This window comes from Dendropsophus ebraccatus, chromosome 2 (genome assembly GCF_027789765.1).
Source record: "Dendropsophus ebraccatus isolate aDenEbr1 chromosome 2, aDenEbr1.pat, whole genome shotgun sequence".
NCBI lineage: Eukaryota > Metazoa > Chordata > Amphibia > Anura > Hylidae > Dendropsophus > Dendropsophus ebraccatus.
This window is the reverse complement of record NC_091455.1, coordinates 80422436-80477023: the sequence shown is the minus strand read 5'-3', so window position 1 is coordinate 80477023 and position 54588 is coordinate 80422436. Positions and strand designations below refer to the sequence as shown.

General features: G+C 44.4%; 1 protein-coding gene across 4 annotated transcripts; it reads right to left on the bottom strand.

Annotated features, from left to right (window-relative positions):
* Nucleotides 1–3798: 3798 nt before the first annotated feature.
* CNDP1 (carnosine dipeptidase 1) lies at nucleotides 3799–54075 on the bottom strand. Of its 4 annotated transcripts, none has more exons than XM_069957856.1 (13): nucleotides 53972–54074; nucleotides 53336–53499; nucleotides 34448–34555; nucleotides 32829–32972; nucleotides 32106–32268; nucleotides 31912–32000; nucleotides 30329–30523; nucleotides 22836–22920; nucleotides 21043–21203; nucleotides 15422–15586; nucleotides 14013–14154; nucleotides 6081–6228; nucleotides 3799–4307 (listed from the first exon to the last, which is right to left on the bottom strand). In XM_069957856.1, the coding sequence occupies exons 2-13, from the start codon at nucleotides 53384–53386 to the stop codon at nucleotides 4181–4183; spliced, it is 1578 nt and encodes a 525-aa protein (XP_069813957.1). In that variant the 5' UTR covers nucleotides 53387–53499; nucleotides 53972–54074; the 3' UTR covers nucleotides 3799–4180. The 4 variants fall into 4 exon arrangements, with proteins under 4 accessions (XP_069813957.1, XP_069813958.1, XP_069813959.1 ...); XM_069957859.1 differs by lacking the exon at nucleotides 3799–4307 and adding an exon at nucleotides 11026–11123 and having other exon boundaries at nucleotides 6113–6228; nucleotides 53972–54075; XM_069957857.1 differs by lacking the exons at nucleotides 53336–53499; nucleotides 53972–54074 and adding an exon at nucleotides 41335–41373.
* Nucleotides 54076–54588: the final 513 nt, after the last annotated feature.

The window sequence follows — 54588 nt, the reverse complement described above, 5'->3', positions numbered from 1 at the left end:
GGGGGATCCCCCGGCCCCCCGGTGGCCCAGTCCGAGCCTGATCCCCACACATATACATCCAGGTGTGGCCTAGGTAAACCTACCTCCCCAAATCCACAGGATAGGGGATATCAAGCTGATTAATAGAGGTCCCAGTGGTCATGGGAATGTGGGGAACATGTCCCTCAATCCCCAATCGAGTTTGTGACTTGCAACTGGAGGAGCTGCAGAAGGCCAGTGGCTATTGGATATCATTAAGGAAGCACTACGGGGACACAGGAATGGGTAAGTATACTTTCCTTATTATGTTCCAGCCCCCTCTGCCTGAATTAGATTTGTTAGTTTTATGGGTCTTCTTTCCAGTAACTTAAGTGGCATGTTATGCTTGTTTGCATAGAGTGACTGACAAGTTACTAGCAGTGAGCTAGCATCGCTGGTCACATAGAAAGCTCTATGCAAAGTGGCCATAGTAATGTGAAAGGTTTGGTTATCTGGTGTATGTACGGTGGGCCCTAAGAATCAAATTCCCAGGTGGGCCCAAGTTACCCCAGTCCAACACTGGGCACCGCTGCATCCCCATTAACTTCCTGGTTCAGCGAGGATGAGGACGACATTGCTGTGTCTCCCACAGAGCTTACACATGGCTCAATGGCTCCAAGGACAATTTAAGACCTGGGGAAATGTGTAAGCTTAATGGGACAGAGGGAGTAAAACTACACCTACCACTTCTGAGGATCCTGGCCACCCAAGTATGTCAGAGCCCGACCACCGCTCTCAGAGTTTAAAGAGGTGGTTGGGAACCTAGGCAACTGCTGTCAACACTAAGGGGCCACACTTCAAAAGAAAGCAATTTTGCTCATGCAACGCATTTGCAAAATTGTTTTCTTTTGCATTCCACATCACCCAACAAAATTTTAGGTGATGGAAATACCCCTTTAATTAATAAGAGCTGAGATATCATTGGTTGCTGTGGGCAACAAAGATAGTGTTTACCTTTTAGACAGTTTTGATAAATTCCTCCCAGTGTCTCTGTTACCTTCTATCCAAAATAACCAACCTGGTAATGTTCTGAAGCTTTTTGGCCTTGACATAATCTTTCTAAATTAAAAATTGCAAGTATTTTAATCCAAACTGCATGCACATTTTAATTGCTAAGCTACTTTGTATTGTTGGTGTTACCTGTATGTATTAGTAGATTAAGTTCCTTAAACATTTGCAACTATAGTCAAAAACATTAATGGAAAAAATCGACCTTCCATAGAGGCAGACACTGCCAATGCCACCTTCCATAGAGGGATCTGACACTGAACTTGTTCTCCTGCTTGCAAGTGAGAAAAACCTACTGCATTAAGATGTCAACTGCCATTGAAGTGTATATACAGTGGTACCTTGGTTTAAGAGTAACTTGGTTTAAGAGCGTTTTGGTTTAAGAGCTCACAGATTTTCAAAATTGTGACTTGGTTTAAGAGCATTGCTTTGGTTTAAGAGCTCCCTGTACTGGGTGGGAGCACAAGTGGAGGAGGGGTATGGTCATAGCGGGGTCTACAGCCCTGTGCTCTGATCCAGGAAGTCTCCCTCACCTTCCAAATCATAGCAGATCCACTTCAGGCTGGGGCTTGTATCAGGGGACAGGACTGTGGGGGTAACCTCTTTATAGCTGTAACCCCTCTCTCCCCGGACAGAGAGCGCTGCTATACTGTGCCCACATCTGCCCTGCTCATTTCTTCCTGCTCCCTGCAGTCTCCCTCACCTTCCAAATCATAGCAGATCCACTTCAGGCTGGGGCTTACATAAGGGGACAGGACTGTGGAGGTAATCTCTCCATAGCTGTAACCCCTCTCTCCCCGGACAGAGAGTGCTGCATGTATGTGCCCACATCTGCCCTGCTCATTTCTTCCTGCTCCCTGCAGTCTGTAACCGCCCTTGTGTTTCCCATCTTCTCCATTACTGTACAGTAACTTATAATATCACATATTCTGCTGTTTCTGAATGCTTGTTTCATTATTCATTTCATTATTCAGAATAATAAATCATTATTTTTGGGGTGTGGAACCAATTGTCTACATTTCTATGATTTCTTATGGGAAAATTTGCTTTGGTTTAAAAGTGGATTTGGATTACAAGCATGGCCCCGTAACGAATTATGCTCGTAATCCAAGGCACCACTGTATATCCATATGCAGTTAACAATTTCTAGTTACTTTACTTGCAAAACACTTTACCATGTAACTCTTTGACTGTAAAGGGTAGTGGGGAATTTTGAGCAATCAGACAATGAGGGTCCAATACTCATATATAGTCATATATTTTGACCTAAGAGTGGGTTCAGGCATTCTTTAACCCTTTGAGGTCCAAGCCCAAAATGACCAAAATCACTGCGCCAATTTTCATTTTTGCTTTTCTGTTTTTTCCTCCTTGCCTTCTAAGAGCTCTAGCATTTTCATTTTTCTATCTACAGGGCCATGTGAGAGCTTGGTGTAGGAACAGGTGTACTTTCATTCTACAATAACATATATGACAGAACCCCCAAAATATTATTTATGAAGATATAAATTGGTAAAATTGAAAAAAAGAATGCAATATTGTAACATTTGGGGGGTTCCTGTGTCTACGTAATGCACTATATGGTAAAACCGACATGATACTATTACTCTATAGGTCAGCCCGAACACAACCATATGCAGGTTTACACATATTTTCTAATGATTTTTTTTTTTTTTTTATGAAATCCTTTTTTACCCCAATTATTAATAAAATGGCCCTAGTGTGACTCTTATTTTTGTTTAGTTTTTTTACCTATGGGGCTGTATGGGGTGTCATTTTTATGTGCCATGATCTCTAGTTTTTTTAAATTTTTAAATATAATGTAACAAAAAATCGTCAATCCTGGCTCTTTTCCCCTCTTTTTGGTTACGCTGTTCGCTACACAGGATGACGATTGTTATATTTTAATAGATCGGACAATTATGCACGCTACAGTGTATAATATTTAGTTTATTTATATAATGGTATAGGGGGTGATTTTAATTTCTATTGGGGGAGGGGCTTTGGGGTATCTTTTAAAACATTTTTTATTTTTACACATTTTAAGTCCCCCTGGAGGACTTTTACATGCAATCAATAGATTGCATACACTGATCATTGCTGTGCCATAGGCATAGCATTGATCAGTGTTATAGGCGCTCTGCTCATTGAGCCTGCCTGTGCCGATCAGACCGCATGGAGGAAGGTAAGAGACCTCCAGCAGTCTGGCACAGTGATCGGAACCCTCGCAGTGACACTGCGGGGATCCCGATTGGTAAGTAACAGGAGCTGCTTCTCTCACTTACATTTAAACGCCGCGTTTAAGGGGTTAATCAGCCGGGCCCCCACCTGCTATGAAGTGCCCTCCCCTTTGGGGCATGCTCCATATCACATTAGTCTGGTGACAGGCGGCCAGGGCGTACATGTACACCCTGGGGTGGTTAAAGGGGTTATCCAGCAAAAATCTTTTTCTTTCAAAATCAACTGGTTTCAGAAAGTTATATACATTTGTAATTTACTTCTATTTGCTACTGTATGTCCTGCAGGAAGTGGTGCTTTTTTTCAGTCTGACACAGTGTTATTTGCTGACATCTCTGTCTGAGGGTATGTCCACACTAAGGAATTTTCGCAGAGAATCTTCTACACATTATTTTTATATTATTTTTTCATATTATTTTTATCACTTCCTACTTTTTACGTTGGCGGTACATAGCTCCTATAAGGGGATTGATGTCTTAGTTGAAATGCTGTTATATACTAAGGACTAACCATAAATACTCACTGGAATTACAGAGAACAATGTGCAGAATCTGGTAGCATCACTAATACTTGGTATAAGACTTGAATATTGGTATATACTTGGCATGGAACTTTGGTTACTGATAACAATGTAGATGTTGCTGCAATGTTGATTTGTAAAAAATCCATATATTGACAGAATGCATGGAATACAAAACAGAATAAAAGTAAAAGATCATATGTAAGCAATATTGTTGGTTAGCATTGCTACAGTACTTAAATATCATAGGTGACATTAACTAAAAGTAATAATTTCTACTCTGTAGAAACACTGAAGATTATAGTGGATAATATTGGGAAGCCACTGCTAGCAGAGGACACCAGTATAACAGTGGAAGCAGTGGATGTGGCTGCATCCCAGGCATTAAATTCCTAATGTTCAGCTCCCAATAAGTTGAGAGATTTTTTCTTTCTTGGGATTCGGTTTTGTTTGCAAATCTTCATGAAGTTTTGACAATTCCAAGAAAAATGATGCAAATAATTTGGTCCCCTGTATATAATTAGATCTGTAATAAAAAAAGACACATTTACTGTAGCATCCATTAGACAAGATCTCCATAATTGTTAGGCTTCTATATTGCTTACATCCGAAAATACTGTATTACCATATTCCTGGCCAACCACTGGTATTACTGGTGAGGAAGCTTTTTTTTTCATAACACACATTTAAAAATAATGTGCACCTGTGGCCTATTCCTTTCTCAAGCTGTCATATCCTGAGTGATATTGACAAATTATGGATAGAAATTACAATTACTCACCTTTTACTTAGTATTTTTTAGCTGGACCAGACAGAATTTAAACGGGTTCCCCCAGACTTTAAAGCGATTCTGTACCCACAATCTGACCACCCCAAACCACTTGTACCTTCAGATAGCTGCTTTTAATCCAAGTTCTGTCCTGGGGTCCGTTTAGCAGGTGATGCAGTTATTGTCCTAAAAAACAACTTTTAAACTTGCAGCCCTGTGTCAAATTGGTGTGGCCTAGAGTGTATATGCCCTAGGATTGCACTGCATCTCTGTCCCTCATCATTTGGAATGCCCTGGGCAGGATTTTTCCTATTCATCACCTGTCTGAACATTGCATATGTGCTGGATCGTTAAGGCCCATTTGCCATGTTTACACAAGTGATGAATTGGAAAAATACTGCCCAGGGCATTCCTAATGATGAGGAGGGACAGAGAGGCGGTGCAAGGCTTGGGCGCACACACTCTAGGCCATGCCAATTTGACACAGGGCTGCAAGTTCTTTTTAAGGACAATAACTGCATCACCTGCCGAATGGACCCCAGGACAGATCTTGGATTAAAAGCAGCTATCCAAAGGTACAAGCGGTTTGGGGGGGGGGGGTGTCAGATTGTGGGTACAGAGTCACTTTAATACTGAAAGGCTAACCTTAGAATAGGCCATGATTATCTAATTGGTGGTGGAGGTCCAGCGATCAGCTGGGGCAGTTTAGTGATAGTCTACAGAGCATGAAATAGTTATTATTCTGTTTCCTGAAGCCACGGTCAGTATAAACCAGGGTATGGACGTTAGATGTAGGATGAATTCCTATTTTCTCTATACCTATCCATCTCACTGTCCCTGATGTGTGCAAGCTCACACATCAAGTTGTTGAAGGGGTTATCAAGGTTGTGTGTGATTCTACAACTCGAGTCACTTCAATTAAAGTGCAAAAATACTGTGGAGACACAATCACGTTTCTTGATGTCAGTAAACTAGCCAGACCATGTGACGTTGATAAACACGTGATGGTGTCTCCACAGTGTTTTGGTTGATTTCTCTGAGGTCAACAGTCATTTCTTTGAATACACTACTAGGCTTTGCTTCCATTAACCAGAATCCTGCTCCACACTCATAAGGCCCTTGCACACTGAGTAAAAAAGGCAGAATTTACGAGCAGAGTCAGTGCAGCAGATTTCACTTATCATTCTGCCTGTCCTGTTGCTTCAATGGGATTTCTCTTGCACGTCTGCTCTCCCTTCATTTACTCCGCTCATAAACTCCACCTCTTTTACTCAGTGTGCAAAAGCCCATAAGGGGCAACTACCCCGAAACAACTGTTTGTGGATACCTTGCTTGAGTTCCTAGATTCATTGATGTTGAGAAACACGTCATGATGTCTCTCCTGTGTTTTGGTTGATCTCCCTAAGGTCAACCGTCATTCCTTTGACTTCTATTAAAATGATCTGCAATACCAGACAGAAACCAAGGACAAGAGTGGCGCTGTTTCTTGAAGAAAGCACTGTTTTTATAACCTATTCACACATTTCTCACCTGCTTATTTTTTCATTTTGTGAGTGTTCTCCATCATCTGCACCACCAATAGGAAGCATCATTACTTTCTTTTTGGTCAGATCTTGAAAGGTTCGTGCTAGTGGAATAGTTGAGCCATCTCTGATCATATCTGGTGTAACTCCAAAGACTGCAAAGTCCAACAGAAGGACAGTAAATGACACCTTTTCATCATTTTACAGGTGATCGCTGATATTACTAAACCCTATAATTTATATTCCAATTGTTTACTGAAAGCATGAGAATTGTAACCTCATTGCTGTAGTACATCAACAGTAAATTATGCTCTAAATGCTGCATGTCTTTATTACCTGTACTGAATGTTACAATCCTATGTCACATAACACTTTTACCATACAGATATATATATTAGAGATGAGTGAATCGGGTTTGGGTCGATCCGAACCCGAACGTTCGGCATTTGATTAGCGGGGGCTGCTGAACTTGGATAAAGCTCTAAGGTTGTCTGGAAAACATGTATACAGCCAATGACTATATCCATGTTTTCCACATAGCCTTAGGGCTTTATCCAAGTTCAGCAGCCACCGCTAATCAAATGCCGAAAGCTCAGGTTCGGATCGACTTGAGCATGCTCCAGGTTCGCTCATCTCTAATATATATATACATTAAAATAATATCCCCACAATGGCTATGCTTAATTTATAACTGGACACCTCTTTATCTTTTTTTTTTTTTTTTTTTTTTTTAAAACTGTTTATTTAATTTTTTAAATTTTTTCTTATCAAAAAGCAACATAACAAGGATCAATCACAGAGAAATGCTTAGACATCTATAAGAAGCACATATCAATGTAGAAGGAGTACCAATTTTTCAATATTGACAATATGGTAACGGACGGACAAGAGCGGCCTAGTAAATGGGTACATATTACTGCTTCTCCTCTCAGTACTTAGGAGAGAGCACCTGTTCGCCAAAGGTGAAATGGCATAGCAAATCTCTGTAGTCAAACTATGTATTTTGAAACAGAAACACTGAAAAAACTGAACCAAACATACATACAAACATACAAACAAACAAACCCACAGACAGGGGGGAGACAGGGAAGAAACATTAGGAAGAGGTTAGGATGCCCAGGGTCGTGTCCCATGGTTCCCATATTTTCTCAAACTTTTCTACCCTATTGTCGTTCAGTGCAGTCAAGTACTCCATCCGCCTGATATCCCTAATCCTCTGGACTAGCATATCTCGGGATGGGGCCTGTGTATTCTTCCACATGGCAGGTATCGCGCATTTGGCCGCTGTAAGGATGTGCAGGAGGAGTCTGGCTTCAGGTTTTCTCAACCGTTTAGGTGGGACATTGAGTAGGTATGTCAGGATATCTAGTGGAAGTCGTGTGCGCAAGACCGAGTGTAATAAGTCTCTAACTACTCCCCAGTATTGTTGTATTAGCGGACACTCCCAGAATATATGTATCAGCGTGCCTGGCACTTGGGAGCATCTCCAACATAGGGGAGACGTAGCCGGGAACAAGCGGTTCAGTAAATCAGGAGTATGATACCAATGCATGAGGAGTTTGTATTGGTTCTCCTTGTAACTGACGCATGCCGAGGCCTTCGCCGCTTGGGACCATATAATTTGCCATAGTGTGAAAGGGATGCTTCTCCCCAGGTACGTCTCCCATTTGGACATGTAGCTCCAGCCTCGGGAAGGGTCATCAGGAGGGAAAGCTAGCAAGTTGTGTATACTGGTGATCAGTCCACTAGTAGACGTGTTTAGTTTGCACAACCACTCAAAGGGGGAAGGCTTGGAGAAAGGCCTGTCTCCGCACAGGGATGTTGCATATTGGCAGAGGTCGTCATAAAAGTGACAAGCCCTCGGGGGCAAGTCATATCTATCTTGAAGCTTAGAAAAAGGTAAGATAGTCCGCTTTAGAGGGTCTATGATGTCAGCAAAGTGGAAGGTTTTTGCACGTAGCCATGGGTCGACTGCTTCTGCCACTATACTATTAGGAATGGCGGGGGTGTACAGGAAGGAGGTCAGGGGGGAGAATCGAGACTGTAATGCAAATTTATCCCTAGCCTCCACCCATATTTGTCTAGTCAGTCGCATGGGGCCTAGCATATCTCTATCTGGGATGTCTAGGAGGGGGTTCCAGATTAAGACCCCTGGATGAATGGGCGCCAGCCACAGCTTCTCAATCTGCGTCCATTTCGTGTACGCCCAAAGAGACGTCCACGCTGGGACTCTGCGGAGGTGAGTTGCTAAGTAATACCTATGGACATCTGGGAGTCCCAGACCACCATGTTCTGTTTTTGCTGTGACAATCTGAGCTGAAATTCTATGACGCCCATTCCTCCAGATGAATTTTAGGAGTACCTTCTGAAAAGAGGACATGAAGTTTTTGGAGATTGGGACAGGTAGGGTTTCGTACAAATAAAGAAGCTTCGGGAGGATGGACATTTTTACGGCCGCTATCCTTCCCAGGAGGGATAAGGGGAGAGAGTTCCATTTAGAGAGAAGCGCCGTCACTTCTTGCAGGAGTGGCGGGAAGTTAATTTTGAATAAGGTGGAGAAGGAGGAGGTTATGTTGGTTCCCAAGTACCGAAGGGCACTGTTTTTCCATTTGTAAGGGAAGGAGTATTGTAACGTCTCAGTCAGGGAAGGTGGAAGATTAATTGGCAAGGCTTCCGTTTTTGTCTTGTTGATTTTATAGCCCGATAACCTCCCATACTCGTCTAGGATGTTGTGTAAGTTAGGGAGGGAAGTATGGGGGTCACGTAGGGTCAACAGGATGTCATCCGCAAATAAAGATAATTTAAATTCTTTCTCATGGATCAGTATCCCTTTAACATCAGGGCTTAGTCGTATGCGAGCTGCCAGTGGCTCTATACAGAGGACAAACAGCAGGGGTGATAGGGGGCACCCCTGTCTGGTCCCATTATGTATGGATATGCGAGGGGACATGGCATGGGGGAGGCGCACTTCGGCAGTCGGGGAAGAATACAGGGAGCTTATTGCGGAAAGGAAGGGCCCGGAAAATCCAAAGGTTTTCAGTGTGGCCATCAGAAAGGGCCAGCCCAGCCTGTCAAAGGCTTTTTCCGCGTCTAGGCTCAGGAGGAGCCCTCCAGTCCTGGTTTTATTAAGGACGTCAATTAGGTCTATGGTTCTCCGTGTGTTATCCCCCGCCTGACGATTAAGCACGAAACCCACCTGGTCCTTATCAATGAGTTTCGGAAGGAGCGCTCCTAGTCTATTCGCCAGTAGTTTTGTGAAAATTTTAAGATCCGAGTTTAACAAGGAGATGGGTCGGTAACTGGCACAGTCTGTAGGATCTTTATTTGGTTTGGGCACGACCGTTATGTAGGAGTCAAGCATTCGTTGTGGAACAGGGGAATCGGAGAGGAAAGAGTTAAATAGGGGCAGGAGGTGCGGGGATAACTCAGTCGTGAAGGTCTTATAGTACGAGTATGGGAGGCCGTCAGGGCCTGGGGATTTCCCATTAGGGAGTTCCTTAAGTACCTCCGCAAGTTCCTCATGGGTGATCGGGCTGTTCAGGGTTGTCAGGTCCTCTGGTAAGAGGGTTGGCAACTGACAGGAGAGCAGGTAGTCCTGAAGGGCCCTCGCTCTGTCGTCCGGGCCGAGTGGTAGTTGGGAAGGCAGAGAGTATAGATTAGAATAGTAGTCAGCGAACAATGATGCCATACGTACTGGGTCGTATGTCAAACCCCCAGTGGGATCCTTAATGGCAAATGGCGAATTCATACATCTATTATCCCGGAGCTGGGCTGCTAATAGAGAGTGCGCTTTATTGGCTTTTTCGTAGTATTTATGTCTCGTGTAGGTCAGTAACTTTTCTACCTTCAGTATCGCCAAATCTTTCAGTTTTGCACGAGTTTCCACTAGCTGCCGGAGGATACGAACCGATGGGGAGGAGATCATTTGGGTCTCCAGTGTTCTGACCCTTGAAGCTAGGTTCTGCGCCTGAAAGTTTGCATCCTTCTTCAGCTTAGCGGAGAGTGCTATACAGTGCCCTCTAAGAACCGACTTATGGGCCTCCCACAGGGTTGCCTGTGAGGGCACACTGCCTACGTTTAATTGAAAGTAGTCATTGATACATTTTCTCAAGGAATCTCTATGGGCTGATTGTTTCACCAGGAGCTCGTTAAGGCGCCAATGGCAAACCCGACGAGGGGAATGTATATCCTTGAGATCTAGGACCACCGGGGAATGGTCTGACCAGGTAATCCCCGGGATGTCAACATGATCAGTCAGTCTCAGGCCCAAGATATTGCCAAAGAAAAAGTCAATGCGGGTATGGGTTAAGTGTGGGTGGGAGAAGAAGGTGAACGTCTTCTCGTTAGGGTGCGTCACCCTCCACAGGTCAAACAGGTCATGTCTCCTAATCAACTGTCGGAATTTCTGAGACGTGAGGCTTACTGTCTGCGGGGTGGGGCCAGGGGTCTGAGGGTGGCGGTCTGTCGAAGGCGAGAACGGGACGTTAAAATCTCCTCCCACCAGGAGGGTTGGAGAGGAGAGTGTGTTTGCCAGGGCGCTGACTTTATTAAATACTGTCGCTAGAAATTTCACCTGACCCGTGTTAGGGCTATACACATTACAGAGGATCACCGGGGAACCCTGTAGGGTACCAGCCAAAATAATGTAGCGGCCTCCTGTGTCTACATCTGAATGTGTGACCAGGAATGGGCATGATTTGGAAATCAGGATCGCTACCCCTGCCCTCTTTCTGTCTAATGTTGCTGAGTAGGTTGTCGGAAATTGATAATGGGCAAATTTGAATGTGCATGACCTATCATGGTGCGTCTCCTGGAGGAATACTATGTCCGCTTTTAGAGCTCTCAGCTCCCGAAGAAGAAGACGCCTCTTAACGTTTGAGTTGAGGCCCTTTACATTAAACGTAATCAGACGCACCATGACAGGGCACGAACAGATAGGATATCTCGCATACCTTGTGGACTACCAAGTGCGGGGGCCCGATAGGGGTAGGGCCGGTCCCATCTCCAGGCATAGGGAACAGCTGGGACTCGGAGGAAGGATACCTCAGTTCTAATAGAGAGGGGGGGAGGAAGGACAAAACATGAATACCACATAACAACATAAAAACACCACAGCCAGCAAAACAACAACAACATTTCTATTGTTTATGTGACCGTCAACTCAGTCGGACAGTCCCTATCCAGACAACCGTAGCAAATGTATTATATTAAAGGCCCTCTGAGACCCTATAAGGCCACCCAGGGGCTAGGAGGTCTGAGATAGGAAGGGGGGAAACGAGGCAGATGCCCCAGCTAACAGACACTTTACTGACTAAAGATTTGTATATACGAAAAAATAAAAGGAAACACTCTTTCTACATCCAGCTCAGAGCTAACCCGCAATAAACAATAAAATTAAAACAGAATTAAGGCAGTTAAATGACAACTTGGAGAAAGTAAGAGGGGGACCCCTTTATGGTTAGGGAACATCCGCCATCAGACCTATCGATATCCAGTTCAGCGGGGGTTGGACCTCGGGGGGGATCGGAGGTCCGGGGGGGAGCGCAGCTGAGAACCCCGCTTTTTTCTTTGGCGAGTTGAGGACCACACTGGTCTGGGGGGAGGTGGTGGGGGGATCAGCTCCCAATCCGGTAAGTCTGGCATCGGAACATCCAGGGCAGAGCAGAACTGTTCCAAGTCCTCTGCAGAGCGCAGGGTCAGGGTCGCTCCATTTCGCCGGACGTTGAGGCTGAAGGGGAACCCCCAACGATAGGGGATATTCCGATCCCTAAGACATTGTAGCAATGGACGTAGTAATCTGCGTTTCTGGAGCGTCACCCACGACAGGTCAGGAAGGAGCTGAATGTAGGTTCCACGGAAGCTAATATCATTCAACTCTCTGGATTTTTGCATAATGGCTTCTTTAAGCATGAAATCAGTCACACAGCAAATTATGTCCCTTGCTTGGGAGTTTCCAGCTCTAGGTCTGAGGGCTCTGTGAGCCCGGTCTAGCTTTATCTCGTGGTCCCGTGGTGTACCCAGGATTTGATTAAACAAAGCCGATAGAATTTCTCTCAGGTCTTCAGCATGTGGGGATTCAGGGAGGCCCCTAACGCGTATGTTGTGCCTGCGCCCCCTATTATCAAGGTCTTCTAGGTGGCGTTGGTAGTCCCCCAAAGCATTATGTTGTGCCAGAACGGTGGACTGTAGGTCCATTATGTAGGATCTGGTATCATCATGTTCAGTCTCTAGGGAATCCACCCTGTTTCCCACCTGCTGCAGGTCATGGCGCAATGCTGCTATTTCCCCTCGGCATGCTGCTTTAACTTCTTGTATTAGGGCCTTAAAGTCCTCTTTGGTGGGTATATTATTAAGGTATTTACTCAGGGGGTGGTCAGGGGCCATAATGTCCTCATCAGACTCTGACTGCCGCGACCCCCATGTCCCTACAGTTCCTGCATGGGGGGACTCAGTGTGCTCCAGTGCCTGTGTGCTGTCCTCAGAGCCCGTAGAGAACCAGTCTGGGGGGGAGGAGGACGGTGTAGGCGGGGGGGTCACTCTAGGGCCCTTGGTCTTATGTGGGGGCCTGGGCGGCAGTGGAGGTTGCTGCGGCGGGGCAGGAGGGACCGGGTCCTTTAAAGAGGCGGCCGGTTCCTCGGCTGTAATGGCGGCCGCCACGTGTGGGGCCGGGTTACCTCGGTCCTCGCCGCCGTCACCAGATGCCAGGCTGCCGTGGTCGGAGGCAAGATGGGGTGAGTCCAGGGCTCTCTCGGACGTCTCCACTGCCTCCGAGTGCCGGGTTGGAGAGGGAGGATGTTCCGCAAGCCGCTGCAGCGCCTGGCGCCCTGCCGGCGCCATCTTGGAGCGTGCGGCGGCCTGGTCCGAGACCAGGAAGGTGTCCAGGGGACCTGAGATGACGGCTCCCGGAGCCGGAGGCTTGGTGGCCGTCTTCTGGGAGCCTCTTCTGGTCATGGTCAGAGTGTGTGGGGTCCCGATAACTGCGGGTAAACTGCCTGGCGGGTCAGCTCTGAGCGGAGCTCTGAAACGTGCGTCCGCTCACTCCGGCATCTAGACACGCCCCCCCACCTCTTTATCTTAAAGTGGTTCTCTGGCTTCAAAAAATTGCCAGACTGGTTAAAAAAAAATGTAAGGTTCCTTTACACGTACAGATAAATCGCTTAAGCAATTGGCAAGCAATGTTTTATTGTTTTAAACAACAGGCATTTAGATGAGAAGATAAATCTATATGAAAACTCTTTAATGTGATTGTTATTACGAAATATGTCATTGTTATTACGTAAATATGACCGTAATTGCGTTCGTATCTATGCTGTGAATGATAGTTGCGTTCGTATCTATATACTGTGAACGATGAGTGTTTACAGTGAAAGACTTGAGAATGACTAACAATGATTTTGAGGTTAGCTCAAAAGATGCGATCAATAACAGACAAGCACATTTTTGTTCGTAGTTTGATCTTTATCGCATTTACACCAAAAGATTATCGCTTAAAATTGAAGGATTTAACGATTTTTTGCAAGATAATCAGTCTTTGTAAAAAGCCCTTAAGGTTACACTCACACACACCGTATCACAGCGTATTTTCTGCTGCGATACGCAGCATATACACAGCAGATACGCAGCAGATTAGATCTAAATAACTGAACACAGCATCAAATCTGCTGCGTATCCGCTGTGTGTGTTTGTACCCTAAAAGTATTACTCCCCACTAATCTCCACAACCTGGTCCCTGCCTCAACAAAATGGAATTCTTGCTGAGCCCCAGTCTGGCTGAAGTGTGTCACCACTGTGTCGTGCGGGGACCTCTGTGTTGAGACGGGGACCAGCAAGTAGAGATCACTGGAAACACAGGTACAATCAGAATGGAAGCAGAGGGGGATCAGTGATGTAATATTTCATTTTGCTTTGTGCAGAACAGTTATTTAAGTGAAAGGCAAACCTTTTCTTATTGCTATTTTTGCCGCTTCATACTGGGGATCATTCACATTAGCCATCCACGGCTTTGCTCCAATTTCCAATGACACTGTGAGCTTGTTAGGGCTGTTCAGTTTAGCAAACACATCTTCCAGATGTTTCTTCACCTATGAGAGAATGCATATGCAAACATTACCCGTAATAGATTTTTTTTAAACCTTCTTTAAGCTTTTTATGTTGGTATAAACACTAGTGTTGATTTTGTCAGGGTTGAACCAATCTATGCTAATAGTCATTGCTGAATTTTATACTATGGACAGTTGTTGATGTCACTGAACCAGCGCTGACAAATACCACTTGAGTACAAAATAAACATCTACGTCAGCAAATCCAAGTGTCCTTCTATTTATTACACTTAGCTCTCCAAATATTTGAGATCTGTGAGACAATGTATATTTGAGTGTCAAATATAGGATTAACAATCTAATCCAAGAATTAAAGGTAAAAGAGTAAAGCTACATGTCATCACATGTTTTTGCTGGTAAACTAGCTGCTAAGGAAGCAATGTTTAGTCCTCTTAGTCACAAGTGTAAATTACAAAATTGTTACAAAATAAATGTCACATGAATGTCACATTAAATGCAGTTTGAACAAAATAGAAATTTTTGCAAGAACACATAAAATCTCCTTTATTTTAGAATTTTATTTTCATGCCCAATATTGATTCCCAAATCGCCATTTAAAAATGAACTGCTGATTATAGACCTGCCAAGAGCAGCGAGACTGTTTGAATCTCTGCGGCACTGTAATCACAGAGCAGTGAAGATTTAAACATTTTCTCTGCTCCTGGCATGATATTGATACATCATGCCGGGTGGGGAAACTCTCCATTACAGGCCTTCACTGTCCGTATGTGAATGCAGCCATAACACACCACCCCAGAAGTCTGTGGGGCCATATTGTGATACGCAGTCTATGACACCATACAGGCTTCACATACGAAAATTTGTTTATGAGGCCTTACTGACAAAAGTGAAGTCCCTGAGTAGTGGGTATCTCACTTTTGCACGTCTGTTCACACTCCTGACATGAGAGTGTTTGGCTCTAATGGCATCTGGTACATGTGCAATAAAGAGATTAAACTACATCTCGACCATCTAGGATGTCAGTATTGGAAGGACCTGTGCACGTCCAGCATGATTGAAATAGAGAGGGGAGGCATTCACGTGACTGAAAAGCCCAATTTCCATATGGCGCGAGCACCATTTAAACACAGATTTTTCTGAATTGTGACATCTATTTTCCAGTCATCATCTGACTGCTGGTCATCTGCTGTATAAGATCCTGGGGCTGCTTATCGCTCTGGGGTGGTTACAGGACCCAGCAATAACACATTTATGCATTATACTGTATGTAAGACTATCTTTATCTCACCAGCATTTCTACTTTTGGAATTTGCATATTTGGAACTTGTCGAATTGAGAATTTTCCAATGACTTTTGAAGGTATGACAGTTTTGGTCCCAATTCCAGCAAATGCTCCTTCAATTCCATGGATGGAAAGGCTAGGATATCTCCACATGTGTTGTAGAATCTCTTCCTGCATGAAAGGTGAAATGTTACTTTACTAGGATGCTTTACATTAGTTGGGTCATAGGGACATGTCAAACATTTTCATCAGTCCCCCACTGATCGCTAGAATGATGGAGGAGAAGTGTGCACTAAGTGTGTTTACTCCCAGCTCTGTCTACATGACTGACGGACTGCCATAGTAAGCCTTCACACTTGTTTTAGTGATCAGAGAAAGTCTTAGGATGCTTTTACACACAGAGATTTATCTGACAAATTTTTGAAGCCACAGCCAGAAATGGATTTGAAAAGAGGAGACATCTCAGTATTTCCTTTATGACCTGTTCTCTGTTTATAGCTTTGGCTTTGAAGCTTTGACTTCAAAAAGCTGTCAGATAAATCTCTCTGTGTAAACGCACCATTAGTACCCAGACTCCTACTGAGTAAACTTGACATGTCTCTACAAAATGTTCCTAAAAGTGACAGGTACACTTTAATTGTCATACATGTTGCTGGATTTAAAAAAAAAGAAACACAAAAAACAATCAATCACAGAACCAAGCAAATAGTAAGAGGGTCTTGGACACCCAAATATATAGTCGCAGGAACAAAGCAGATTACTACCCTGGGCTGGGTACAGTAGTAGGGCCTTAGGTTTGTGATTGTATCTGTATAGGTAGTGTTAGTGTCTCTTAGTCTAGGATATATTTGATTTCTTTTCTGTTTGCAGCTAAAAAAATGTTTTATTCCATTTAACCACCATCTTTGTTTGACCAGCAGAGCAATCCGTTGTAATTTTACACACTTAAAGGCATTACCACTGATAGCCACAAGATGGCACTTGGATCTTTCTTTCAGGTGTATTGTTGCAAAATATTAGAGGTGCTGCTATTTTGCTATTGCATGCAATGTATTTAGAGAATACAAAATGTAGAGCTCTTGTTTAGCACCTGCTCAGCAAAATGTTGTAATACACGTTGAACAACATTAGGCTACCACCCTGTGCAGCATTCCCTTTGTTCCTCCAAGGTGTCCTTCTTTCACCTTTCCTCTCCTAAGTGCCAAATTTTGCAATTGGAATGGATCTCATGCATGTACAGATTGTAGTGGTCCCTTCTTAAAATTCAAAATTTTCTTTACTGTATTGGGTTCCAAAGTCTCCACAAAAGAAATGACCCCTTAGATCATGGGCCTCCAAACTGCGGCCCTCCAGCTGTTGCAAGACCACAACTTCCATCATGCCTGGACAGCTAAAGCTTTGGATTTGGCTGTCCAGGTATGATGGGAAATGTAGTATTGCAAGAGCTGGAGGACTGCAGTTTGGAGACCCATGCCTTAGATACTACTGTAAAATATACCCACTGTGAGTAGTCTGTAAAAGGATGAAAAGACATCAATGATCGTTCAGCATGCTATTCTAGCCTTGTATAGTATAGTCAGCCTTGGACAGGGGCTCAATGTTATCTATAATAGCCTTATTGACCTTTGGCTACAGACACTTTTGTTTGAAAAAAGATATTGTTCTTGTAGATGGACACTAAGGGTGATTTCACACACAGTTCTTTCCTAGCACTTTTTTTTTCCAGTAACACCACTACTCTTGTCCCCGGTTTAGGTGTGAGTAGCACTGTTTTTTTACGAGTGAATAGCTGTCCTTTTTCCAAGTTTGGTTAACTTTTTTAACTTATGACATGTTTGAGTGATATAAAGTAGTAGAAGTCAAACATCATCAAAGGTGGTTGAAAAAGGTTTACAAAAGACTGAAGTGGTTGAAAGTTATGTTTGTACCTGGTCACACAATAAACCCTTTTCAACCACCCATTATGCTGTTGGATTTTTTCTACAATGCTATGTGGGTCATCTATCCTGGTATTGGTGACCACCTGCATGCATCCTCAATACTGGAACTTTTGGTGCTGTTGGACTTTGAACTGTTTGACATTTTTTGCAATATGTCAAAAGTAAATATAGAATGACAGTAAGGGTATAAACCCACACACTGTATAAGCAGCGTATTTACTGCTGCGATACGCAGCAAACACGCAGCAAATACGCAGCAAAAATGCAGCAGATTATATCTAAATAACTGAACACAGCATCAAATCTGAACCAACAAATCTGCTGCATATTTGTTGCGTATCTGCTGTGTATACGGTGTGTGGGTTTGTACCCTAACTATATAAATGTACTACAAATAAAGGTGTTTTTCTTTGTGTCATTTTTCTAGTGTTGCATTTGTTGGCTCTGCGGCATCTTCTAAACTGTGAGGCATTTTTGGATCTTTTGCTTGGGCCCCGAGGGATGCTGTTACTTAACGTTTTTTTTGTTTCAGGCATTAAGTTACTTGTGATTTTAAATATGCACACGTGACTATGTTTTGTCATTCAGTAAGCAAGAGCCTTGTAAAATGCTGTTAAAGAAAGAAATAAAGCAGCAATGGTTTTATCAGCTTCCTTCTACATTTCTTCTAATTTCCAAGCTGGATGGAGACACCAGCAGTCCAGATGCTCACCATCTATATAAGCTGTGTTGAAGGACTACCAGACTAGACCACCCATTATGAAAACCCTTGATGACCAGGGCTCTCTTAAGACACGGCACAATTTTCTAAGCAAAGCAAGTGCCGACCTTTCAGATCAGTTCTCACTTCCCCTCGTTCATCTCTCACTGCCTGTGCTGCTACACGCACAGACAGCGAGTGGGGAGCAGCGGGGGGGGGGGGGGGGGGGGGGGGGATTATTAAATTGTGCGGGCAGCCCATTGGAGTCAGTAGCGATCTGCTGCCACCACTCCTAATACACAGAGGACCACGCTACAGACCGTCTCTGACATAGCATGTTTAATTCACATTGTGCATGTCGGCTGATCGTCCCTTTCAACATGCGCTACTACACTAAATGATTATTGGCCTGAGTGGTCGGTAATCTGCCTAGTAAGGCTTAAAATCGTTTAGTGTAATAGGGCCTTTACCCTAGGGCAGGGGTCCTCAACTGGCGGCCAGCTGTCCGGACCCCGGCTGCGGCGCAGTTCCCTGCACAGTAAGTATCTATGAGCGCTCGTAACGAGCGCTCATAGATACCGAGCGGCAGCGGCAGCACTGACAGAGAGGAAGCCATTGGCTCCCTCCCTGTCAGTCACCTCTCTCTGGCCGCAGCGGTGACAAGAGGCCGTGCTCCCCCTCTGGTGTTGGCGCTCGAGTGACGTTCCTGCGCCGGCGGGGAAAGCGGCCTCTAGTGACCGCTGCAGTGCGGCCACAGGAGGAAGAGAAGAGGACGCGCAGGTTAGTATAAAGTGATTTTTTTTTTATGCTATATGGGAGAGCACACAGGAGGCTATATTGGGGGAGAGCAAAGCATGGGGGCTATATACTGTGGGAGACCGCACAGGGGGACTATATACTGGGGGAGACCGCACAGGGGGGCTATATACTGGGGGAGACCGCACAGAGGGGCTATATACTGGGGGAGACCGCACAGGGGGGCTATATACTGGGGGAGACCGCACAGAGGGGCTATATACTGTGGGAGACCGCACAGGGGGACTATATACTGGGGGAGACCGCACAGAGGGGCTATATACTGGGGGAGACCGCACAGGGGGGCTATATACTGGGGGAGACCGCACAGAGGGGCTATATACTGGGGGAGACCGCACAGGGGGGCTATATACTGGGGGAGACCGCATAGAGGGGCTATATACTGGGGGAGACCGCACAGGGGGGCTATATACTGGGGGAGACCGCACAGAGGGGCTATATACTGGGGGAGACCGCACAGGGGGACTATATACTGGGGGAGAGCACACAAAGGGGCTATATACTGGGGGAGACCACACAGGGGCACTATATACTGGGGGAGACCACACAGGTGGACTATATACTGGGGGAGACCGCACAGGGGGGCTATATACTGGGGGAGACCGCACAGGGGGGCTATATACTGGGGAAGACCTTACAGAGGGGCTATATACTGGGGGAGACCGCACAGGGGGGCTATATACTGGGGAAGACCTTACAGAGGGGCTATATACTGGGGGAGACCGCACAGGGGGACTATATACTGGGGGAGAGCACACAGAAGGGCTATATACTGGGGGAGACCGCACAGGGAGGCTATATACTGGGGGAGACCTCACAGAGGAGCTATATACTGGGGGAGACCGCACAGGGGGGCTATATACTGGGGGGGAGCACACAGGGGGCTATATACTGAGGGAGAGCACACAGGGGGGCTATATACTGGGGAAGACCGCACAGGGGTGCTATATACTGGGGGAGACCTCACAGAGGGGCTATATACTGGGGGAGACCGCACAGGGGGGCTATATACTGGGGGAGAGCACACAGAGGGGCTATATACTGGGGGAGAGCACACAGAGGGGCTATATACTGGGGGAGAGCACACAGGGGGGCTATATACTGGGGGAGAGCGCACAGGGGGGCTATATACTGGGGGAGAGAGCACACAGGGGGGCTATATACTGGGGGAGAGAGCACACAGGGGGGCTATATACTGGGGGAGAGAGCACACAGGGGGGCTATATACTGGGGGAGAGCGCACAGGGGGGCTATATACTGGGGGAGAGCACACAGGGGGTCTATATACTGGGGGAGAGCGCACAGGGGGGCTATATACTGGGGGAGACCGCACAGGGGGGCTATATACTGAGGGAGAGCACACAAGGGGGCTATATGGGAGGGGAAGAGCACAGGGGGCTTTATACTGATAGAGAGAACACAGGGGGCTATATACTACTGGGGGAGAGTGCACAGGGGGGCTATATACTGGGGGAGAGCACACACGGGGGCTATATGGGAGGGTGAGAGCACAGGGGGCTATAAACTGGGGGAGATTGCATAGGGGGGCTATAGACTACTGGGGGAGAGTGCACAGGGGCTATATACTACAGGAGGGGAGCACACAGGGGGGCTATATACTACAGGGGGAGAGCACACAGGGGGGCTATATGCTACTGGGGGAGCGTACAGGGGGCTATACACTACTGGGACAGTCACCCCCTTTGTACCTAATTTCAAAGAGCTGGTGAGAGAGAGAAAATGCCAGTTTTCCCGCTAATAAGCAGCAATTCTGTATGTAAATTGTTCAACACCCTTTGTGAAAAGTAACAAAGCACGTTTCCTACTGATGTTCAGCTCGGACCTTCACCGGAAAAATGTTAAATGCGAGGCACGCAGAGGCCGCACCTCCTCGGTGTGCTACTGGCCCCTCTCCGCCTCTCTGGTGTGAGCGCCACAGAGAGCCCAATTGCGCATGAATTATTTGCGAAACAGATATTTGTGCATAAGTTTATGCACAGATGGGTCCTTTGCGCCAGAAAATGGCTGGTGCGCCATATAATAAATGTCCTCCTAGGTATTGTATCCAAGATAAAGCTGCTGAAGACAACCTACGAATGTTTATCTAATCAGCAGTAATAATGGAAATAAAGGAGACAGAGGTAGGATATGATGCAGAAGATATCACTTACCTTGGATTTATATAAAAATGTGTTCACCTCTGTGTTATTTTTATGCTCTTCCATGTCAAAATCTATATTTTCATACAGTTTATGCTCTTCCTCAGTTAATGGGGCAACATCATCATAAATGCCGGGGATAAGGATGTGTCCAGATGTATCTACAAGGCTGGCTGTATACAGAAAACAAAGCGGTAATTACACATTTTAGTATAACAGACAGGCCTCATGCTCAGTAACCATATTGTGCACCATACTGAGAGACGTGTAATAACAACTGAGGTTCTATATATTGCAGACCAAATTTACCTTAAGAAGCACCAAAATAGTACATCTAGATATGAAACAATAGAAAAACTGTTGGGACTGCATATATTATGTACAAATCTATTTTAGGTGAGTGTGATGTACAGGACATACAAATTACTATGTGGGAACTATATACAATATTGTCACACACTACACATCTGCCCCCATTTTTTCACTGATAGGCGAGGGGATTATGGAGACTGATAAAAGATCCATTTATACTTATCAACACTGTTACAAGCCGCTGCTACATCACCATTTTGCCATGATTCAAGGTATAACAGACACTTTACGGTGAAACCTTGGATTACGAGCATGATTTGCTCCAGGAGGATGTTTGTAATCCAAATCATTCTTATATCAAAGATTATTTTGCATTTGTTTTGATACATTTTTCCATTGACTTCCACTATAGATAAAATCGATCGACACATCCGGGTTTTTTTAACGTCCGCAAAAACGTAGCTGACCTTATTTCGTGTATGTTAAAAAAAAAAAACGGATTGTTTTGATCCTTTTTTTTATTAAAGTCAATGGAAGAACGGATCAAAACGGATGCACACAAATGCATCCGTTTTTTGCAAAAGTAGTGTGAAGTGTAGTGTAGTAGGAACCCAGCCGAAGTAAGGTGTTGTGAAGAAGGGGTTAGTCAGTTAACTCCCCTGCTGGTGTTGGTATCTGCTAGTATTAGTGCCGGCTGCCTGGCGCAGCTATCTGTGAGGGGGTTAATTTAGGGGTTAGGGGGAAGCAGTGCTGACACGGACAGGCATCAGAGGAGAATCAGAAGGTGACCAATCATCAGCAGAGTTGTTCAGGTAGCAGTGGATTAAAATGAGAGGGATTTCTACCCATTGCAGTATATGGGGAACTGACCAGACCGGTGACTTTATTGGTAAGATGCAATGAACTTGTAGAGGGCTTGTGCAATATGTGTATTTATATTCACATTTGAGCTTAGTGCGGACCTTTATGCACTAAGAAGCTCATAGATAGTGCTGTTTAGATATGGTATTGATGGGACACAGTTGACTGAACACTATGTGGGTGTAGAGCAAGACATGCCTTAGTACACTGTGGTCCGCTACATATACAGCTATAATAGCAATCAGTTTGCACTATTTGCACTTTTTTCTCCGAATATTGTTTACAGCACATAGCCTCACTTTATAAGTAAAAACACTCTTATGTCCCTAATCACTTGGTCTGGAACTCTTTTCATGTTTGGAATTGCCTCTTGGTTATTTTATTTTATGTTTATTGTCTAAAATAAAGAAGTTTTTGATTTTTATACGGGTGTCGATCCAATTTTTGTAGATATGTATATTATGGGGGATCTCCGTGATTACTGGTTGGGATGAGTACTAATTGTGGAACATCATCACTTGGTGATGTGCATTTATCATCCACTGGAGTACCTGTATATATAACCATTGCAGTATCAAGATAAGGACACAGGGGATTTGCAAGAAATCTTGCTTGTTTACATCATATATTACCTAAAAGGTTTACCATATCTCTCATTGATTCATGGATGATGCCTCCAAAAGTTCCAGAATGTAAATCCTTCTTCCCACTTTCCACCTAAGAATAAATCATAAACAATTCTGTATCTGGTATTGAACTTATAATACAAATGATCATATATTTACTTCTTCAGAATATCTAAAATGTGTTTCTCCATAGACAGGACATCTTGTTGTTTATGGACAGCTATGAAAAGCATAATGGATGCTAGCAGATTCCCTTCATTTCTTTACTGGCATGGAGGTGTGTTCAGAGAATAAAAATTCTGCCTAGATTTCTCATTAAAATTCATATGGAATCTGCATATAAACCATGTTCCATTATTATGGGGGTAGCCACCTAACAGTACATACAGTACTATTTGGCGGCTACCTAATAGGATATCATGGCGCAAAAAATGAGCCCCCAACCAGCATCGTAGGTGAAAAAATAATAGCTTTATAGCTCTTAGAAGGTGAGGAGGAGAACACAGCTTCATTGTGACCTCGACATCCCTGCATCAATGACCTTTGGTCATTAAAGGGTTAAGGGAAAAGTTGAGGATACTCTGTTACACAATTGATACCAATTCCCTTTGAGCAAAAAAAAAACCTTCATAGCGCACAACCCTCAAATATAGTGTTTATTTTACTACAATAAAATAATCTATATATGCAGTGGTTGTGCAGATGTCAAATTAAAAGCATAGTCACTCTGTCAGCCATTATCCTGCAGCAGCAAAATTCTTTGTAGCCAATTTGCTACTTAAAGAGGATCTGTAGTCAACCCCCAACTTGACAAAAATTTTATATAGGGAGTGAAAATTAGGTGATGGGTTTGATTATACATTCAGGGTTATCTATTAACCCCTTAGCGACCCATGACGTATCTGATACGTCATGGTGCCGCAGGGGGTGTTCAGAGCGGGGTCCTGCCGGGACCCCGCTCTGAACGGCACCGATCCCGGCTGCAATCTGCAGCCGGGCAGTGCCTCTATTAGCCGGCGCGGGTCCCGTTGCTGCGCCGGCTAATTAAGCCCTTCAATGCAGCTGTCAAACCTGACAGCTGCATTGAAGTGCTTTCCTCCGTGCATCCCTGGTGTCTAGTGGCACGGATCTGGCACGTTCTTCTGCCGGATCTCCCCGGCTGATCCCGGCTCGCCAATAGATTGCTGTGGCCTGCAGCAGGCCATAGCAATCTATGACCGATCTAATGGATCTTTGCTGTGTATATACACAGCATTGATCTCTATGAGAGATCAGTGCTGTCTATATACAAGTCCCCCAGGGGGGCTTCTAGTGTATGTAAAAAAAAAAAGTAAAAAAGTGTTTTTATTAATAAAAAATCCCCTCCCCTAATAAAAGTCCAAATCACCCCCCTTTTCCCATTTTATAAATATAAATTAATAAATAAATAAATTAATAAACATATTTAGTATCACCGCACACGTAATCGCCCGAACTATTAATTAATCACATTCCTGATCTCGCACAGTAAACGGTGTAAGCGCAAAAAAATCCCAAAGTGCAAAATTGCGCATTTTTGGTCGCATCAAATCCAGAAAAAATTTAATAAAAAGCGATCAAAAAGTCGTATATGCGCAATCAAGGTACCGGTAGAAAGAACGCATCATGGCGCAAAAACTGACACCTCACACAGCCCCATAGACCAAAGGATAAAAGCGCTATAAGCCTGGGAATGGAGCGATTTTAAGTGACATATATTTGTTAACAATGGTTTGAATTTTTTACAGGCCATCAGATACAATATAAGTTATACATGTTATATATCGTTTTAATCGTAACAACTTGAGGAACATGCATAACAAGTCAGTTTTACCATAGGGCGAACGGCGTAAATGCAAAACTCCCCGAAATCAAAACAAATTCGTTTTTTTTTTAATTTGACAGCGCAAATGATTTTTTTCCGGTTTCACAACATATTTTATGGAAAAATTATGTCTGTAATTGCAAAGTACAATTGGTTTCGCAAAAAATAAGCACTCATATAAGTCTCTAGGTGAAAAAATGCAAGCGCTATGGACTTTTAAACATAAAATGGAAAAAGCAAAAGCGCAAAAACGAAAATTGGCTTTGACCTTAAGGGGTTAAAGGGTTTGGCCACTTTAGTTTACTGACAGCAGCTCCCTGTGTACCCCATAGAGCTAAAATCAGACTCCCTTCCTCCAGGCTATGCTGCCCCCCCATCCCACGCCCAACGCTAATCATGCCCATCGGCTGAAATTCACTCCCATTATCCGATCTAATAACTAAATGGTCAGACAAATTATAAACTAACATATCTCTGGAACAAAAGGGTGTATAAAAATATGTAAAAACACGGTCAGAGCATCTTAAGCTATTTCATAATAGTATTTTTTTATGTACTTTATTACTTTTGATGTTTCCATTAATGAGTCATATGCTGGAAATAAATTCCCAAGATACACACACAGTAGCTGCAAACTGCTGATATTACTATTACTACTGTGCATGCAAAAGGACGCTGGTTGACCTCAGGGAGATCAACCAAAACACCGCAGAGACACCATCACGTGTCTCAACGTCAGTGTATTCTAGAACATTGCCCCCTGGGAAATCGAATATGCAAAAGAACACTGCAGAGACACCATCACATGTCTCGACGTCAGTGAACTAGCCAGACCTTCCCTCCGGGAAGGAACAACCAAGCCAAAGCGTTCTCCAGTCAAGGAAACCACCTCAGCAAGGTATCCATCCACAGACAGCCGTTTCGGGGTTTTTGCCCCTCATCAGTGTGGAGTAGGTTTCTGGCTAGTGGGAGCAATGACTAGTAAGTGCATGCAAAAGGACGCTGGTTGACCTCAGGGAGATCAACCAAAACACCGCAGAGACACCATCACGTGTCTCAACGTCAGTGTATTCTAGAACATTGCCCCCTGGGAAATCGAATATGCAAAAGAACACTGCAGAGACACCATCACATGTCTCGACGTCAGTGAACTAGCCAGACCTTCCCTCCGGGAAGGAACAACCAAGCCAAAGCGTTCTCCAGTCAAGGAAACCACCTCAGCAAGGTATCCATCCACAGACAGCCGTTTCGGGGTTTTTGCCCCTCATCAGTGTGGAGTAGGTTTCTGGCTAGTGGGAGCAATGACTAGTAAGTGCATGCAAAAGGACGCTGGTTGACCTCAGGGAGATCAACCAAAACACCGCAGAGACACCATCACGTGTCTCAACGTCAGTGTATTCTAGAACATTGCCCCCTGGGAAATCGAATATGCAAAAGAACACTGCAGAGACACCATCACATGTCTCGACGTCTCTGCGGTGTCTCTGCGGTGTTTTGGTTGATCTCCCTGAGGTCAACCAGCGTCCTTTTGCATGCACTTACTAGTCATTGCTCCCACTAGCCAGAAACCTACTCCACACTGATGAGGGGCAAAAACCCCGAAACGGCTGTCTGTGGATGGATACCTTGCTGAGGTGGTTTCCTTGACTGGAGAACGCTTTGGCTTGGTTGTTCCTTCCCGGAGGGAAGGTCTGGCTAGTTCACTGACGTCGAGACATGTGATGGTGTCTCTGCAGTGTTCTTTTGCATATTCGATTTCCCAGGGGGCAATGTTCTAGAATACACTGACGTTGAGACACGTGATGGTGTCTCTGCGGTGTTTTGGTTGATCTCCCTGAGGTCAACCAGCGTCCTTTTGCATGCACTTACTAGTCATTGCTCCCACTAGCCAGAAACCTACTCCACACTGATGAGGGGCAAAAACCCCGAAACGGCTGTCTGTGGATGGATACCTTGCTGAGGTGGTTTCCTTGACTGGAGAACGCTTTGGCTTGGTTGTTCCTTCCCGGAGGGAAGGTCTGGCTAGTTCACTGACGTCGAGACATGTGATGGTGTCTCTGCAGTGTTCTTTTGCATATTCGATTTCCCAGGGGGCAATGTTCTAGAATACACTGACGTTGAGACACGTGATGGTGTCTCTGCGGTGTTTTGGTTGATCTCCCTGAGGTCAACCAGCGTCCTTTTGCATGCACTTACTAGTCATTGCTCCCACTAGCCAGAAACCTACTCCACACTGATGAGGGGCAAAAACCCCGAAACGGCTGTCTGTGGATGGATACCTTGCTGAGGTGGTTTCCTTGACTGGAAAACGCTTTGGCTTGGTTGTTCCTTCCCGGAGGGAAGGTCTGGCTAGTTCACTGACGTCGAGACATGTGATGGTGTCTCTGCAGTGTTCTTTTGCATATTCGATTTCCCAGGGGGCAATGTTCTAGAATACACTGACGTTGAGACACGTGATGGTGTCTCTGCGGTGTTTTGGTTGATCTCCCTGAGGTCAACCAGCGTCCTTTTGCATGCACTTACTAGTCATTGCTCCCACTAGCCAGAAACCTACTCCACACTGATGAGGGGCAAAAACCCCGAAACGGCTGTCTGTGGATGGATACCTTGCTGAGGTGGTTTCCTTGACTGGAGAACGCTTTGGCTTGGTTGTTCCTTCCCGGAGGGAAGGTCTGGCTAGTTCACTGACGTCGAGACATGTGATGGTGTCTCTGCAGTGTTCTTTTGCATATTCGATTTCCCAGGGGGCAATGTTCTAGAATACACTGACGTTGAGACACGTGATGGTGTCTCTGCGGTGTTTTGGTTGATCTCCCTGAGGTCAACCAGCGTCCTTTTGCATGCACTTACTAGTCATTGCTCCCACTAGCCAGAAACCTACTCCACACTGATGAGGGGCAAAAACCCCGAAACGGCTGTCTGTGGATGGATACCTTGCTGAGGTGGTTTCCTTGACTGGAGAACGCTTTGGCTTGGTTGTTCCTTCCCGGAGGGAAGGTCTGGCTAGTTCACTGACGTCGAGACATGTGATGGTGTCTCTGCAGTGTTCTTTTGCATATTCGATTTCCCAGGGGGCAATGTTCTAGAATACACTGACGTTGAGACACGTGATGGTGTCTCTGCGGTGTTTTGGTTGATCTCCCTGAGGTCAACCAGCGTCCTTTTGCATGCACTTACTAGTCATTGCTCCCACTAGCCAGAAACCTACTCCACACTGATGAGGGGCAAAAACCCCGAAACGGCTGTCTGTGGATGGATACCTTGCTGAGGTGGTTTCCTTGACTGGAGAACGCTTTGGCTTGGTTGTTCCTTCCCGGAGGGAAGGTCTGGCTAGTTCACTGACGTCGAGACATGTGATGGTGTCTCTGCAGTGTTCTTTTGCATATTCGATTTCCCAGGGGGCAATGTTCTAGAATACACTGACGTTGAGACACGTGATGGTGTCTCTGCGGTGTTTTGGTTGATCTCCCTGAGGTCAACCAGCGTCCTTTTGCATGCACTTACTAGTCATTGCTCCCACTAGCCAGAAACCTACTCCACACTGATGAGGGGCAAAAACCCCGAAACGGCTGTCTGTGGATGGATACCTTGCTGAGGTGGTTTCCTTGACTGGAGAACGCTTTGGCTTGGTTGTTCCTTCCCGGAGGGAAGGTCTGGCTAGTTCACTGACGTCGAGACATGTGATGGTGTCTCTGCAGTGTTCTTTTGCATATTCGATTTCCCAGGGGGCAATGTTCTAGAATACACTGACGTTGAGACACGTGATGGTGTCTCTGCGGTGTTTTGGTTGATCTCCCTGAGGTCAACCAGCGTCCTTTTGCATGCACTTACTAGTCATTGCTCCCACTAGCCAGAAACCTACTCCACACTGATGAGGGGCAAAAACCCCGAAACGGCTGTCTGTGGATGGATACCTTGCTGAGGTGGTTTCCTTGACTGGAGAACGCTTTGGCTTGGTTGTTCCTTCCCGGAGGGAAGGTCTGGCTAGTTCACTGACGTCGAGACATGTGATGGTGTCTCTGCAGTGTTCTTTTGCATATTCGATTTCCCAGGGGGCAATGTTCTAGAATACACTGACGTTGAGACACGTGATGGTGTCTCTGCGGTGTTTTGGTTGATCTCCCTGAGGTCAACCAGCGTCCTTTTGCATGCACTTACTAGTCATTGCTCCCACTAGCCAGAAACCTACTCCACACTGATGAGGGGCAAAAACCCCGAAACGGCTGTCTGTGGATGGATACCTTGCTGAGGTGGTTTCCTTGACTGGAGAACGCTTTGGCTTGGTTGTTCCTTCCCGGAGGGAAGGTCTGGCTAGTTCACTGACGTCGAGACATGTGATGGTGTCTCTGCAGTGTTCTTTTGCATATTCGATTTCCCAGGGGGCAATGTTCTAGAATACACTGACGTTGAGACACGTGATGGTGTCTCTGCGGTGTTTTGGTTGATCTCCCTGAGGTCAACCAGCGTCCTTTTGCATGCACTTACTAGTCATTGCTCCCACTAGCCAGAAACCTACTCCACACTGATGAGGGGCAAAAAACCCCGAAACGGCTGTCTGTGGATGGATACCTTGCTGAGGTGGTTTCCTTGACTGGAGAACGCTTTGGCTTGGTTGTTCCTTCCCGGAGGGAAGGTCTGGCTAGTTCACTGACGTCGAGACATGTGATGGTGTCTCTGCAGTGTTCTTTTGCATATTCGATTTCCCAGGGGGCAATGTTCTAGAATACACTGACGTTGAGACACGTGATGGTGTCTCTGCGGTGTTTTGGTTGATCTCCCTGAGGTCAACCAGCGTCCTTTTGCATGCACTTACTAGTCATTGCTCCCACTAGCCAGAAACCTACTCCACACTGATGAGGGGCAAAAACCCCGAAACGGCTGTCTGTGGATGGATACCTTGCTGAGGTGGTTTCCTTGACTGGAGAACGCTTTGGCTTGGTTGTTCCTTCCCGGAGGGAAGGTCTGGCTAGTTCACTGACGTCGAGACATGTGATGGTGTCTCTGCAGTGTTCTTTTGCATATTCGATTTCCCAGGGGGCAATGTTCTAGAATACACTGACGTTGAGACACGTGATGGTGTCTCTGCGGTGTTTTGGTTGATCTCCCTGAGGTCAACCAGCGTCCTTTTGCATGCACTTACTAGTCATTGCTCCCACTAGCCAGAAACCTACTCCACACTGATGAGGGGCAAAAACCCCGAAACGGCTGTCTGTGGATGGATACCTTGCTGAGGTGGTTTCCTTGACTGGAGAACGCTTTGGCTTGGTTGTTCCTTCCCGGAGGGAAGGTCTGGCTAGTTCACTGACGTCGAGACATGTGATGGTGTCTCTGCAGTGTTCTTTTGCATTACTATTACTACTGACAGAGTACCACAGTGCTACAATATTATTCAGCTAGCCTCCCTGACAGGTTTCACAAGAGACCGATGTCTTCAGGGGTTTAGAGGCTATTGTATTTGCATCGGTTGCATGGCCTTAAGATCATATGATGAGATATTCAGAGCAAGTGGCATATACAGTGTTTCTGGACAGTAGCCATTTGATGTCTGTCTACACCCAAGATGGACATTTTTTCTGATATTTGTTGTGTTTATTCTGTTGGTACAACTAGAAGAAAAAATAAAAAATTTAAAAATATCTAAAATTTGAATAATTACCTCAACAAAGAAATATGCATTGCCTCTTGTTCCATATGTCAGTGCAGGTTTTCTGCTAAGCCATACATTATCAGAAATGACAACATAATCAACATCTGAAAAGAACTGCTCATGTCCTTTAAGCAGCTCCTCTAATCCAGGAGAACCTGTTTCTTCTACCCCTTCTATAATGAACTTCAGATTTACTGGGATATCCTAAAGAAATAAAACAATAATAGATAAATAATGTGAATACAGTTCTAGGTAATCTTTTGTGTTCATTGATGGACTAAGAAGGAATTTATCTGGATAGGAACCAAATTATGCAAATAGACATTCCATAAGAGCTATTTCATCTGACAAATATAAAATTCCTTTTCCCTCTCTCTATCCCCAAACTACAGCCTGTTACAACAGTCAGTAGTCTGCAGTCCAGGCTAAAGGCCGCATTACACGGCATGATAATCTGGGTGAAGTGAGCTCCAACCTATCAGGTCAGCAGTTGCTTCCCCCTCCTTCCCCGCTCGCTGCCTGTGCTATTACAAGCGGGAGCAGTGAGAGGGGCTGCTGGAACAGACCTCAAATCATTTGGGCAGCCCATTGAAATCAGAGGCGGTCTGCTGCCGCTGCTCCTGTTTCTTGAGGCGATGTGTGGCAGACTGTCAGTCAGTAGTGGATTATAATAGGGGCATTTCGGGCGGCAGCCCAGGGCCCTGAGCTCCTGGGGGGCCCATGACCACCCAAAAAGACTTATACTTTCAGTGGTGTACTGTCTCCTGGCTACAATTCCGCCATGATTTGCAAAAAAATCACTGGGTTTTTTTTTATGGCAATTTTGCACAAATCAGGACATCATGACATTATCTATCCTGTACTATGAATGCCAGGCTAGTGCTTCCATAGTTACAGTGGGGTGGGGGGCCCAGGCTTGGTGAACAGCCCGGGGCCTATGGTAAAGTTAATCCGCCCCTGCTGTCAGTGCACAAATCGTGCTATTTCAGCTTGTTGAAATACCATGATCAGCCAACATTGTGCATGTTTGCTGATCGTTGCCTTACAACATCCGCTATTTGGCCATGTTCACACAGCGTAAAAGAACGGCCGTTGTTGCCATCGGCAACAACGGCTGCACTTTGTACGGTGTGGAACAATGCCTATTCTTCTATGGGATCCCGGCCATAGTGTATACACATACTATATGCTCCGGCGGGATCCCATGTGGCGCTGCAAAAAACTGACATGTCAGTTTTCTGCGGCCGCAATTCAGTGAATTGTTCTTATGCGGGCACGGGCATCAGCACACTGCGGCCGGAAAGATCATTCAGCTGGTACTGCAGTACCGGCCGGGATGATCTTTGCAGAGACTGGCCGTTCCGTGACCCGGCCGGGTCACGGAGCGGCCGGTCTCTTACGTAATGTGAACATAGCCTTTTACTACAAAATTATTGGCTTTTACTACACAATTATAGGCCTTGACATGAGATAAAAATGGATTGCAGGGAAGGAATACAATTAGTGGCCAAGACTCTAGAGCTGTTTTTCTGGGAAAAAGTATATATTTTTGGTATATGAAGTGTTGAACATTTGCTTTACATATTGTGTACCTTTTTCAGGGCTATAAATGTGTCAATAGCATGTATCCAGGCTAGGACAGGGCCTTTGTTGTCTGTTGCTCCTCGTCCATACAAGTTTCCTTCAAATGTAAAGATTGAGTTAAAAATTCAAGTACTGTGAGAGGTCACATACTGAAAACTATTCTCAGAAGATATCAAGAACTGACATTGGTAAAAAGTCTAACCATTAACTTCCGTCATTGTGTAAGGATCAGTCTTCCATCCATCCTCTTTCTTTGCTGGCTGAACATCCACATGTCCGTAAAAACAAACAGTAGCCTTATTGGTGTCATTTCCCAACTCAGCCAGAATTGCTGGAGGGAACTGGATTCTTTGACCACCATGGAGCTGTGAGCACACATTAAAGTTAATATTTCAGAAGTCTAGTCACACATTGTCTTATTTAATCAACTAGTTATATGCACTAAGGTCAAGTACTGGAAAAAAGGACACTTTCCATCTCAACAAACACTTCTGCAGTACACATACTTAGATAAACCTGTACCAAAGTTCAGTTTATCCTCAGATGATGGGGTTTTATAGAGCATCGACAGAAATTAGTGTCCATCTGTGCTGAGCAACAGCTGGTGGGTGGCTTTAAGATGTAATAAATCCCTATATGTAACAATATGGGGACAAACTCAGTACTGCTGCCAGACAGCCATATGGACCCAAATCTGGTGACAACATAAAGATCATGCACAGACAAAGTTACGTCTTAGACCATTATATAATGTGATGTTCATAGTAAATCTTTCTTGTCTAGTTTATTTTTCAATTTGTTGCTGGAACCATCAGGGGACACTCAGGGAAGTGTTGATCCGATATTATAAATAGTCACTCAGAATTCCCCTAGGCATTAGTACTATAACTACTTTAGATGCTTATAGTTCTACTATAATACTCACTGTTTCAAATCCCATGTCTACTAGCTGCACAGTCGCTCCCAAATTGCGAATCCTCTCGGCAGTCATGTGCACCATTCTAATTAATTCTTCACGTAATTGTGGATCACTAGAATCGCTAGGAACAGCCAGCCAGTCTTTAAGACTCTGTGTAAAGAGAATTGTTTACTGGTCATAATATAAGCCATCCTTCACATTATGTCTTATATACTAATTTATAATGACGGAACTCAGTCCTGGATCTAGGGGGACAAAACTAACTTAGGGTTTTCATAAAACACATTGAGAATCGGCAAACAATGGAACATGTAATAGTCATTCGGACATCATGCACATAAGGTTGTATCATGGCTCCATTTGGTATAAAATCATAATGGGGTGCCCACAGAGGTGCATGGGGCATAATGATTCAATACAAATTTGACAAAAAAAATGTCCGACATATGTCAGGAAACAAATGTTGCTTTACAGCCTCTGTACAGCCTTCTGTTTGGCTTTTTATGTTAACTCTGAGTTTATTGACATTTTCAATATAAACAGACACAAATACACAAAGTATAGTCAGAGCACAGTGCAGAAACTGTTTGGCTTTTTAACTAGTGGAACAAACTGTTGTGACGTATGGAAATCTTTAGTGCTGTCCATGGCTATGTTTGCCTTGCTTAGGCTAGATTCACACTTCCGTCCATGCTTTGTTCAAAGAGCTCCATCAGACATTCTGTTTATTTTGCAAGATCTGGGCAACATAAAAACACTGCAATAACACAATAACACTAAATAAACAGTTTCCTGACAGACCCCATTGAAGTCAGTGGGAACTGCCGGGTATCTGCCTGCATCCCTGTTCTTGAAGGGACCATCTAGCTACTCACTGTTAGGCAAAAAAAAATAATTTAAGTCTATGAGGTCTTTCCAGATATTTATATGGCATAGCAGAGTATTGTAAACTTTGAAATATGCAAAGAGCATATGTAAATAAAGTTAGTAAGCCATTCTACCATGAATACTCTGTACAAGTAGAATGACCATATAAAAGGTGTCAAGTGTATTTATGCCTGGATGAAAACATGTTTATTGTAAGACTACAATTAATTATAAATATCCACATAGCCGGTGTGAACTAACACCAAAAATGTCCGAACATGCCCCATGTGAATATGGCCTAATTCCCTAATCAATTAGTTAAAGGGGTCACACAGGATCAGGTGGAGAAAAAATTCCTTTCCGAAACCTTGCTACTTCTCTTCACAGGTTATCTGGCTTTATTTGAGCTGAGCTTTATTAACAAACACAACCCATCCAAAAGTGTGCCACTGTTTCCTGAAGAAAGCAATCACTGTTTTATCTGATCCTGTACTACTCCTTTAAATACGAAGAATGTCTACCTATCTTTAGTGCAATCCCAGCCCTAGAGCTCCCTCTCATATCAAGGTTAATAATGTATCACTGAATGAAACGTCACTACCCATACCACATCAGCCCTAGGGTATTCACTGCCCCATTATAATCTCCTACTCTTTGATTCAATAACATGCACTGGTCACACACTTCTCTGATACTTATTTCTGGGATCTAACATGTAACATTCATCCCATAAGATAATGATGTCCATATCACTTTACCTGAACAAAGTCATCTTGGTGAGCATCAATGTAAAGGAAAAGGTCTTCAACTAATTTCTCAGAAGCATTGGCTCCCAACGGCAGCATGATGATCTGGAGGAAGAGGATCTGCAAAGAACGCGTAGTATATCTCTGTAAGGTTACATGGGTGACCGATTAGGTGTTAATGTTACTGTATGTGGAGAAGGAAAGCCAGGTCAGATGATTAGAACTTTGCTTTGTGTGCAGTGTTTATCAGCTGAAAACAGCTCTTTGTTCCGGCCGTCAGATGATTGCATAATGTCATGGTTCCCTTGAGGCTTACCACAGACATACAAAACATGGGCTGCCCTGCTATTACCGCTTATTATCATATGAATAAAGCCTTTCTAAATCTGTTTTACATCTTACTTTGCAGTTTCTTGGTTCATATTGTGCAAGAACAACACTGCTGTACAATCCTTTTTTTTTCTTTCAAGTCAGCAGCACTATCAACTATATTAAATCAATTACGCAAACGTCATTGCCAGTGAGTAGCATAATACTTAGTACACCCCCTGCTCAACGGTGTAGTTTCTGGGCCCCAGTGAGGATTCTTCAGCAGGGCTCCTAAACTTACCTTATTACATTGGTATGCAAAAAAAGAGGAGCCCATGGAGCCTCATTTAAGAGTCTCAAAACACAGGACTAGCCAGATATCCCTCCAGGAAGGACCCAGCCAAGAAGTGGCTCCCGTAAGGAAACTTCCCGGAGGGATATCTGGCTAGTCCTGTGTTTTGAGACTCTTAAATGAGGCTCCACAGGCTCTTCTTTTGCATATTCATGTTTCCCAGGGAGCAATGCACCTAGGATTTTACTGTATTTAGCGCTTTAACCAGCAGCGTTATCTTTGGCTGGTCTCTCTGAGATCAGTGATCTGTTTCTCTTATTAAATTGATACCTTTTTTTCTGTGCCAGGGGGGCATTTGGGCCCATTAGCACCCAAGTGCAACTGATACCTTTGCACCCCCTAAAAGGCAAATATCAAAAAGGTAGAGTATTGCCTGACAAAGGCTCAAATCCCGGTTAGGAATATTCAGGAAACAGAGAAAAAATCTTTAAAAAAATATATAGCTGTAAACAGATATGCCCATTGCCTATGGTGCACCTAAGCCAGTCTAATATACAGTGTCATATCTAGCAGCATATCTGTTGCATATATGGCTTTACTGGGTTGTAGGTAAAATATATTTACTCCTATTGGCTATTGGTCATAGTGGAACTTACAATTTAAAGCTGGTGTATAGAATTATATTTTAACTGATATAAGAAACCGTGTTAATACAAATAAATTCCTAATTCCTGTCCCTAGCCAGAAGATCCCTGTAAACAAAGCCAACATTAAGTATAATTTCCTAGAAATCCAATTACTGTAAATGTGTTTACATATTTAAAATTATTATGCAGATTGGATGTTAGTGTCATATAAATGTATTTTTTTTCCCAATTAAACTTATGGATGTATTGTATATCTGGACTCGGATCGCTGATCAAACACCTATGATAATTAGTTCTCCAGGTGAGCCCAATTAAAGGAAATCTACGTAAGAATAACGTTCCACATTATTGGGCAGCCACAGGTTTGAAGCAATAGGGGAAAGAAAAGCATCTCTCTGTGTCTAACGCCTTGGACAAGGTATAAAAACATTAGTTATTTCATGAAAACATAAGCACGATCATCGTACCGTGAAGAGATTTGTGGCTAATACAGAGCACAGACGGGTTTGTGCAGATAAAGGCAGAATGAGGAAGGTTTCAGCCAGACAATATCGTCGGATTAAGAGAGCTGCTGCTAAAATGCAATTACAAAATAGCAAACAGATATTTGATGTTCTTCGTGTCACCCTCAGAGGCACTGCAGTGGATCCATGCTGCCCCAAAATGCCTGAAAACTAGTATTTGATGTTGTTGGTGCCTCTAGAGTCCCGCAAACTTGAAGGTGTAGGATTCTCCAGAGGCTTGCAGTTGTGTATAAACCTACTATTTGGCCACCCCTAACCAGTGCTCACCAGCGGAAACGGTTGCTGTGGGCCCAGACATAAAGACTCATTTTCAAACAGTCTTGTTTACTGATGCCGTGCAGCACTGGGTTGTCCAGATGGATGGAGTAGTGGATGGGTGGCAGAGTCATATTTTGGTCTGGAATCATGAAGAGAGGGTCTTTAAACATCTTTAGGGTCCCTGAAGTTGTAAGTGACCTTGGACGAGTAATTAGAGTTTTGCTCAAAATGGCTTCTTCAGGGTTAAGTGACAAGAGATATTAGTGTGGTCATAGGTGGGTAGTTACATAAATAGGAACACACATTTGTTGTCACTTAACCCTGGAAGAAGCCATTTTGAGCGAAACATGGGTCGGGTATAGTTGGGGTCCTTTTCTCTATGTGGATATATTACTCTTTGGATATCTGGGCTGCTTTTTGTACCCAGTTTGAGTAAACTCTGCTACTTACCTGCATGAGTGCACAGAGACTTTTTATGCAATGTGGTATGATTAGAGACCTCTAGTTGTGTTCCTTTACTAATCTTAAATTACACATTTCTCCTACCACTTTGGTGTCACATACAGCTTCTTCAGATTGGAAGTTCCCAACCTGTTTTACTATTTATGTGAGCTGCTGTTTTCCGTCTATGTGTGCTTTTAAAGCATGGCATAATAAAATTGATCCATTTTTCCTATATGTCCTTTTTAGGGTTCAATATAGATTAGATATAGTATAGATTTGGAGAAGGATTGGTAGGTAAGGTTTGTTTGCTGATGACACAAAAGTGTGCAACAGGGTTGATATTGCTGTAGGTGTTAGTAATATAAAAAAAAAATTATTATATATATTTCACTTTACTAGATAAGTGGTCAACACAGTGTATATTTTACACCTTTTGATAAATCTACCCCTTTGTCTATTATATATAGAAACTGCGACCAGCTCCTTGGATGAGTTTTAGTTCTGTTGATGATCATATATATTTCATATGTTGAATAATCATTAATAATTTAGGCAGTTTTCACATGTTGCAGTGAAGCTACGTTTTTGCTTCAAATGACCAAATGAAAAGATCACAGTATACATGATGATAGTAAATGTTCTACCAGTTTTAAAAATTGCATCAAAATGTGATGGTACTGTCAAAAAACCCAGATACACCGATTGCCGCGCCGGGATCAGCGTCCTTGCAACGCTGAGCCCCAGCCGGCTCAGTAGAAGGGATCTCCCCTCCGCGATCCCTTCTGAGACAGCTGATGTAAACAGGTCTCTCACTGACTTTTTTTGCAACATTGCAGCATCTTTGCAATGCTGGGAGGCTTAAAGTGACACTGTCAACCCATTTTTTCATTATGACTTCTCTACACAGGTGTAAAGGGTAAATTTTGCAGTTTTAATACCTTATGTTATATCATGTCAGGGTGCTTGTTCCAGTAAAAAGTGATAGTTTATCATCTGCAGATTGTGCTACCTGGGCGTGGCTTCCTGTCCACTGTGCCACTTAGCCCCACCCACATCGCCACCATAGGTCTCGCCCCATTATGTCATTGGCACATAGGCCCCGTCCCCCATTGGTATGCGCCAGCATAGAGGAGGTGGGGCCTAGACCTTTAGGCCAGCCCATTCCAATGGGCGTCGAAAGGGTGGGGCCTAGACGGCTATGGTGTCTCAGAGGGGCAAGGCCTACTGCACAGTTGTGGGCGGGGCTAAGTGGCCCTGCAGCTGTGGAGCCTCGCCGAGGTGGCACAATCTGCAGATGATAAATGATCACTTTTATATACATTCATTTTTTTGTTGTTGTTATCATGCTGTAAAACAAAGCTGTACTTACCAGAAATCCAGGTCCAGGCAGATTTTCTGACTTGTGCTGGTTGTAAAAAACAGACTTAGCACAGGTATTCCAACCAGTACAGAGGGCTGAGATGGCCTAGGATACACAGGACTTCCTGTTTTCTGACTCTTTGAGATATATATATATATATATATATATATATATTGTAAATTGCAAACTTGCTTTATATCACATCTACTGTTGATTTAGATTTTGAAAGTTGTAACAACAGTGACACTTTAATCTCAGGTCAGGTTGCTAATGAACTCACTGTGATTAGCCCTCCCTGTATTACAAAGAAGCTACAATGTTACAGATAAAGCCAGGGAGGTGTTTACATCAGCTGTCTCATGGGAGGAGGAGGGGGGTGGGGCAGAGAGAAAGGCTCACACAAAGATTTTTGCGTTTTCAGCAGAAAGCAGCAGCTGAGAACTGGGGAAAGAAATTGTTAGTCTCACCATGGGAAGCAACATATCAAAGGTTATGTTTGAGTGAATTTCCCTGTATAGCTGGAAACTATACTAAATAATGTCTTACCTCGTATGTGACTTACAGTTTATTTTAGATCAGATGTTCCTTTCCCTTGTAAGCAGGTCAGCTGTATGCTGCATTTAAAAACAGGATACATCCACCTAACTGGTTATTCCAGTTATATGTGTACCGTAAGAACATCTGACTTCCAGGCTATGTTCCCATTCAGTTGTTGATCCTTTTATGAGGCTTATTTTAGTCAGTATTTTTTACACAAACTAGAGGTGAAATGAAAACTAAACAATTTACTGTGTGACTCACTTTAAATCTGCCTGTGGAGAAAAATTACTGTAAAGAGGTTCTAAATGTAAATAAATAACCAAAACAAATGTATAAAATACATGATTGCGAATTGTGAGTACATTTAGTACCCCAGTGGGATGAACATACATTTACAGTAAAGAATCACTGCAAACAGCGAAGAATCCTGACCAAATATTATGCAAAAATGAAGAAGAGTGCCGCACAAAAGAGGGCATTGAAGGTATACTACAAATGAGAGTATATGGGCGAGAAGAAAGCAGAGAAAGGCACTAGATGGTAGGAATAGACAGGCAGATAACTCATCAGAACAGATGGTTAGTGAAAGACCTCCTTACCTAATTCTCCACAGCAGTGAACACCAGGGTGTCGTTTTTTTCTTTGAGAATGCTCATGTTCTTGGCAAAGAGAATTCCTGGAATGTTTTACAATCTCTGTGTGATATATGGAGCAGCCTACAATTGTCACAAAGTTGTTATAATCCCTCTACACAGCACAATCATGTCTGACCTTGTACTGAGCAGTAAAATCAGGCTAGTCGGAGACACAATAAAATGATAGTTCCTGGTAACCTTAAAGTGAGTCTGCTATCTGCTATTCACCTCATTTTCCTCTCCAGCCATTACACTGAATTCTCCCCCCTGTGCCAGTCACTGCACTGGTTGCCCATTAAGTCCAGAATTCAGTTTAAACTCTTCACCCTCACCCATAAAGCTCTCCACAACTCTGCCCCTCCATACATCTCCTCCCTCATCTCCACCTACCATCATTCCCGTGCTCTACATTCTGCTAATGATCTCACACTAACATCTTCCATAATCAGAACCTCACACCCCCGCCTCCTCTCCCGACTTCTCTCGCGCTGCACCAGTTCTCTGGAATGCCCTACCAAAAGACCTCAGACTTATTTCCAACACCCACAGTTTCAAGCGTGCCCTAAAGACCCATCTCTTCAGGCGCGCTTATAACATTCCCTAATCTTGTTCCCCCTTCTGTTGTCTTCTTACTTTCTACTATATCTTTGACGTTTCCTTGCACTTTATACGTTTTACCTGTAACAAAGAGTGAAACTGGCTTGTCCAGCTCCTATGTACAATGGCTGGACTAGGGGCAAATAAAGCACTTGTGCCTCATGTCACCCCCAGTTCATAGTAGGTACACTCTTGCTAGCAGGTCTCGTATTTATGATGTTTTTTAAATTTATTCTAACTCAATTTTATCATATGTAATTGTAACCTCTTTACTGTGTGTAAAAAAAAAAGTGCTGCGGAATCTGTTGGAGCTATACAAATAAATATTATTATTACTATTAGTCACCTACCAAACAGCTAAGACTCGAAGTATAGCGTCACATCTAGTTTTTTATTCACGTAGGATTTGCACATCCTTTACATAAAAAAAATAAAATATGTAGATGCACAATATGACATATCCCTTGATTTCTATAGCATATGCTCAAAGTGTTTCCTTTGTTTATACCTTTTGCCTATAATTTGTTTTTTCCTTTTTTTTTCTTAGTAGAAATGGACGCAAGACATATACATATTTTTTAACACTGCCGTCTATGGGCGATGTATGAATGATGTATGCATCCGATATGTCAAAAGAAAGTAGACATATGGTAAAGAAGTAGATGCATTTTGTAACTTCTTTTACTGGATATGTTGACATATACTGCTACTGTAAAGAAAAATATGAGAACCTAGCCTTAGATAGCGGTTAGGCCAAGGAGATACATGGCATCCTTCATATATTTGTGCTTGCTTCCAGAACGTAAAAAAAAATGCTTTTATTTTCTGGTGTAAAATTTTAAAGCGGCACTATCAGCAGGTTCTTCCCAGAGAACCTGCTGATATGCCGCAGTAGCAGAGTAGATCAATGTTAATTACGTTCTTCTGCTCCCTCGCATTGTTTACTAAATCGCTAATTGCTCTAATGCAAATTAGTTGCTTAAGAGCATTTGGGGCGTTGCCGGCAGGCACCGAGCACCACAGCACACTGCCCAGCCCGCCTCCTCCCGTGCCGCGCCACTATGCATATTCATATATGCATACAGGGTCGGACTGGGCCACCGGGGAGCCGGGGGATCCCCCGGTGGGCCCCACCCCCTCCTCCCTCTTGCAGGGCCCTTCCCCTAAGCCAGAGAGGGGCCTCCCCTTTGGAAGCTGCCTGGTATCGGGAGCTCCCACACTGCTGGGTGAGTTAACCACCGTATCAGGGCCCGTTCTTTCTGTAATCATGGGCCCTCCCCTCCCCCTGCTCACCTGACTCCTTACATCTGCTCCCATCCTCAGCGCTGCCCTCTTCCTGCCTGTCACAAGATGCCGAGAGCAGCAGCAGCAGGGCCCCTCTGTCCCCCCTCCCCTCTGCAATCACGTGACTCTCCTGTTGCTATGTGTGCAGTCGGTGCACAGGAGATGGGGAGAGGCTGCAGGCTGCCCGGCCTGGCTGGGAGAAGAGAAGATGGAGACTGAGACTGAAGCTTCCTGCCCTGCTGAACATGTGAGTGTGTGTGTATATACGTCTATCTGTCATCAGTGTGTGTCTGTACATGTGTCATGCGTTTATGCATGTGAGTGATATATGTGTGTGTGTGTTTTCTATCATGTATATAGTGTATATTATGTAATGTAGTTCTATAGATAGTTTATATGTGTAATCTGCATGCTTTTGTATCTGTGTATCCATGTTGGTGAGTCTGTGTGTGTTAGTATGATTAGATGTATATATGTAAGGTGTGTTGTGTCTGCATGTTTGTGTATGGCTGCAGTATGTCTATTTGAGTATATATGTATACAGTGTGTATGGCTGCAGTATGTCTATTTGTGTATATATGTATACAGTGTGTATGTCTGCAGTATGTCTATTTGTGTATATATGTATACAGTATGTATGTCTGCAGTATGTCTATTTGTGTATATATGTATACAGTGTGTGTGTCTGCAGTATGTCTATTTGTGTATATATGTATACAGTATGTATGTCTGCAGTATGTCTATTTGTGTATATATGTATACAGTATGTATGTCTGCAGTATGTCTATTTGTGTATATATGTATACCGTGTGTATGTCTCCAGTATGTCTATTTGTGTATATATGTATACAGTGTGTATGTCTCCAGTATGTCTATTTGTGTATATATATATACTGTATGTATGTGATGAGAAGTTCACACTTTGGAGGTCCAGTTGTGCCGGAGATCCGTGAGGCTTGGGCTCTGATCAGCTGAGGATTCTCACATCAAAGATGATAGGTGTTGTAGTTGATATAACAGTAAGACTTTAATCAATGGATGATGTGTTTCATCAAATGAGATCATCAGATCTATTGAGGATTCCCTTAGAAACACATTATCCATTGATTTGTCTTACTCCTACGTCTACTACAACTCCTATCATCTGTGATGTGAGAATCCTGACTCAGCTGATCAGCGCCCAAGCCTCACGGATCTCCTGCACAACTGGAACTTCTTCTCAACTATTGTATTGACTCAAAAATAAAGATATAAGCAGCAGACACAAGTGGGATAATGCCCCCCTCACCAGACTGCACCCCCTCTGGAGCAGCAGCAGTATTAGTGATAGGTAGGATAATGCCCCCCTCATCTGACTGCACCCCCTCCGCAGCAGCAGTATTAGTGATAGGTAGGATAATACCCCCTCACCAGACTACACCCCCTCCGGAGCAGCAGCAGAGGCTGCACTAAAGTAGTAAAAATTCTTGTGATTTTATTCACACTCTCTAGCGCGATGTTTCGTTTTAGCTCTGAGAAAGGCAAAACATTGCACAAGAGGGAGTGAATAAAGTCACAAGATTTTTGACTACTTTGGTGCTGTCTTCGCTGCTGAATTATTGTACCAAGTCTCCTGGTTCTGTTGAAAGGGCTGCAAGCGGCATCAAGGTGTGCAAACCACCGCTAAAGTGACTGGCGGTATTGGGCTTGTAGCATGACCGCCCAAGGTGAGCAGCAAGTTTAGCCACTTACACACATTTGTTCTGCAGTAATACGCTATGTGCGCCGCATGGTGTTCTCTCTCTTCTACTAGTAGATGTATAAAATGGCAGATTACATCCTAAAGCCAGGTTTACACGCTGACCACTGATATGCCTTTCAAGATGGTCCTTTAAAGTCTTATTCTAGCCCAACACCTTATGGTGAGGCTAGAATAAACAGTCATGGGTCTCCTCTGCTGGAGATTGTAATAGAGGAGCAGACTAGATGGTCATTTTTTCCTTCATCTTCTGAGGCTGTGTTCACACATGACATTTTTTATGTGTTTTTACAGCAATATTGTTGGAATTTCATTAAAGTTTCTACATAAATGGTGCAGTTTTACCACAATTGCATAAATCAGTAACAACTGTATAAGTGACTGGCAGTGCACTAGCATTGCTGGTCACATACACAGCTCTATGCAAAGTCGCTGTACTAACGTGAAAGGTTTGGCGCTGATTATGTCTTTATATATTGGGTGGGCCCCAAGAATCAATTTCCCTGGTGGGCCAAGGTACCCCAGTCCGACACTGTATGCATAGTGGGCTCTATGTACAGTGGCTGCGCAGGGAAGATATCCTGTTGGAGACAGGCTGCTTCCCGCGCATGCGCGAGTTCTCTGGGCCGTCGCCGATCCTCCCGGAGGTCACTCAAGACGTAAGTATAAGTCTATGTTTGTCTGTGAATGTGTGTGATTGAAGTGATTGTTTTTTTTTTGCAAATTGTACGAATGAGAGTGAGTGGTAGAGTGTGCCTGTTAAGAGAGTGTGGATGATGGGAGTGTGCATGATGAGAGCGTGCATGGTGTGGATGATGGGAGTGTGCATGATGAGAGTGAGCATGGTGTGGATGATGAGAGTGAGCAAGATGAGAGTGAGCATGGTGTGGATGATGAGAGTGAGCATGGTGCGGATGATGAGAGTGAGCATGGTGCGGATGATGAGAGTGTGGATGGTGTGCATGATGAGAGTGTGCATGGTATGGATGATGAGAGTGTGCATGGTGTGGATGATGGGAGTGTGCATGATGAGAGTGAGCATGGTGTGGATGATGAGAGTGAGCAAGATGAGAGTGAGCATGGTGTGGATGATGAGAGTGAGCATGGTGTGGATGATGAGAGTGTGGATGGTGTGCATGATGAGAGTGTGCATGGTATGGATGATGAGAGTGTGCATGGTGTGGATCATGGAAGTGTGCAGCGGATCGCTGGCACTTTTACAAGGGCTAAATATTATCCAGATGAGCGTTTCTACAAATGCTCATGGTGTGGATGATGAGAGTGTGCATGGTGTGGATGATGGGAGTGAGTATTGTATGCATGATGGGTCCACACAATGCTCACACTCATCATCCACACCATGCACACTCCCATCATCCACGCCATGCACACTCCCATCATCCACACTCTCTCAACAGGCACACACTGCCACTCACTCTCATTCATACAATTTGCAAAAAAAAACAAAACAATCACTTCAATCACACACATTCACAGCCAAACAGACTTATACTTACGTCTTCAGTGACCTCCGGGAGGATTGGTGGCGGCCCGGAGGAATTGCGCATGCGCAGAAAGCATCCCGTCTCCGAGGGACATCTTCCCTGTGCAGCCGCCATACATAGAGCCCACTATGCATATATAAATATGCATAGTGGGCAGGACAGGAGGAGGCGGGCTAGGCAGTGCGCGGTAGTGCTCGGGGCCTGCCGGCAACGCCCCAAATCCTCTTAAGCAACTAATTTGCATAACAGCAATTAGCGATTTAATAATGCGTGGGAGCAGAGGAACGTAATTAATATCAATCTACTACTGAGGTTCTTTGCTACTGCGGCATATCAGCAGGTTCTCTGGGAAGAACTTGCTGATAGTGCCGGTTTAAAGCAACTCTGTACCCACAATTTGCTCCCCCCTAACCACTTGTACCTTCGGATAGCTGCTTTTAAACCAAGATCTGTCCTGGGGTCTGTTCAGCATGTGATATTGTCCTAACAAAAACTACTTTTAAACCACACCCTGTGTCAAATTGGCGTGGTCTAGAGCAGTGATTTTCAACCTTTTTTGAGCCACGGCACACTTTTTATACTTAAAAAATCCCAGGGCACACCACCAACCAAAATGGCACAAAATGACACTAAAACAGTACATATTATACATATAGTTAATAATATAGATTCTAAATGTATTTATACTCACTCAGTGTGAAACCTGGGCCTGTTTTCTTCTCCCCCCTGTGCTTCTCTCCTGTGCTTCTCTCCACCATACTTCTCCCCCCTACTTCTCTCCTGTGCTTCTCTCCACCATACTTCTCCCCCTGCTTCTCTCCTGTGCTTCTCTCCACCATACTTCTCCCCCCTGCTTCTCTCCACCATGCTTCTCTCATGTGCTTTCCTCCTGTGCTTCTCCCCACCATACTTCTGCACCACACCGTGGGTGGGGGGGACACGGGGAAGGGGGCCATTCACTTACATAACACACATTACAAAGTTGTAAAACTTTGTAATGTGTGTTATTTAGTGAATAATTTTTAAACTCCGCACTACCCCTTTAACGGTCTAACACATGTGCATTGTTTAGACAGTAAAGAGGGTGGGGAGGAAGGACAGGGAGGCAGTTCAAGTCTAATGCACAGACACTCTAGGCCACGCTATTTTGACACAGGGCTGCAAGTTTGATGTTGTTTTTTAGGACAATTACTGCATCACCTGCCGAGCGGACCCCAGAACAGATCTTGGGTTAAAAACAGCTATCTAAGGGTACAAGCAGTTTGTTGGGGGCAGATTGTGGGTACAGAGTCGCTTTAAGGCCTTGCTCCCTCTCTCATCCTTGTCTCTGTTTAAAGGGAATGTGTCACAAAGTAAAAAAAATAAAATAAAAATGATAAAATTGAATTTGGTTTTTTTGTTAATTTGTAAGTGTTTTTTTTTTTTTTTTACATGTAAGGAAATATGAAAAATTAACTATCTAATTTTCCATATTTCCCAGTAATGGCCCCTAGGGGGAGCTCCAGCAGAAAAACTGCTGGTAAAAGTTACCTGCTATACGGCTGTGCTGAAAAAAGAGGCAGTCTCTGCTCAACTGCTGTGACATCATCACCTCCCTCCTCTTTTCATAAAGGAACAAAGAGGGGAAAGGTGATATTATGTGTACTGCTGGGCAGCGCCATTTTGTTGTTGTCTGCACAGAAGTACACATACAACAGACGTGTCTCACAGGTAGAGTATATATATATATATATATATATATATATATATATATATATATATATATATATATATTTATATATATATATACCTTCTCTACCTGTGCTATGTGTGACACTGCGGTGTATTATGAAGGGCTCACTATATATATATATATATATATATATATATATATATATATATATATATATAAAAGCCCTTCATAATACACCGCAGTGTCACACATAGCACAGGTAGAGAAGGTATATATATATATATAAATATATATATATATATATATATATATATATATATATACACACACACAAAGAGATCTATAGCACGTCCTTCAGTGAAAAAAATCGAAGTGAAGCACTACATATACAGAGTGCACTCCATTGTGGAACTATGTGTGTATATATATATATATGGCTCCTGCATGTATGTGTGTGTATCTATCTATCTATCTCCTGTATGTATCTAAATCTGTGTGTGTGTGTATATATATATATATATTTATTTATTTACACACACACAGGAGAGTACCGGCTATTGCTCTCTGGTGTATATGGGGGCTAATTGTACCAATTAAAAAAGAGTAGGAGAGACACTTTGCTCTGCCAAATGCAGCCACCTGAGTGAGACAAGAGTTGCTGGCTGTAATAAGCCACTGTAACTCCTTTGCTGCAGTCACTGATTGGTTACAATATTCCTGTCTGTGCAGATGTATCTATTGCAGTGTAACAAATAGTTGCCAATAGTTCTGGATAACAGTAACTTCTGTCCTGGGAGCTGATTGTTTGGTTTATTCCTATATAATCACTGTGGGGGATAATACATGTATGTACTGGTAACTTATCTGGCTTGGACCCGACAATAACTCCCAGCATACACATGCAATATCCTCCACAGTGATTATATAACTATAGGGGAATCCACCAAACACATCATCAGCTCCAATGATAGGAGTTACAGTTAATCATTACAACTTGTAATTTACAACAAATTGCTTTGCTATGGACATAAGAGATCTGTGTTATTACCTGAGCTCCTCCTGCAGCTGTAGATTGTCGGATCCCCAGTGCAGCAACTGCCCGATCAGGACACTCAGTTCCCTGCCCTGTACTCAGTTATTGTGGGGTCAGTCACATAAGCTGAGTACAGGGCAGGGAGCTGAGCCAAAGTGAGTGCTCTGATCGGGCAGTGGCTGCACTGGGGATCCGACGATTTACAGCTGCAGGAGGAGCTCAGGTAATAACACAGAACACTGTACTGTATAAGACTCCCACTGAGGGGGCAGCAGCACATATATGGAGGAGAGCAGGGGCACATAGCAAGAGGGGCAGGGGACAGCAGCAGTATATAGAAAGGAGGGAGAAGCGGCATACAGACAGGAGGGAGGGAGAAGCGCCATACAGACAGGAGGGAGGGAGGAGGGAGAAGCGGCATACAGGAGGGAGGGAGAAGCGGCATACAGACAGATGGGAGAAGCGGCATACAGGAGGGAGGGAGAAGCGCCATACAGACAGATGGGAGAAGCGCCATACAGACAGGAGGGAGGGAGAAGCGCCATACAGACAGGAGGGAGAAGCGCCATACAGGAGGGAGGGAGAAGCGCCATACAGGAGGGAGGGAGAAGCGCAATACAGACAGGAGGGAGAAGCGCCATACAGGAGGGAGGGAGAAGCGGCATACAGGAGGGAGGGAGAAGCGCCATACAGACAGGAGGGAGAAGCGCCATACAGACAGGAGGGAGAAGCGCCATACAGACAGGAGGGAGGGAGAAGCGTCATACAGGAGGGAGGGAGAAGCGGCATACAGGAGGGAGGGAGAAGCGCCATACAGGAGGGAGGGAGAAGCGCCATACAGACAGGAGGGAGGGAGAAGCGGCATACAGGAGGGAGGGAGAAGCGGCATACAGGAGGGAGGGAGAAGCGGCATACAGGAGGGAGGGAGAAGCGGCATACAGGAGGGAGGGAGAAGCGCCATACAGACAGGAGGGAGGGAGAAGCGGCATACAGACAGGAGGGAGAAGCGGCATACAGGAGGGAGAAGCGGCATACAGGAGGGAGAAGCGCCATACAGACAGGAGGGAGGGAGAAGCGGCATACAGGAGGGAGGGAGAAGCGCCATACAGACAGGAGGGAGGGAGAAGCGGCATACAGACAGGAGGGAGAAGCGGCATACAGGAGGGAGAAGCGGCATACAGGAGGGAGAAGCGCCATACAGACAGGAGGGAGGGAGAAGCGGCATACAGGAGGGAGGGAGAAGCGGCATACAGACAGGAGGGAGAAGCGCCATACAGGAGGGAGAAGCACCATACAGACAGATGGGAGAAGCGGCATACAGGAGGGAGGGAGAAGCGGCATACAGACAGATGGGAGAAGCGGCATACAGGAGGGAGGGAGAAGCGCCATACAGACAGATGGGAGAAGCGGCATACAGGAGGGAGGGAGAAGCGCCATACAGACAGATGGGAGAAGCGCCATACAGGAGGGAGGGAGAAGCGCCATACAGACAGATGGGAGAAGCGGCATACAGGAGGGAGGGAGAAGCGCCATACAGACAGATGGGAGAAGCGGCATACAGGAGGGGGGGAGAAGCGCCATACAGGAGGGAGAAGCGGCATACAGACAGGAGGGAGGGAGAAGCGCCATACAGACAGATGGGAGAAGCGGCATACAGACAGGAGGGAGAAGCGGCATACAGACAGGAGGGAGAAGCGGCATACAGACAGGAGGGAGAAGCGCCATACAGGAGGGAGAAGCACCATACAGACAGATGGGAGAAGCGGCATACAGGAGGGAGGGAGAAGCGGCATACAGGAGGGAGGGAAAAGCGCCATACAGGAGGGAGGGAGAAGCGCCATACAGACAGATGGGAGAAGCGGCATACAGGAGGGAGGGAGAAGCGCCATACAGACAGATGGGAGAAGCGGCATACAGACAGATGGGAGAAGCGGCATACAGACAGATGGGAGAAGCGGCATACAGACAGATGGGAGAAGCGGCATACAGACAGGAGGGAGGGAGAAGCGGCATATATACAGGAGGGAGAAGCTGCATACAGATCGGGGAGAGCAGCAGCAGGTATACAGATCAGGGAGGGCAGCGGCATACAGACGGGGGGAGCAGCGATATACAGATCGGGGGAGCAGCGGTATACAGATCGGGGACAGCAGCAGTATACAGATCGGGGAGAGCAGCAGTATACAGATCGGGGAGAGCAGCGGCATACAGACAGGAGAGCAACGGCATACAGACAGGGGAGCAGCGGTATACAGATCGGGGAGAGCAGCGGCATACAGACGGGGGGAGCAGGGGGAACACAGACCGAGGCAGCAGCGGCACACAGACAAGCAACAAGTTCAGGGAGTTAGTACAGAGAAGGACCATAAAACCAGGGACTTATGGTGAAGAAGCAGCAGCAAGCAAGCCGGAAACCACAGTTCAAGTAACTTTCAGCCACTCTCAGTACTTTTCACAGTACTTCCAGGAACAGGCTCCTCTAAAATGGTGCCATCGCCCTCCCCTAGCTGTGTACTACGCATGCCTTTGAATATGCCTAGCACACAGCTCATGAAGCACAATGTAAGTAAACGGGACGGACTCCGTCCCGTTCACTTCAATGTTATGTGTGTGCCGTACAGCATCTGTGTAAGTGTCGTGCAAAGACACCATACACAAATGCTATTCAACATGGCAGCCCCCTGTGGCCAGCATCACAAGGTTATAAAACATTGATACTACAGGCAAAAAAAAAAAAAAAAATACCAAACCACTTATTTTTTATAATTACATTTAAAGGAAAAAGAAAAAAAAAAGTGACACTATCCCTTTAAATCCCAGTTAGCTTCCGATGCTGGGCCCTGATTCTAAAGTTTGTTCCAGCTTTGTGCATACAAATTGTGAGATTTCGAAAGCAGGCCTCATCTGTCAACTGGCTGTCTGTAACGCCTGGAGTAGTGGATCCACTGGACCGTCACTAGTGATGGCACTAACCTCACCAGGGAGCGGAGTCTAAGGGGCCGCTGGTTTTCACCAGAGCCCGCCGCAAGGCGGGATGGACTTGCTGCGGCAGGCGACCCCCAGGTCGCTACCCCTGGCTTGGTTGCTAGTGACGGCAGGCGAGGCGTGGCAGGAGCAGTAGGCAGGAGATGGTGCTGGCAGAGGTCTGTAGGCGTAACCGCGGGTGACAGGTGGAACACAGGAGCAATAGTGTAACAGAGGAGCAGGAACCAGGAACAAGGACTAGGGACCAGGTAGCGGACAGGAATCAGGAACAAGGACTAGGGACCAGGTAGCGGACAGGAATCAGGAACAACAGGGAGCTGGGCCAAACGCTATGGGAAGCATGTAGAGGCTCCAACACCTGGAAGGGGGCAGGGCTGGAACTTATAGGGGAGTGATTGACATACAAGCCAATTAGGAGCGCACTGCTCCTTTAAATCTGAGACGGCCGGGGCGCGCTCCCCGCCTCCTAGGCCGCGTGCGCCCCGGCTGTCTCAGATTTAAAGGAGCAGTGCGCTCCTAATTGGCTTGTATGTCAATAGCACAGCGACGGTAGACAGAGATAAGGGTGCCCAACGGGTGTAGGTTGTAGGTGCTTCTCACGGACGGGTTAGTAACCCCAATATATAGTAATAGAAAACTCCGTAGCACTCTTTTCATGCAAAATTTTTTAACAGTTTATTTGACAGCGTGATGGGAACAAAGCCAGGCATATACACAATAGTGGTGCAAAGTAGAAAAAATGTTTAGATTTAGGCGACTGATGACGTTTCGACCCTGCCAGGGTCTTTTTCAACGTCGCGGTAGGTAGTTTGAGCAGGAGCGCTCCTGGCGTTCTCCTGTGCGTGTCAAGCGCTTGACACGCACAGGAGAACGCCAGGAGCGCTCCTGCTCAAACTACCTACCGCGACGTTGAAAAAGACCCTGGCAGGGTCGAAACGTCATCAGTCGCCTAAATCTAAACATTTTTTCTACTTTGCACCACTATTGTGTATATGCCTGGCTTTGTTCCCATCACGCTGTCAAATAAACTGTTAAAAAATTTTGCATGAAAAGAGTGCTACGGAGTTTTCTATTACTTAATAGCACAGCGACGGACAGGAGCGCGGTGAGGCGCCCCCGGGGCCGAAGCAACAGCAGCGCCGGGTCCCTGCATATGGACACCGGCTGCTGCAGAAGTGGGAGAGAGGGTGCGGCGGCGGTCCGGAGCACGGGACGCCGCCGTGGCCCTAACACTGTCAATCAAGCAGGGATAGGGATGTGAGGAGGCATTACTGTCCTCTGTACCTCAGGGGCTTGGAAAAGCCTATTTGAGAGAATAAAAGCATTTTTTTACATTATGGAGGCACAGATGGATAGAAGAACAGTATCATGTGTTTCCTTACCACTTAACAGTGTCAGTAGTTTGGAACTTGAATTGCAGATGACACATTCACTTTAATCAGAAAAACATTGGGTTAAAGATAAAGATACTGTCACAAGAAGGAGTTTACAGCACTCTGTTCTTCAACGGATCGCTGGCACTTTTACAAGGCCTGAATATTATCCAGATGGGTGTTTCTACGAATGCTAATTGCTGATATTCAGCCAGGGACCTACTGCAGGACCCCCAGGCTTGCCATCAAAGTACTTCCTGTTGAATCTTGATGGAGGAAGGGATAGCAGTAAAAGCAAAATATGCTGCACTACAGAAGTTTAACAAGATTACTATTAGAATATAATGTTAACTTGCCCAACTTGGTAAATGCTATAAAAATAAAATAGCCAGTGCCACAATTGTTTTTTATCACTTCACCTACCTAAAATCAGAAGCGGAATACACAGTGATCAAAAATTTGTAACTAACAATAATACCAACCCAAAACTACAGATTACCCTGCAAAAAACAAGATCTTACAATTTATTTCACAGAAAACAATCCACAATAACAAAGTTATGGTTCGTGAAAGGCATTGATGAAAAAAACTAAAACTGGCTGTGTCCTTACGGTTCTTGGAAGGCAATGATAGAAAAAAAACAAAACTAAAACTGGCTGTGTCCTTATGGTTCTTGAAAGGCAATGATAAAAAAAAAAAAAAAAAAAAAACTGGCTATGTTCTTATGGTTCTTGGAAGGCAATGATTAAAAAAAAAAAATTGGCTGTGGCAAGGAGTAAAGGCCCTACTACACAAAGCGACTTTCGGCCAATATCAGCAGTTGCGGCTGATAATCGCTGCATGTAATACAAGACAGCGATCAGCCGACATGCACGGTGTCGCTAATTGTTGTTTTTCAACAGGCTGAAACACAAACGATCAGCCTAGCAACAATCTGCTGCCGTTGCTATGCTGCCGTCTCCTATGGGCTGCCCGGACAATATGACGATCACCCGGCAGCTCACCCGCTCGCTGTCGGCACATGTAATAGTGCTGGAAGCAACCGGAAAACGAGAGCAGGCAAGCACTGATGATTAATGATAAATGATCGCAAACAAGATTATCGTTAACCTGAAATCGTTCACTATATTACACAGAATGATAGTCATTAGTTACAATCGTTATAACAATCAATACAACGATCGTTTACTCTATCTGATGTCAGCAAAAGAATGAACGATGTGCAGTAAGGATCCATTTACACAGAAAGATTATCTGCCAAAGATTTGAAGCCAAAGCCAGGAACAGACTAATCAGGAAAGCCAGAGATTTCTCCTCTTTTCAAATCCATTCCTGGCTTTGGCTTCAAATCTTTGGCAGATAATCTGTCAGATAATCTTTCTCTGTAAATGGACCCTTATACTGAACAATTACCGAACGATTAACGATGATTTTAGGGGTCAGATCTAAATCAGTGATCAATGATACACAAACAAGTTTTTATTTGTTGCCCTAAATTACACAGGACAATTATCACTTAAATTCAAACAATATAACGATTTATGGCACCATAATCTCCCCATGAAATAGGACCCTAAGTCAATTGAACAATTTTTCTCAGAGACATGTTTACTAAAGTTGATTGAATTCAGAAATGTTACGTTTTCCCAGCTAATAGAAGACATATATAGTATATTATAAAGAGAGGCAGTAGTAGATCCTTACCATAGAGACTGAGCAGTGCAGGAAAGTGGGTTGCATCATTTTCCCTGGCATTTCTAATTGTGTTTCTTTACCAATTGCAACAGTGAGTGTCGGATTTCTCTAGTTCCTCCAATAAAGCCCCGTCTGCCGCTATATGCACAGTAGAGTACTTAACCACTCAGCGCCTGACATGACAGAATAAAAATAGATGTATGGAAATCGAGACGTTAACTAATACATGTAAAGTGACTTCGAAATACCAACTGACTGCATCAAGGACTCTGATTTCAGACTGATTTTCTGACAATTACAGGTAAAAAATTTTGGGCAGAATGAGAAAAATAAGATTTAAGATTTCAGATTTAATAACACATATTCATAAAGTAGAATTGGTTGTTAATATGAATACTCAGATTATTTCTCTATTTGCTCCTAATCATTTGGGTTTACCAAATAATGGCCCCATCTATGACCAAGAGTATTATAGAAGCAGCAGAATAAGCTATAAAATACATTTCCAAATTATAATTCCTATACAATACATAGTTAATGATATACACTCATATCTAATAATAATACAGGCGGCCATTGATAATGTACTGTAATATTCATTGAGAATAGCCCAGATCACACAGCTTTATATCAGCCTGTAGGTACCTGAACAATGCTCTACATGCAGATCCTTGAAGTGGATGGAGATGTGGAATATCTTCTATTCATTTGGTCACAGTGTTATCACAGAAGTATTCCCCGCTGTGGATGACATATCATGCTGTGTGCTCTGACCTTCCCTGAGTGTTACCCAGCTGTTATTGGCTGGGCTTAGAAGACCTTGCCTTCAGTAACACTGACTATCTCAACCCCCTGAAGGGTTTAGGAGGGAGAGTGAGGCTTGTTCTAGATTTCTTCCCCAGATTAGAGAGAATTCCTGACAAGGTAAAAGACTGGAATACATAGATTTTAATTTACTGAGGGGAAAGGTCACAGTGAAGGTCTGGTTTAATCAATTTAAAGTGTATATTATAGAACAAAATACAATTGTTAAAAAGTAAGAACATTCCATGCAAAAGTCTTTATTTTTAACCCCTACTATCGATAGGGGATAACACTTCGATGAGAATATACCTTTACACTTAACACCCAGATTTGATACTTACAGTAGGTTGTGTGTATTAACTTTATTCATATAAAAGTGATAATAATAATAATAATATCACCTGTACACTATTTGGTGTGGTAAAATCATTAAACACAGAATCCTCGTTATATTCCAA

Excerpts from the sequence above, each read along its gene's own strand:
- CNDP1 (XM_069957856.1), bottom strand. The coding sequence starts at position 53,386 with ATGCCAGGGAAAATGATGCAACCCACTTTCCTGCACTGCTCAGTCTCT. Across the intron at positions 32,269-32,828 it reads TAGACATGGGATTTGAAACA|CTCCATGGTGGTCAAAGAAT; the intron begins GTGAGTATTATA and ends GTGTGCTCACAG. Across the intron at positions 15,587-21,042 it reads CATTTTTATATAAATCCAAG|GAAGAGATTCTACAACACAT; the intron begins GTAAGTGATATC and ends CCTTTCATGCAG.